The 61,549-nt window shown below is 32.3% G+C and overlaps 4 protein-coding genes across 8 annotated transcripts; 2 read left to right on the top strand and 2 right to left on the bottom strand.

Annotated features, from left to right (window-relative positions):
• The first annotated feature begins 6,032 nt into the window (after nucleotides 1-6,032).
• LOC143062427 (C-type lectin domain family 6 member A-like) lies at nucleotides 6,033-17,565 on the top strand. The gene is made up of 4 exons (XM_076234122.1): nucleotides 6,033-6,389; nucleotides 7,964-8,227; nucleotides 14,300-14,470; nucleotides 17,312-17,565. The coding sequence occupies exons 1-4, from the start codon at nucleotides 6,356-6,358 to the stop codon at nucleotides 17,554-17,556; spliced, it is 714 nt and encodes a 237-aa protein (XP_076090237.1). The 5' UTR covers nucleotides 6,033-6,355; the 3' UTR covers nucleotides 17,557-17,565.
• Nucleotides 17,566-25,542: 7,977 nt separating this feature from the next.
• On the bottom strand, nucleotides 25,543-28,813 carry LOC143064551 (uncharacterized). 2 transcript variants are annotated; one of them, XM_076237454.1, is made up of 3 exons: nucleotides 28,677-28,813; nucleotides 27,105-27,384; nucleotides 25,543-26,076 (listed from the first exon to the last, which is right to left on the bottom strand). In XM_076237454.1, the coding sequence occupies exons 2-3, from the start codon at nucleotides 27,369-27,371 to the stop codon at nucleotides 25,804-25,806; spliced, it is 540 nt and encodes a 179-aa protein (XP_076093569.1). In that variant the 5' UTR covers nucleotides 27,372-27,384; nucleotides 28,677-28,813; the 3' UTR covers nucleotides 25,543-25,803. The 2 variants fall into 2 exon arrangements, with proteins under 2 accessions (XP_076093569.1, XP_076093568.1); XM_076237453.1 differs by lacking the exon at nucleotides 28,677-28,813 and adding an exon at nucleotides 28,423-28,512.
• A 1,403-nt stretch (nucleotides 28,814-30,216) lies between these two features.
• Nucleotides 30,217-42,833, top strand: LOC143064550 (beta-lactamase domain-containing protein 2-like). The gene is made up of 8 exons (XM_076237452.1): nucleotides 30,217-30,416; nucleotides 32,752-32,943; nucleotides 33,251-33,350; nucleotides 35,888-35,993; nucleotides 36,694-36,816; nucleotides 38,068-38,252; nucleotides 38,995-39,234; nucleotides 39,766-42,833. Exons 1-8 carry the CDS (start codon nucleotides 30,274-30,276, stop codon nucleotides 39,943-39,945), a joined length of 1,269 nt encoding a protein of 422 aa, XP_076093567.1. The 5' UTR covers nucleotides 30,217-30,273; the 3' UTR covers nucleotides 39,946-42,833.
• Nucleotides 42,834-44,920: 2,087 nt separating this feature from the next.
• On the bottom strand, nucleotides 44,921-58,348 carry LOC143064548 (ceramide synthase 2-like). Of its 4 annotated transcripts, none has more exons than XM_076237451.1 (11): nucleotides 58,246-58,348; nucleotides 54,417-54,615; nucleotides 53,765-53,894; nucleotides 52,898-53,004; nucleotides 50,219-50,276; nucleotides 49,842-49,895; nucleotides 49,227-49,319; nucleotides 48,573-48,701; nucleotides 47,143-47,249; nucleotides 45,825-46,011; nucleotides 44,921-45,153 (listed from the first exon to the last, which is right to left on the bottom strand). In XM_076237451.1, exons 2-11 carry the CDS (start codon nucleotides 54,581-54,583, stop codon nucleotides 45,031-45,033), a joined length of 1,155 nt encoding a protein of 384 aa, XP_076093566.1. In that variant the 5' UTR covers nucleotides 54,584-54,615; nucleotides 58,246-58,348; the 3' UTR covers nucleotides 44,921-45,030. The 4 variants fall into 4 exon arrangements, with proteins under 4 accessions (XP_076093566.1, XP_076093564.1, XP_076093565.1 ...); XM_076237449.1 differs by lacking the exon at nucleotides 58,246-58,348 and adding an exon at nucleotides 57,716-57,862; XM_076237450.1 differs by lacking the exon at nucleotides 58,246-58,348 and adding an exon at nucleotides 57,470-57,602.
• Nucleotides 58,349-61,549: the final 3,201 nt, after the last annotated feature.

Genomic DNA, 61,549 nt, shown 5'->3' with positions numbered 1-61,549 from the left:
AAAAATGACAGTTTAAAGAGTGGAATCCTCCTAGATTTGCGTCAAAATAATGCATTTGGCAACAAAAAATTATCATCTGAACACATAATTCCAAAAAGAAAACAAAATGGGTGAGAATCTTTATAATATATTTTTTTTTAATTTCTTCCGTAGTAGTAGACTTAAGTACTTAAATTTCAATAAATTCACTACAATGCCAGTGGCGCAGGGGTACGCTGATCTATCACAAGGCGCTAAGATTGAGAGTTCGAATCCCACTGCCGGAGTTGGAAAAATAATTTCCTATATTAAATGTAACTTAACTTAACTTTACTTTCAATTTCAAAAAGGAAACCTACAAATTTTAACAGAATGTGTGTCCAAAATTGACCCCCCCTTTTTTTTTACCCCTTTCGGCTCCATCGGGCTCGGTCAAGGGTGTCCCAGATCAAGCTAGCATTGGTAATTCAATGAATTTTCCCTTGTAAAAACAAAGTTTAGGTTGCTGATTGATTGAAAACGAATTAGACAAATATCTAGTGTCCAAGTTTGAAATCAGACAAAAAGAGCGTCTAAAATCCATTACTTTGAATGTTACGGACATCGATATTTCAAGGCCTATAGCACGTTATGCGTCTAGTTATACCACTATGATCACTTATATGGCTTCAACAGACTAGAGGCATTGTGTTTCCACCAACACCTGACCCTATTAGCCCACCAATATGTCTCTGCACGACTTTTTGCCCAAGGATTTCGTATTTTTTCACTTTTTCTTCAACAGTCACGTGACTTTTGGAAATATACCACGTGACCAAAAAATGACGAATTATCTTCAAACTTAATTTTTTGAAATATTTTATCAATTATCTTTCATTTGAGCCCAACATAACATGTGTATGACCATTGATGCGAATGCTGTATTCTATTTAAACTTCGATAATGTATTTTCGATAAGTAAAGGTCTAAAATGCATGAAAGGGAAAGGGTTAATAACCAAAAGAACAGAGTAATGTTATTTAAATGCGACAGAAGTCGTTTATTATTATGTTCTAGATTTGAAGATAAGTTTTGTCTTGCCAGTTAAAATGAGACAAGCGATCCTGTTGTCATCATTTAGCTTAAGACATTGATAACTTTGGCAGATGGTTAAGGACTTTAATGCAACTTGGACAGAAGCTTTTTCTTTATGAAGAGACAAGATTCAGATCAAAATTTAGAAAATACTTTTATTCCTTTTTTTCATTAGGTCAACTGACCTTTAAGGCAATGTGATCTATTGTCATCAATTGACGTCCGACTGTCTACTGTCGTAAGTTGGTTTTTTCGGTCTTCTTCCCTGGTAAAATGTTATGTTACCAAACATTACTTGAACCCTTAGAGAATATAGTTTAGAAGATGTATCCATGGAATCTTGGCCAATGTTGCTAGACATATTTTTTTTTTGGCCTTATCGCCAAGAAACAATCTAGAGTTAAAGGGTTTATGACATCATGGTTAAATCTTCTTTTAATTTTATAAAACTGGCATGGAAGCATTACAAAGTGACAGGACCAACAGAGAGCAAACTTTAAGAATATTTTCTGTATTTTTCATTGACTAGTATTTTTGCAGCAATCATTTGAATACAACATTCAACTGATATATTTTGCTCGTCAAACTCAGTACTGGACATTTATTGACGAGGACTGGTGTACATGTGAGTTGTGTGATGTTTGCAAACAATCCAATAAGAAGATAACTTCGATGATTAGAGTCTATCTTAAAATGAGGGTACTTTTTATATGGCCTTCCAAATACCGTTTCGATCCCTAACATCACTGAAGAGACATTTATTGTTGAAATCCGGATCTGGTGTACTAAAAATATATTGACACCGTATGTTTGTAGCATGACATCGTGGCCACAAGTTAAAAAAATTTCTGTTTAGTATTAAATTTATATTAAGATCCATTTTGTTATATCTTGTGATCAATTTTATTTGGCAATCGCCAATGGCAGTCAGCAGGGTTAAAGAACATCAGTTGTTCGACCTGTTAGTCAACTGCGTTTTGTTTAAATATACTTTTTCACTTTTTTGGTCTTTTGGAAAATGTTGTTTGGGCTGTTTTTAGACCCTTCTACAACTAAATTTGTTTTACATGCACACGTATAAAAATTGACGTTTTTATCCAACGCAATCATAGGTTTGAACGTTTTCAATTTAGACTGGTTTATATATATATATATATATATACACGGTACACACGTTCAAGCTCGTTAATTGAAGTTTTTCGGATACTTCAAATGATTGTGAGAGCACAACCGATTCTGACAGAGTGTTCAAGATGGTACTAGTAACTTCTAGGGAAAACAATTGTTGGTATATGTTGACCTTGCAGTTGAATAGCAGGAATTTCAAACTGTATCTGTTTCTAGTTCTTTGTACAGTTGTTGGTTCAGGAATACAGAGTACTTATATTTCTATTAGTTGGTGAACTACCTTGTCCATTAGAGTGACGTCTAAAATGGTACTAATTTTTCTCCAGTGTGTTCCAGTTGAGGTTCTTTACATTTGATGATACCACAGATTGATTTTTTTTCAGGTTATATATTTGTTTATTTACAAATCTGGCTGTATATGACATCATCTACTCTATCTGTGTTATCGAGGGGTTTTATTATGAGTTCTAAATAATTGTTGCACTATATTTAAGGCCAGACTAGACTTTGGTATACCCTTTCTTTTACCGTAGGAGGACATTGTCGTTGGTACTCTTCAAGGATCTCAATACATTTTAAGTGTTCTTGCAGATGTTGTTAATGTGCAGATAGGAATTTAGGATGTCACTGAGCTCAACGTCTAGGTACGAATGGTGGTGTACAATTTCTAATTGCTCATCTTTCATGTTGTATAATAATATAGCCTTTTTTCTGTTTTGTTGTCAACTGTTTGAAGGTGTATTTCTTGACATTAAACTCCATTTGCCATGTTTCGCTGTATTTTTCTAGTGTGTCAATGTCCTTTTGTAGTAAGAATAAATTATTCCTCATTGTACTCTTTGTGTCTATATATGACACGAAAAGTCTGGTAGATGATATTTTACCATCAGATATGTCGTTATGTTAATTGCGAATAGTGCAGGGCCATCTAAAGGCAAAAGTAGTATACCGGTGTTCACAAGTCATAAATCGATTGAAAGAAAACAAATCCGGGTTACAAACCAAAACAAGCAAATTCCCTGTGGAACACCTACTGTTTATATTTGCTCTGTGTATGATGTTACGATATCTACTAAATCCTGTTGCTGTTTTTCATGAAACTGCTTATTCATCTTCCTGTGTTACCGTAATGATGGAGTTTATTTTGGCAATCTGTTATTAAAACTTTGAGCGGTTAAAGGGATGAGGTGTTTTACTATGCCATGTGCTATGCCGTGTAGTTGGGTTTCATATGATCTCTGCAACTATGTTGCCATTTATTAAAGTCTATCCATCTAGGCCCTGTCTGGAATTTGGTCGTCAATTTCGTTGTTAAATACGGTTGCAATTTTCTTAAGCATGTCCTCCAATCGTTCGATGTTTCGGTATTTTCATCTCCAGCTTTCAGTGTCCAATTGCTCATTAACCTGCATACTCGATTCGATGTGTTTTCAAAAGGATGTAACAGGTTATTCAAGTATCTATGGCAAGATGCTTTAATATAAAAAAACGAAGATGCGGTATGATTGCCAATAAGACAACTCTCCACAAGAGACCAAAATGACACAGAAAATAACAACTATAGGTCACCATACAGTCTTCAACAATGAGCAAAGCCCATACCGCATAGTTAGCCATAAATGGCCCCAAAATGACAACGCATAACAATTCAAACGAGAAAACTAATGGCCTTATTATGTACTAAAAATGAACGAAAAAAATATGAAACATATTAACAAACGACAACCACTGAATTACAGGCTCCTGACTTCGGATAGGCACATTCATACAGACTGTGGCATAATTAAACATGTTAGCAGGATCCCAACCCTTCCCCTAACATGGGACAGTGGTGTAACAGTACTACATAAGTTTGTTTCTGAGGTCCTTCTGAATTGTCTAATTTTTCGACTTCTCTTTTATTTTCGTTATTATGTGCTTTTTTTAATTTATCGGGTTGTTCTTTAAATTGTTTTTGAATTCCTTGGTAGATCTCGTTTCCCTTTTAAGGACTTCATAGAGATTCATTTGTAAACTTCAACAATCGATATTTTAATTATGTCCAATTTTCTTCCACAGGTGATGATTTTCTTTCTAAGATCAGAATTGCAGATCTCAGAAATTTGTCCTTTTGTTTTTCCGCAGTGAGATTTCCCATAGTTTTAGACAATTCTTGTAGTCTTGGTTGGTCTAAATGTCTGACATGTGTTCTTAAAGCGTAGATTACGCAGTCACTGATTCCTAGGTGGACAAGTAAAGTACCTTTGTATGAGACTAGGATGAGATGCTATAGAAGGTTACAGTATAGCATTCTATATATCTATAGGTATGAAACTACGCACAAAACAACATCAAATAAAAGGAAAGTGGAAATCTTTTCATAAATGACTCAAGTAAAGCAACTACTATATATACGGAAACTGAAAAAAACTTCATGTAAAGAAATAAATAATTTGAGATTTTTATCATGAAATCTTCAAAAACAGGAAACCGGAAACAGGAAATGTATCAAATGTAAATTATAAATGCAAATTAAGATAATTTTTGTGAATAATTTTCAATATGTACCTAATAAGTTGTAATGCCTACAAATACTAATGACAAACTATTTTATACGTCTTAGTTAAAAGCTTCCAATAAAAAATATAAAACTGGAACAATGTTTATTTTAGTTATGTCAATATGTCTGTTGCAAAGACTTTTAAAGATATTGATGGGGGTGGGGGTGTCATGAATAATATTTTTTTTGTCGGGAGATTTCGCTAGTCATAAAACAGGTTCAAACCAACATTTGTATCTTAAAATGTCCCGTACTAAGTCAGGAATATGGCAGTTGTTATCAAAAAGTCCGTTTCTAATGTATGTTGGCGTTTATTTTTATAGCAGTTTAGTGCTTCTGTTAATCCGTTGTTTTCCTCTAATAGCGGATGTGTTTCTATTGGTTTTAGTTTATGACCGGGTTTATGTCCCTTAATCAATTTATGAAAATTGAACAGCGCTTTACTACTGATTCCTTTATATCTGTATACCTATGTATATATTGTAACAGTCCTAAAAGTTACATGAAAAAAGATTGTTTAAACAGATGAAGTCGAATAATTGGGCCTGAATAAGTTTTTCTTTACAAGACAGTTGTCGTTTGTTCTTTTCTTCTAAACAATTTATTTCTAGAATTCAAATTTGTTTATTTGATGGTAATGGTATCAATATAAATTGATGTTTGCTGTTTGTAGCAATCTTACCTGTTTCAATGCATGTTTTACACATTCGTAAACATATAATGAGTGTAATTATGGAACACAACCTAAATAAACCAATAACATGTTGTTTTTAAGGAACATTGGTTAAAAAATTGACAAATTTCTGAAACGTTTTCCTTATACTCTTAAGTTGGTAGGGTTAATTTTTGTCTACGACTGAAATCGTCAAGGTGGATGTGTACGTTTAATACATATTGAATTGCATTCATTCAGTAGAAATTAATGGTTACTTTAACTCACTTATGAGTTATAATATACAGAATAAAAGTAATTTGGAATTATAGTCGTCACACCAATAGTTTAACGTACGAGACACAATGGATAAATGTTCGTTTGTTTAAAAAGAACAACATTCGCCACTTTTTTTAACGAACAATCGCTTATCCATTGCATCTCGTACACACATCCTGGTAAAGCGAATTAGTTTCAATTAATGATGAGAAAACAATTATCTCATGAATTAACAGAACCCTTGAGAAAATATTACATTTTCCCAATATTTTGATTCTCAGGTTAATATGATATATAATCGTTCGAGTGAATGGCATATTGGAAATGGCAATTTAACAAACAACTTTCAATTCGTATCGGTTAATTCGTTGATAAATAATTCATATCAATTTAGATTGTCATATATTAACAGATTTAATTGTGGGAATTATTTGTTTAACAGTTATTGAAATAAATCTTTCAATGTTACTCAGACAAGTCACAGTACCTGGTAATGACATATTCTTCATTTCGCCTATATGATGGGATAAAACACAGGTTTGATGGACTGGACTCGAAGCTATAGGTTTAATTTTCATGCTGCCGTTTCAACCGTGCACAGCAATTTTTTATGGAATACTTTAGATAAAAAACATTTGTTGAAAATGTTTTGGGATTATCCAACATCATACATTACCTGAAAAAGTGATTTGATTGAAATTAGGATGTTACTTCTGTCATTGGTACTGTTGATAATAAGTAAGTCTTTTTTTCACATTTTTGTTTATTAAGGTTATTGTCATGTCTACAGGCCTTGCGGTCATAAAAATTTCGAACACGATTATTGTACTCAGACTCAGAAATAAGCCAATCAAAATACTTGATTTGGTGTCTCGAGAACAAATTTTGTACTCCGAGTACTGAGTGAAGTTTTATGACCGAGGGCCCTGGCGTTTATTGATTCCGGTCTTTTTTTAAACACATTTATGTACACAACACATCTATCAGTAGTTTGGTGCTGTATTATGTGCTTTCCTCGGTGGTATTACGTGTTGTTTTTATTCTGTGGTTAGTCACCACCTGGGTGTTGACATGAACATCAATTATATAGTCATTTTTATAAATGTACTGTTTGCAAAATTACGAATTAGTCTAGATACTAAGGATTTTTTTTATCTCAGCCATAGATAACATAAGACGTGTTTGGCACACCATTTTGAAATTTTGAGTCATCAGTGCTTTTCAACTTTGTACTTGTTTCGCTTTCCTAACAATTTGATCTGAGCGTCAGTGGTGAGTCTTATGTCGACGAAACGCACGTATGGTATATTAAATTATAAGCCCGTTACCTTTGATAACTATTAGCATGTCGAAATGTCCTATATTGTAATGTTTATTTGTGTAATTCTCATTCTGTAACGTTCTTGTATTTATTTGTACTGTGGTCCTCTCATGTAGTGTTATCGTTTTAGTGTTATATCTAACATTGCCATAAAAGCGCGCGGTTTGGTTAGCCGCAAAACCAGGTTCAACCCACATTTTTTTCTTAAAATGTCCTGTACCAATTCAAAAAAATGGCAGTTGTTATCTTATAGTTCGTTTCTGTGTGCTGCATTGTGGGTTTTTTGTTGTTGCACTGCAATGTTTCTGTTGTTTCGTTGTTTTCCTCCTATAGTTGATGTGTTTACCTCAGTTTTAGTTTGTAAACCGGATTTGTTTTCTCTCAATCAATTTATGACTTTCGAACAGCGGTATACTACTGTTGCCTTTATTGCCAACATATCTCTGAAATATATTACTTTTAGGTAGCTCGGGAATAATCACTTGCGCAATCAAATATTTTTAAAAAGTTTGAAAGAAACAACGTCAACACAGGCTTCACTACAATAGCTACAATCGTCAAAGGACATATTTGCACGGAATGAATTTTAGTGTGATTGCTTAAAATTCATACAACTCACAAGGGAGAAGAAAGATACAAAAGAAAGATATAACATTTATAACATACTGGTGCCAAATCACTAATGAAGTAAGAGTATTCTCGGGAATAGGTTTCGGAAACAGTGATACATGCCAAAATGAGAATTGATCAAATCATTAATCTCACTGCGTTGTTAAGTTACAACGTATTTTACTCGTTGGCTTGATAACTTAAGAAAATCTAGTATACGCATATAAATATTGGTAGAAGTAATCTTAAACATAAAGTTTTCACTCCAAGCTCATACTTTGAATAGAAATTAAAAGTAGCAAGAACCGTAATTTTTTTTTAATAAGACACAACTATGCACTTGATGTATAAACCAAATTTCAGATTTCGTTGTTTTTTCTAGATACAAGACCTTCTGGTGCTAACATAGGAATGACATTTCAGTTAATACCCGACATTTCAATTCTACTGTCCTCACAAACGTCCACATTTTTATGCCGAAAGGAAAGTAATCAACGACACGACTGTTTTCTACAATGTTTTAATATACCCGAATGTCTAAGTGTACTTATCACACATGGAAGTTGTTACTGTAATACGGATCTGACACCAAACAGCACCTACCATCAGAGTGAAACACAGATCTATGTCAAAAGACCTGCAAATGGTTAGTAAATTATATGAAATATACTTTATTATATAGAATTAAAACGTAGTAAACGATACATACCTTGACGAAGAAAAAATATACAGATTGAATTAGTCTCATTGCGTTGCTAAGCTATAATCCTGGTACCTTTGATAACTATTAGAACATATTTTACTCATCGTCTTGACCACTTTAATTTATATATATATCAATATTTATAGTTATCCATGTAAACGAGTGTCAAATTACCTTTGTTTTTTTTTACCAATTGCCGATTCTGAAGAAAAGTTACTTACTGTTGACCTTGAATAGATGTTTTTATATATAATTGACTAATTTGTGGTGAACGATAATCCATAAAATCACGTCGAAAGCATAACAACTATAAGGTATTCTAATATGACGTGCTTCTATCGTTTTGTAAACAACACCGTGTTAAAATTCTCGATATATCGATACTTAGCGCAGACTCAAAAATATACATAATAACGGCTGTAACAATATACTTCCCACGTAAATCCACATGTATTTGAACCTATTTGCAAACCCTTTGCCGATTTTATTGTTTTAAAAATTGCAATTAAAAAAAGAAAAATAACTTTTATTCTCATTCGGATACATAATAAAAAGAAGTAATCCACATGACCTCGGAGAAATCAATAAAATAAAAAATAAAATAAAATTCTGCGAAAGTCTGTTAATGATTTTGGCACATTTAAGTCATTTCAAAACATGACGTCATACAAATGAAAATCGCTACGAGTGAAAGTTTTCTGTTACGTGAGCCATCCAAATTCGTATAATATCGTATTTAAATTGATTTTTGAGGTAAGTTTCGTATAATTTTCTTCTATTGTATTGCATTATTCGCATATTTACTGATTTCAGCAAGTGAACATGGCGGCTCCTTAGTTACGAAATGTTAACTTTGGATTTGACGGTAGCATACGAGAAAAACATGTAAATTAAAAATGGCAAATGTTGGGTTTGAGAATTAAAAGAATTAAACAGATTTTTTTAATAGCTGAAATAATCCATGCTAGCTATAGATTTATTAGAAGGCTTGAGCTTTATCTAACGGGGAGTAAAAAATAAAAGCCACACACACAGCATACCCACTCTCGCTTCAGTTTTTTAATGACCGTATTTGTCCTATTAGAATCGAAATAATTCATGGAAGCCATAGATTGTTGGAAATTTATGGCCTGGGCATGCGAATATCACGGTCCAGGCCATGTGTAAATTTCCAACAATCTATGGCTTCCATGAATTATTTCTTAAATATTTTTTTGGAAGAAGTTATCAAATGTTGATGGAAATTATTTAGTTTTTTCTTTTAGACACATTACAATCCACTTAAAGGCTTATTCAATTTATCATTGTTGTTATGAAGACGTAGCAACTTCCAGTACTACCACACGAATATTTTTTTTAACAGCGTGATCACAAAACCCTGAAAGTTTTGACCAAAGACAGGTCATTCTAAAACTTATTATACTGTCAACTTTTTAAATTTAATTCAGTACATATTAGTAAAAATAAAAAGACAATTCAATACCTTACAGTCTTTACATTTCATTATGATTATAGTATTTGACATTGTATAATACATTAAAGTACAATAAAAGATAAAGAATAATAAAAAAGCAAATGCGTTTATCCTAGATAAATCGTAGGTAGAAATCCTTCCCTTATGTCGACGTTATGATCATGGTAGAGTTAAAACAACAATATTTTGCCGATGTTAAAATTGATCAGGATGAAAGACAAAGGTTAGAAACAAAACCTCATGAACACTAAAAGAAGCGCGACCGGGCGCATCAATAGGGTAAACGTATTCTGCCATCCATGTATTACTCAGCATGCGAATAAACAGACAGTCAAATTGGCTCAATCATCAGGAATAGGACACAAGGGTAAAATTACATATCAGACGACCATCGTGTCATCTAAATATATAAGACAACGAAAACATGTCGCCCGTGAGTTGAGACGCCGATAAATCGTACATCGTTTCGGTCAACCATTTTGTGATGGATACAGTAAAACTGTAGAGTGTTTATTTGATGAACTAATTATATAATCACTTCAGCAGAATACATTTAGTTTTATATTAGGGATGTCCTTCTCACACTTTTTCGGGATCATATCTCGAAAAGCCACACAATCTATTAATAAAAAATAGCTAACAATAGCGTACAAACCAAGGAAGCGTTACCAAATAAAAAAAAAATACAAAATAAAGATAGCTTTATCAACTTTTCAATATGTTGAATAGCTTGCTTATTGGTGCAGTTTTACTTTTCAACAATGTCATGTAAGAGTTTTTCAATTAACTTAAATGGGTTCTATAGTTTCAGTCCGTTATTTTTTTTTTATAATCTATATTATTGATCGACTAATACATCCTATTCTATTCATGATCAAATAACCAAAACAAAATTCATCAAAAAAGTTTAAATTAAGGTGGTACCCAACACTTTCACTAAAATTAATTTGGTTCGTTTAATTTTCATAAAATTTTGTCAAAGTATTTACTTTGACCCTTTAACAAAAATATAAAAATTTCAAAAATTTTGAACCAACCGTTTTGTCAGAAAATTACACTGGTTATATAGCAGTTTGACAAACACTAATTTTGATCATTGAGAAGCTTAATATTCCCTTTACAACACAACCTAATTTAAACGTTAAGCTGACTTTACAGAGTTATCTCCCTGTAGTGTTAGGTACCACCTTAAGTAGTGAATCATTATCAAGGTAAATATTTGCGACGTTAACACTAGAAAGGTCATATAATTGCTTTCATGTTCTTACGACATTGGTAGTATTACCTGGAGTCTGAAGCCCCTGCTATTTCCAATGCATTAAAACGGAAATGTCCTCAACATAACCTTTTATGCAATAATCTGTGGAAGGAATTTCGTGAAATTATATTTTTTGTTTTTTCCTCGACTTATTTCGTACATTCAAACATGCACACAACATTTCATACTAATCAAGATACGGCTCAATTACGTATCTTTCACCTTTGGGAATTATTTGCTTTTTTTTTCTTCCCTTGCTTCTTATAAAATTAGAGGTTTTATGTAGTTTCAGATAACATATTCTTTCTTTGCATAGCCGTAGATATGAAAACTACTTCTGGTTGTATTTTAAGTAAGAGTTTTGCGCCTGATAATACAATTCATGTTTTTACTCGGTATTATGACAACCCTCCCCAATCATTTCATTGATATATAGGTGTACAATGCTCGTATTGTGTGCCCCAGATCAAGTAAATCACAATCTTCAAAATATGTCTAATATCATTTTTTTACATATGTTACTTAAAAATTTGCACAGCGAATGAAAAAGTTTTTTAGTGACTAAAATTCAGGATTTTATTGCTTTCGAAGCATATCGTCTTTGTCTTTTTATCTTGTATTGGTCGTTTGTATTCTCTTATGATTAAAAAGGAATAAAGGAATACACTTCTTTAACATCTATAATTTCCCTGAAATGCCTGTACCATAACAATAATATGAAAGTTGTTTTCCATTAGTTTGATGTTTTCGAGCTTTTGATTTTGTCATTTGATAAAGGACATTCAGTTTTGAATTTTCCTAGATACCATGAACTTTTATTAGAAATTTAAAACACTTAAAGACAATCATAACATCACATTATCTTGGATCGGAGATGATCTATTCATACAACTTAGTTGCTTTAATAATGTATCATCAACCTGGTCGGTCATTGAAGCCTCGACGAATTATAGTGTTATTGGTAAATAATTAATTGCTATTTTATCAGAACAAAAGGTGAATTATCAAATAAACAGTGGAAGCCATTTCAGATAACTTTAAAACCGACACAGTACACCGCATAACAAAAATATAAAAACAAAAAAGTAATTGACGCTCACAGTATTACATTATAGGTAAGCTAACAGCTCACTTTAACTTCAGTAAACACATTTGTGACAAGTTAATGACTTATATATAGCTTCATTGAACATTTAGATCGATCAGTATTAAGTAAAACCAGTCATTGGTTCCATAACTTTTCTTTACCCGGAGGCAGTCGTTGTATAATAATCCACCAATATCAATATCAATGAGTTTGTTTCAAAATATTTACCGTGAACTTTATTTCAACCAGGACCATTTTCGTAACTTCTAAGCTTACATTATCATAGCTCCGTGTGTGCGGTGTGAGTTCTAGCATAGCTTTTTTTCTAACCAGATGCCGTCTGAAGAGAGATAAAAAAAAATGCATTTTTTAGCAATATCAGATATTACCTTTCTGACAAATCTATGTAGATATTAATGTAATGTATAAATCTGAAGTTTTAGATACAAAGCCGGTTTTCATAAATGTTTTATCAATCATTTTGATATTTATATTCAGATATCGCTTGTCAATTAAGTCATATAGATATGAGAGTTCATTTCTTTTTGAACTCAGCCGTCTTTGGCACAACTTTTTGGAATTTTGGGTCCTAAATGCTTTTCAACTTTGTACTTGTTTGGCTTTATAACTATTTTGATCGGCGCTTATGTAGATGAAACATGCGTTTGGCGTATTAAGTTATAAGCCTAGTATCTTTGATGAAGTATAATCCAAAACTTTTATTCCTTTTCTTAAAAAACAAACCTTTGACAGCAATTTATTTGAAACTATCAGTGTAAAAGACACAGAGTTGCATATTTTCACAGCCTGTGAGCAATTTCCGTCATTTAGAATATGGAAATTTGGTTTTATTATCTTACCAACATTATTTACTTCAATTCATCGAAAGAAGATGTAATTAAAAAGTAAAATCACAAAAATACTGAACTCCAAGGAAAATTCAAAAAGGAAAGTCCCAAATCAAATGGCAAAATCAAAAGTTCAAACACATCAAACGAATGGATAACAACGCTAGCTACTCTTTATTATGTTTAAAGGGTATACAGCAGGCTTAATATTACTGAAATTAAAAACATATCGTCTATTAAGTCAATAAGATAAAAATTAATGCCACAATTTGTGTTATATGCCCCCAGAAGGGTGGTACTATTTAAAGCAAACAAGACATTTTGTTTTCCTTTCTGAATGGGAACTATTATATTACATGTACTCAAACCCAATTGTAGTTGAAGAACGGATAAAACATGCTTACTCGATATAAACATATCGATAATTACTACAGGATTTTATGACTTTATAGTTTAATATTAAGTGCTACCATTATTGTATCAAACCTCTTTCCCTTGAAGTTTTATGTCTTCATTTCATCTATTTTACTTTTGTAAACTCATTACTGTTTAAATCATTACTGTTTATTCACTAGGTGTTTATTACTTTTGTTTGATATTGTTTGTGCATGCCCAATATATAAATGTTATCTTGTGTAGGGGAAGCCCTCGTGTTTTATCAGAATTTGCGTCAGATCCTGTTTGCATAATTGATCAAATAAAGCATTGATCAACAAAATGAATTTCATATAGAATGAATCACTGAGAGTGGAAAATGTTTTAAGTCTATCTCAACGAAAGATCGACCTAGAAAAAAAATCGGTCCCTTGAGCTTGCTATGAGGCTTCCATTTTGCTCATCGTCATTTTAACGGATGCATGAATTATCTTCAATATTATCTTGCATTCGGTTGTATTATCTCTACCATTTTTACTAAGCTTTATATAACAAGAGTTGTAATATTTATCTTCCTGCCTTACACGTTTTACTTCACCTTCTCGAGTGTAATGTTTATCTTCCTGCCTTACACGTTTTACTTCACCTTCTCGAGTGTAATGTTTATCTTCCTGCCTTACACGTTTTACTTCACCTTCTCGAGTGTAATGTTTATCTTCCTGCCTTACACGTTTTACTTCACCTTCTCTTAGTTTCAGATTAAGTGTTTAGTAACCAATTAAGTTCATTTTTATTCAATGTTATTCGTAATACAGCCTGTCATTGTCTCAGTTTCAAACGTACCATAACATATCACAGCAATTGCAAACGAACTTCTATTAGAGTTTTCATTCGCGCATGACCTATACATGTAACTTATATTTTAGGTATTTCAGTAACGAATCCAGTAATACAGTGTTAATATCAATTGTAGAATGCATGGAACATGGATACATATACCATAAAGGTTTATGCCTTAGAAAAAGTACAACAGATACGTCTTGGTTCGATGCTCTGAATGACTGTGCCAGTTCTGGAGGCCATCTCATTGTACTTGATTCGTTAACGAAACACACAACTGTAGTGGACATATTAAATACATATTGTGAGTATATCTGCATCATGTTAAACATTTATACACTAATGTACACAAAAGTATGGGCTTATATCTTCAAACGAAAAACAAAACATATTTTCTGTAGTGCGATAACAAATACCATGAAATCGCAGCGGATAGTCTACAATATCTGCATGGACAGAAAATCTACCTTTTTATAATAATTAGATCGAACAATTTCTCTGAATGGTTAGCAAGGGCTAGGATAATTTCCATTGACACTGGTCGTGGTAAGTCCTTATATTTACGTAATTTTTCCTGTTTTCTTAAAATGATGTTAGCAGTTTGACATTAAAACTGTTTAACTAGATTATCAGCGGCGTACAAATTCTTGAAACATGAAAGATATCAAATCTTTTGAAACTATAGCCAGTTTAATCAAAACTCATTTTAGCTAAAACTTCAATATACATGTATATGTATAAAAAAAGGCGTGGGTATAAATAAACTAGAGGCTCTAAAGAGCCTGTGTCGCTCACCTGTATTTACTGATGCTTTGGAAATCATGTAAAATAAGGTTAAAATCATAATTTATAGTAAAAGATATCATTAGATACTATAATAATATCTAAGATAATAGCCAAAAACCGCAAAATTTCCATAAAATTACAAACTCAGGGGCAGCAACCCAACAACTGGTTGTCAGATTTGTCTGAAAATTTCAGGGCAGTTATATCTGAATCTGATGAACATTTTTGCCACTAGTCCGATTTGCTGTAAATGCTTCAGTTTCAGAGATGTAAACCAAAAACTGCATTTTACCCTATGTACTATTTTAAGCCATGTCTGCCATCTTGGTTCGCGGGTAGGGTCTTCGGACACATTTTTAAACTAGATACCTTAATGATGGTTGTGGACAAGTTTGGTTACATTTTGTATTAGTAGGTTTTCAGAGGAGAAGATTTTTATAAAAGATTACACAAATTTAAGAAAAATTGGTAAAATTGAATATAAAGGGTAATAACTCCTAAATGGGTCAACTGACCATTTTGGTCATTTGACTTATTAGTAGATCTTACTTTGCTGAACATTATTGCTGTTTACAGTTTATCTCTATCTATAATAATATTCAAGGTAATAACCAAAAATGGCACAATTTCCTTAAACTTACCAATTAAGGGATAGCAACCCTACAACTGGTTGTCCGATTCATCTGAAAATTTCAGGGCATATAGATCTTGACTTGATAAACAATTTTAACTCAATGTCAGATTTGCTCTAAATGCTTTGGTTTCAGAGTTATAAGCCAAAATCTATATTTTACCCCTATATTATATTTTTAGCCATGGCGGCCATCTTGGTTGGTTGGCCCGGTCAACAGACACATTTTGAAAACTTCATACCCTAATGATGATCATGGACAAGTTTGGTTAAATTTGCCTCAGTAGTTTCAGAGGAGAAGATTTTTGTAAAAGAAAACACAATTTAAGAAAAAATGTAAAAAATTGACTATAAAGGGCAATAACTCCTCAAGGGCTCAATTGACCATTTTGGTCACGTTAACTTATTTGTAGATCTTACTTTGCTGAACATTAATGCTGTTCACAGTTTACCTCTATCTATAATAATATTCAAAATTTCCTTAATATTATCAATTTAGGGGCAGCAACTAAACAACGGGTTCTCCTGTGTATCTGAAAATTTCAGAGCAGATAGATCTTGACCTGATAAACAATTTTACTTCATGTCAGATTTGCTCTAAATGCTTTGGTTTCAGAGTTATAAGCCAAATCTATATTTTACCCCTATGTTCTATTTTTAGCCATGGCGGCCATCTTGATTGGCTGGCCGGGTCAACGGACACATTTTCTTTAAACTAGATACCCTAATGATGATTTTGGACAAGTTTGGTTAAATTTGTCTTACTAGTTTCAGAAGAGAAGTTTTTTGTAAACGATAACAAAAAATTAAGAAAAATTGTTAAAAATTGACTCTAAAGGGCAATAACTCCTTAAGGAGTCAACTCACAATTATGGTCCTGTTGACTTATTTGTAGATCTTATTTTGCTGAACGTTATTGCTGTTTACAGTATATTTCTATCTATAACAATATTCAAGATAATAACAAAAAAAAGGCAAAATTTCCTTAAAATTGTCAATTCAGGGGCAGCAACCCAACAACCGGTTGTCCAATTCGTTTGAAAATTTCAGGGCAGATAGATCTTGACTTGATAAACAATTTAACCTCATGTCAGATTTGCTCTAAATGCTTCGGTTTCAGAGTTATAAGCCAAAATCTTCATTTTACCCATATGTTCTATTTTAGCCATGGTGGCCATCTTGGTTGGTTGGCCAGGTCACCGAACACATTTTTTAAACTAGATACCCCAATGATGATTGTGGCCAAGTTTGGTTAAATTTGTCTTACTAGTTTCTGAGGAGAAGATTTTTGTAAAAGTTAACGACGACGGACGACGGACGCAGGACGACGACGGACGACAGACGACGACGGACGACGGACGCAGGACGACGACGGACGACAGACGACGACGGACGCCAAGTGATGAGAAAAGCTCACTTGGCCCTGTGGGCCAGGTGAGCTAAAAAGACACTAAAAACTCTTCAGTGTGAAAATAAGATTATCGAAGTCAAATTTGTATGAATGTCATATGACAACAATCCATCGGAGACTCATTTTTATTTAACAAGTAAATGAAGGAGACGCAAGTACGCAACATGCAAGAAACTTTTTTTTATACTTCGATACCAGTTTCAATATATACATGTAGATATAGTATCAATGCGAATTTCAGAGTTGTGAACATAAAACTGTTGAGTGGTTTTTTTTTACAACATTGCAAAGTTATCTTACTTTTATTATTTTTTCAGATCATCTTCCACAATTTGATGACGCTTATTATGTTGGTGCTTCAGACATTTCTGAAGAAGGTAACTGGAAGTGGATTTCCCAAAATTCTTCAGATTTTATGACTTTTAAGACTAATCAACCAAATAATATCGACATTCATCATCCTGGTTTAGATGCTGATTGTGCGGCTTTAAGAGTCACTAAAAGGGTATTAGTCGACGAGTATTGTTTACAAACAAAGGCATATATATGCGAAATAAATTGATGATCTGAATATGTTAAGTCAAATATAAGAGATGTCTTGTTGCATAAAATCGGGAGCCCTTCCTTTAAAAATCAAAGCTTATCCATGTAAAAGAATAAAAATAAGGCATTTTTAGGTTATGTCAGTTAACAAAATGATGTGAATGGAGCCCGTAAAGTAAATATGAAGGATCGAAACATGTGAAATGAGATATGTTAACGCTATACGATGGAGCAGCATGCATGTTACTGCTGAGAAATGAGAAGTTGACAGCATCAAGTTTCTTGTGTGAAGTCTGTGACAATATCGATGCACAAAAATATGATGCAGACCTTCTTTTTTCGATAGTATCCTTTATATCAATTGCACTATGATATATGAGATGAACACCTTCAATGAAATGTTGGTTATGTAGTCACAGAGAATCATCAAATTATCTGAAAGTGATATTTCAGTATTTTACGAGATGCTTTATCTTTTTGTCTTTGAGAAGGTTCTGTGTCAATTTTCCTTCGTATGAGAACAAAAACAAGTCGGCGAGTAGTGGTACACTATTTGTACCTATTTGAATCCAGAATCCCGTGAACTCGTTCTTTATTCTATATTTTAAATACGCTTCTGAATGCTTGACTGAACAGTTTTGAGGCGTTCAGATAAAATGTCCAGTTTCGGATCATCTTGCTTGCGTTTGGACATTATCTGTCCTAGTTCTCGACTCAATCCCTCATTGACTTGAAGTTTTGTTTCAGTTGCTGAACTGCAGACTTCGATATGTCGAGCCTTTGGCAAGTGTCTGAACAGAAAGTTGACGTACCAGGGGTATGTCAAAGAACGTCTCGTCCTTTTTCTAACAAATCATCAGAAGGTACCAAGACCTTGTTGATACACATGCCGTATCAACTTCACAAATACTACACGATGGTCTTGAAGTATAGATTCCGGGAACTGACTTTGTTTATCATCTGAATAGCGTGTGTTGGTATTCTTTTGTTTGTCTTTTTAAATATTACTTTAACTGTTTAGTCTACTTTTGGTGATATCTATTTGAAGTGGCTCGGTTCTAATACATCCTGGAATTGTGTTATTGTGTTATGGTGATTTTTTGTATTCTTGTATTTCGTTTTTGCTTATGTGCTCTGTCAAAATGCCTTTTTGTGTTTCTTTGTTGCATATTTGTTTGTTTTTATAGTGATTGAAATTATGGCACAATGCTGACTTTTGTACCCTATTTTGACCTTTATGTCTATTATGTATGTTTGTTTTGTTGACGCATCGATGTCAATATAAAGGAATTTTTATGCAACTGCCATAAAAGTGAGAGGTTTAGCTGGCTGTTAAACCAGATTTTATCCACCATATTCTACATGGGAGAATGCCTGTGCCGACCAGGAGTGTGACAGTTGTCCATTCGTTTGATGTGTTTGAACTTTTGATGGTGCCATTTTAATAGGGACTTTCCATTATGAATTTTCCTCGGACTTCGCTATTTCTGTTATTTTACTTTTTACAATTCACTTAGTTCATAAAGGTATCTACGGGATTGTTTTTCTACTTAATGTAATACATTAAAAGAGGGACGAAAGATACCAAAGGGACAGTCAAACTCAAAAATCTAATACAAACTGACAACGCCATGGCTAAAAATGAAAAAGACAAACAAACAACAGCACACATGACACAACATAGAAAACAAAAGAATAAACAACACGAACCCCACCAAAAAACTAGGGGTGATCTCAGGTGCTCCGGAAGGGTAAGCAGATCCTGCTCCACATGTGGCACCCGTCGTGTTGCTTATCTGATAACAAATCCGGTAAATAGTCTTATTCGGTAGGTCACATTCATGGATTGAAGGGGATTGTAGTTACGACGTAAGGAACATATCCGATATCATTTGTGAACCGGTTATTCCATAACGGTCAACCAACTCGTGATGGCGTCCGTAAAATTTACGAAGGGATGATTTCAACTTCACCATTTGGAACTCTTGGTTTAATAGCTTCCTTGTGAGCAGCAACCCTCTATCAAGAAAATCACAATAGGAAATGCAAGCACGGGAATATCGTATCAATTGGGAGATATATACCCCGTATGCAGGTGCTGCTGGAATGTTGCTACTTAGAAATGGAAAGTTCACAATTGGAAAGCTGAAATCATCTCTTTTGTCGTAAAGTTTTGTTTTCAACCGACCCTCATTGTCAATTTCTAGATGTAAGTCAAGATATGAGGCCGACTTAACTGTATCTGTAGTATCTTTTATCTCTAGCTCGATGGGATAGATGCGTTCCACATAGTCACCAAATTTTAAATTATTTAGTGAAAGGAGAGTTAAAGGATATTGCTAACTTCTTATCTTTCTTCCTAAGAAGTTCCTGCATGAAGTCAGCCTCATAATAATAAAGAAACAAGTCGGCAAGTAGAGGGGCACAGTTTGTTCCCATTGGAATACCGACAGTCTGTTGAAAAACACGTCCTCCGAACGTAACAGATATGTTGTCAATAGAAAAGACGTGTGGTGACCTTTTTTTTCCTTTTAAAATTCTGAAAGCATTTAAAAATACCTAGTTTTCAAATTTTAATTTTCAAATTCTATCATTTGGTCAACTTATCACATAATGATGCCTTTTCCCTGTGTAGCCTAATAGTACACAACATGGATAATTTCTTCACAACCTGAAGTTTGAGTAAAAGCTCCAGTATTTATAAGTATCTAAATATTTTTTGGACATACACGTTTTGCATAGTATGAAAAAAATCCATTTCTTTTCGTTTATACTTCTATGCTACCAAAGACAAACCAATAATACCAAGGCAAAACAGTCTTCAAAACACAACATAGAAGACTAAATACCGAGAAAAACGAAACCCAACAAAACACTTTTTTATTTTTATTTTTATTTTATCTCCGCTGCCCCAGAAGGGTTTGCCGATCCTGCTCAAAATGTGGAACCCGTCATGCTACTCATGGAAGTACAAATTTGGTGATGCCACATTAGAGGATTTCGACAATAAAAACATTGGTCGCATCATCAAATAAAAAGAACCAAAATACATTCTTGGCTTTCAAATTTTTGGGTTTGAGCCTTCCTGATGAAGGCAAATTCCAAAAAAAGTTGACTGACGCACAAGACTTATAAAGTGTTAATTGTTTTTGCAACTGATACTTTGAAAATGTATATCCCCCTTATGTTACGTCCAAGTTTTGGTAATATGTATCCGAACAAGAACCAGGATGGAACTTTTTTGTGCCTTTCAATGTCTTATATAATTATCTGGTTATTATCTTCTTCTTTTTTCAATCTGCAAATTATACACGTATTAACACAAATTGTTACTCTTAATGACAACTCAACGTGTAGAGAATTTATAAATTGATAGAAAATTTATTCATTAAAATTGAGATTTTTACAAACAAATGAACGAAAAATCATAGCACGTATGCTCCCCAATCAATATGGAAATAACTTCATATTTGAATAAGAAACCATTTAGCCTGATTTGTTTACATAATGCCAAAAAAGCACATTGATTGTTCACCTTAGAAACAGCCATATGCATTCGAACATATGTCATGTATTTGACAACTATCCTGTGTCTATATTCAATTCTTCTGTAGTTGTATAAATTGTTTTCAATCCCACACTTGACAAAACCAACTACAACTAAGTCCTATACAAATTATGGTTTCAATCTGGTTCTGTTTGAATAGTAAACACGTTTCATATTTAATCCAGCAAAACAAAAAAATGTGATTTTGGTTTTGATCTGAAAATCTTCGTATGTTGGAGTTCGTAAAAACGTTTGCATGTACGGGAGGGGTTTGCGTTACGGTAATTTGATATACACATGCAAAAAACAACTCTGGAGTTGTTGAAAATAACGCCTCCTTCTACGAAGAAAGTTAATCATTAATTATTCTATAAGTATTTTCGTGGCTACGTGTGCGGTGAATAAATTCTTAAAATACAAGTTAATTCGCCTATCGTAAGACAGAAAGTTTACCCTATATATCGTACGTATTAAGTGATAGTCAAAATCATACGCCATTTCGTGGTAGTGTTCGGTTTTCACCTTCCTTAATTTGCGAATAAGAGATCAACTATCAATCAATCTCTCCAAAAGCTACTAACTGTATTTATGTGAAATATAAATGATTTTATCATGTTATCTTCCAAGTTCCTATTTTACTATCATTCGACACGAGTTGAACTGAATGAACAAGTAAAATAACAAAAATACCGAACTCCAAGGAAAATTGAAGAAACGAAAGTCATCTATCAAATGGCAAATTTAAATCTCAAACACATCAAACGAACGGAAAACAACTGTTATGCTACTAACTTGGTACAAGCATTGTCTTTTTAAAAACAAAAACAGGAGTTTAAACCTGTTTTTTTTTAGCTAGCAAAACCTCTCACTTGGATGATAGCCGCATAAAAATCCATTATAATAATTTATATTACATTAAATAAGAAAACGCAGTTGAATTGCATCTAAGGATGGTGATAATAAATTGCTATTTAACGTCTATTGGTAAATATTACATACATATCCGGACGACAATATGACATATGTTACTGTCTTCAGAATATTAATTCAGCTTAATATACTGGACCGACAGGATGTACCGAATTTGTTACGTGGTAGTTCACAAAGTAACAATTAAAATGAATTAAACACGTTGCCTTACCCATTTATTCTAGTATGCCGCGTGTTAACTTAACAAAGTATATCAGGAATGTTCCGAAAAGATGCCGATATACATATAATGTTAATAGGTAAGTTAAAAAAAAATCCAAATGCAGTAGTTATCGATGTGTCTGACAGAACTTTTATAGAACCACTGAATAAATTGAACGAAAAAATAAGTTTCTATGTAAAGAATTGATATGTAATTCTGCATATTAACAATAGAAAGGTCAATGACGAATTCAGTTTTATATATTAATTGTTTTAAAACATTTTCTTACACCTATTTGAAACCAAGCCATCTGTGTATCATTATATTTCTACTCATATGACATTCAATATGGTTTCCAGATGAATGTTTCATTTTGATATAGAACGATTATAGCTCACTTGTCATTGTAGTCAAGCAAGCAATTAACGTCAGGGGAGCCTCTTGTATGTGTTTTTGATATATTCATGATTGAAATCACATTGCCAAAAGCCATTGAATTAATTAAAATTTGTATAAAATAACGTTTATTAAAAATTTCATAACGCCTTGTATAAATATTATATCATTACTTAGAATATCATTTTTATTCATGCTTAATAAACATCTAAGGTGCAATTAATAATCATGAAAAAAAAATTATGAAAATGAAAGTAGTTTTTGAACCACGCGATCTCATTTTATTCGGCTAGTTCTGATCCATTTCACTGATTGAGATCATCAAATAAATCGACTGCTGACTAATGAAAAGCAGAATTTGCTTACACTGAAATAGAGTCTGTCGATGATTAAACAGAGAAAGTATGGAATCAGTTGTAAAGTCATAAACGGGATGGACGTCTGGGTAGATTTAATACTTAGAAATCCTTCTTTTCATATAGACGAAATTACACTCAAACCAAAACCCTAAGGTCCATGTTCACTACTTGCATCTACTTCTACAAAGTGAACCATGATCTCAAATATTTAATCTCGAGGCACATGCACAGAAACGTATCAAAGCCATCTTAAAGACCCTAGATATCATTCTTCCCTAACATCTCGACACGGCAGCGACAGCAACCAGTGGAGTTGGAACTGCTGTACCATTCTAAAGAACATGAGCACACACAACTTTTTGAAGTGGGTTCATGTTACTTTGCTTTACTATTCACTTTTTTTTGTATTATCTTATTTTAATGCTGTGTCATATGATACTATCTCTAGAGCACGGTCTTGTCTCTCGACTTATTGTAATAACGACAATCAACTGTCAATATCTATATGTAGCTGAACTCATGAATTATACGTAGGTATAAACATATATTGTTGAAGATGTTGCAAGATGACCTGTGGATATGACTTGTTTTGTTTGGGTCTTAAGGTATCTATCTCATTTACTTTTACCTCTGAGTCTCATCATCATTTTGTTCAATATTTCACATATTTCGTGTTTAAGAGGAAGAAAGTCCATAAATATATAAATCTTAATCTTTTAATCTTTTAATGTTAGACAAAATACATTCATATATGTTATTCTATGAATATTTATCGACTAGTATCACCTTGACGTTTTCTAACACGATCAACACGATAGGTGTATCTTATGAAACCAGAGAAACTGTTTACCTTTATGAAGCAGATGAGTTCATACCTGGTTTGGTTGGATGATCTGTTTCTTTATTTTTATTTTTTCTGTGTCGTATTTTGTTAATTGACTAATACACAAAAAGGAATGATGAAATACAAATATATTCGGCAGCAGACTACATCAACCTTCAACTGTGTCCTCCGATAAAAATAGACACATAAACAAAACAAATGGTTTCAGATAGTCTGTTTTGTCCTGCACAATATGTGCTGCAATTTAACTTAATCTCATCCTATTTACAAATCTAGAAAATATTTCTTAAATTAAAACAAATAAAAAAACTGAAAAGTCCAGTGTTCTCATCTGTTGATATAAAAAAATGAGTTTCATCTAATTTTATTTTGTCCATTACATTCTAATATCATTAATGTTTGATAAACTTTTACAATTATTTGGCTTGTCTGATAAAAGGACTTGCTCAATTTAACTAAACTCGTGTTCCAGGCACTTCAGTATAGAAATAACTGTTTTTATTTTAATAACTTATTTTAAATTGAGGTCCTTAATTTGGTATTGCATTTGTTACATATCTATGCTATTTGGAATGATATTGATATTTTATAATGCATTTGTATGTTCTTCTTATGTCTGTTTTGTCATGATCTTTTGAAAATGGTTTTGAAAGTGTTCTATCTATGGTTTTATTTTTTGTGTGAAAGTCGTTTGTACTTTTCTTTTGGCAATTGTGCTGTCGTTCTTTTCAAAAACTAGGCTTCTTAACAACAACATTACGACCAAGAGTTTTCCAATTCTAATTCATTAATCCACATGCTAAAAACATAAGCCCAACAACCTATCAATTTCAAAGAAACATCAATGAATTTGTAATTGCATTTCGAAAAAAATAAAAGAGATATATGAATTATTTTTTCGATTTTCAGTTATAGTTTCAAGAGCCGATGTTGTATGCATATTGGTATAAACATCTGAGACTTAACCTATTTAGTGTATCTACCCTTAAATGGGGATATTGTAACACAGTAGCACAAATATAAAAGGCTACGGGAAAGGGAAAGTGTACCATAGAGCCATTAAGGCAATAAATCACTAATTTAGATCTCCTAAAATAGTCTCATTCCGACAGTAAAATAGTTAACAAAAGTTTAGCTCGTCTAAACAATTTGTAAAAATTGAATATTCCAGAAGGAAGAAAGGCTATTCGCACATTTGTTTTCCGATGTTGAATAAGTTAAAGTTTCACTGGTGTTGTCAGATAATTGTGAAAAATTAAAATAATAAAAATACCGAACTCCATGTAATTTCAAATCGAACTGTCCCTTATCAAATGACAAAATCAAAAGCCCAAACACATCAAACGAATGGAGAAAAAAAACCTGTCATATTCCTGTGCTGTCAGTTTGAAGCACGCGGTCTTAATATTTCATCTGTTTTACCATTTCTGCACTGAAACTCTTCTCACATTTATCTTTAATTCGGCACTGCATAGAATATTGTTATTTTGAACTTCTCAACGTTTGCTGTATAAAATCTAATCGGAAACATAGTGGCCGATGTAAATGTGTAGGAAATCAGAATTTCTATAGCAGCAGATTAAGAACTCTGAGCTTGCTTTTAGTAACCTAAATTGATATTGTATTATTTATTATCGTTTTAATTGTGCCCGTGTTTAAATTGTTTGTAATACACAAATAATAAAGTAGTGCATTTAGAAGCGGCGCATTCGAACTACAATAAGAAACATGTGGATAAAAATTTTATTGTACAAATTAATTATTTACATAAAATTGCGAAAAATAATAATGCCAAGTGGATCATATTTACAATCAACAATTTGTCAACGTTAGTTCAATGAATATTATTTCTCCGACCATGTTTTGCGAAACAAGAATTATCTTCATTATCAGTATTTTAAAAATAAATATGTCCTCTCATCATATTCGTACTATAGTGGTTTTATATTTTGAAGCTTACGTGTATTAAAATCAATTTTAAAGATAAATTACTTGTCTAATGGCTTAATTCTTTTTTCCACCCACTGTGGGGTTGCCCAAGGGCTGCTCCAAGCATACTTTGGGACATTTAAAACATAAATCAACCATGACTGTGCGATTAATAGTGAGGATATGATCTGTACTGTTGTGAGCTGTTGGGACAGCAAAATACCCATGACCATATGAACAAATACGTCAAATAATGTGCCTAGAATCGACCAGATATGCCATTCTTTGTACTTCGTACTCCTAGTCCAATCTAAAGAACTCCAGCTTACAATCTATAATTTCAAAAGCATTTATCAATAATAACTGTACACTCTTCTGAAGTATTAGGAATTTGTATTGATATATTGTTTCGTTTGAATATTTCTGTGTTATGGTTATTTTGTATATTTTTTTTATCAAATGCTTTGATATGTTCGGACTGAAGATAAAACAGTAAGTTGAATGTTTATTTCTATGTATATTTGTGTCAGATATGTTGAGTATATCCTCTAATGTGTGTCAAATAGCCTACTACATCGTTTTGTTACAACAGAAAAAGTAAAAAACAAAAATATCGAACTCCGAGTAAAATTCAAAACGGAAAGTCCATAATCAAAGGCAAAATCGAAAGCTCTTCAAAACTGTCATATTCCTGACTTGGTACAGGCATTTCCATGTATAAAATGGTTGTTTAAACCTGGTTTTATAGCTAGCTAAACCTCCCACTTATATGATAAGGAGTTACGGGTAGAATTAAACGTTCGCAACCCGTCTCAGTCTATTAGCGCCTATATCAAGTTAGGACCCTGTAATTTAATGGTTGTCAATTGTTACTGTCTGTTGTTATGTTTGTTTTACGTTTATTGTTGTAGTAAAAATAAGTAGTTATTTTTCTTTTTTTAATTGTTTTACGTTTTCTCATTCCGGGGCTACTTAAAGCATACTAATAGTATGGGATTCCTCATGGTTGAAGGCAGTCAATGGACAGGTCTGTAATTGTTTGACATCTTTGCCATTTGGTCTTAACGTCTAGTTGTCCCATTTGCAATCATAACTTTAGAAGAAACACCAAAGTGTCGTAAATTTGTAACTTATATTTGCACAACTGAGCTCTTTGCCGATTGTGTTTTAAGATCTTCTCATGATATATGGTTTTTACTTTGTTGTACACTTGTTTTCAAGTTTTTCTCTTTTCATTATGCTCATTTAAATTGTGTGATTTTCTAAAATCCATAACTTTTAAATGAATAATAGTGTGTGTGTATACATATACATATACATGTAACACTCGCTGATACTTAAGATATTAACGTGTGTTTACCTTTTTAGCAGTATCAGTCTTTTCCCACATAAGATAATAATACAAATGCTGTATCAACTGGATACCTGTTAACCACTGCAACTTTCCCAAAACAACAAAAGAAGACAGGAAAACAGTTAATGTATCAACCAGGAAATAGAAACGCATTCTTACGAAATCTTTTCTTGGTAACTGACGAACTCGGAACATAATCAAGCAATGTCCCACAAAATGGAAAGACTCCAGTCCAAATAAAATGAAAGCCAATATCCCAATTAGAGAAAACATCTCTTCTATTTACCTTGAAAATATAAACAAACACACATGTTAATCTTTCTGTATAGTTTAAACTGTATATGCAGTTATATGATAATGATAATATAAATTAATATGTGTGTGTACAAGCATAGGTATGGCATAAATAAAAGATCACGACAAAACGGACAGAAGTTGGAGCCCCATTGGAGGCTTCGGCTGTTTTCTGCTCTTTGGTCGGGGTGTTTTCTCTTTGCCATATTCCCTATTTCCCTCAATTTTTAGTAGAAAATAGCAAAGATATGAAACAAATGTGATGTTAATCCTATCAGAAGTGTAAATAAAAAGTCACTTGTATTCTAATTCAAGTGCTCGAAATATAAGTTTTCCTTGTGGCAAGAGTCTTAACCATAAGTACAATTATGTTGCTTATAATTCTAAAGGTTTATAGATTATGACTTCCGCAAGTAGTATTCACGTAGAATCGGAAACATAGTATCGATAAATCTCTTGAGAATAAACACGGATGTATATATATAGTTTATTACAATACATGAATGAAATAAAACAAATTAAACATGTACCAATCAACGATTAGAATTAGAACGTTGTTAAAATCCGTTTGTGTGTGTGCTGTATACTTGACCACAGTGCGTTCAATCTCCAACAATCAATCAAACCTTCAACTGGTTTTTACACAGAGAGATAACACCGAGATCATTACAATATAAAGGGTCAATAACATCTGAAAAGTCAAAAGTAAAACCAACACTAAATCTAGGTAGACGAATAATGTTACAAATTAAATCTCTAGTATTAGAACATGCCAAGGCCTCTCACTTTTGGTCTGAGGTTCTTTATAGTATACTGTCATTTGCATATGTACTCTGTACTTTGATAAATATATGACTTAGTTGTTTGCGGCTTATATACTGACTTCTGGACATCTTTGTAAATGTAATGAATATCTACCTGCAGTTTACATGATAATCTATATTGTTTGAGGTAACATATGATAACGAGAAACATTTCGTATAATAAGTCATTTAAGTATATAAGAATTATGTATTATTGTTTATCTTACCGTATGACAAGCGTGTAGTGTATAAAAAAGTAGATAAATTTAGAACAGGAAATACATATTGCGTATGCGTACTCCGCTGATCGATACAAAAAATCACTGGCAAATCATCAGTGATGCAAATTACTTGATTGATGCATTCATCGATTAATAAGTAGTTGTTGTAAACTACTCTATATTGTACTACTACACTCATGATACTAATATAAAAACTAAATATTAAACAAACAAAAACAAAAACTTATAATTAGACAAACCTTGTCACCCTGATATTCTATGCCTCACACTTCAATACCAGTAACCTATTAAAATCTATAAAGTTAAATATTTTAGTTGAAGCGACTGGTAGGGATGTTTTATGTGTGGCAACATTATGACTGGTGAACTGTATCGACCAGGGACCTTCACATAAAAGATCTATAAAAAGAAAGATAAAGGTTAATTCAGTAGAACATTAGTTATAACTAAGTTAGTATCATCTAATAGTTGTGGGTTAGCAATCTGGAAGCGACATTTGCCATACATAACAACACGGGGACAATCTTAACAGATGCGCAACTACAAAAATATGTTAGGGACCCTGACACCAAGGAGAAAATAACCGATTAGTAATTAATGTAATGCGAAGACTGATATCCCCATTCCATTTCCTCGTAATACTTTAAGTATGGCACCTAAAAGAGTGACGAGTCACTCAAATAAGAAAAGTGTGTATGTTTTTAAAAATCGTAAATCATGCCATTTGCTCAAGTTAATTCGCATGTGTGAATAGCTTGGCGGGTATATATAAAAAAGTGTAACGTGATGTGACTTTTTCAATCCCCAAACAACTATCATAGAATCTCCCATAGTGGTGTAATGCCAACATTGTTTCCCCCTATAAATCATTGTAAAATTGGCATTTATTCAAAAAATTAATATATCTTTGTTTCAAATAAAAAAAAAAATACTTGGCATGAGTAAACTTTTATCCTGTCCAGTACTACTGTGAAAATTTCACAAAACCATGTGATGTCATTGCGTATAAGGTAATTACCATCATCAAAAGAAAAACAATCATGATCAAATTTTCATCCTTTTCTCCCATTTAGAAGCTTTTATAGTAAACATGTCCTCTCAAGTTTCCAAAATATTTCATAAAAACACCAATTAATTAAAAAAGAATGGTGCTTTGAAGCACACAAGATGTATATGTTTATGCTGGGAACAGCTATATCTAACGTTCTTGATTTATGTTTCATTTTTTTTTCACTGTAATAAAATGTACTAGGATTAATTTCCTACAACTACCAAAATTCAAGGGAATATTATATATAAATCAGACATAACATGTACAGTATTTCCACACAGAAAAGCAAAAGTAACTAAAGACCTTTAATTTCGTATGTGTAAAGATAACGACATAAATATGACTATAAATATTTGTTTTTCATTTAAAAAATATCTTATTCAATAAAAAGAAGAAAATAAAAAGATAGTATAATTGTACTTACTCAAATGATTAATCAAAATTTTTATCAAATGATTATACATCAGAGAATCATCATCAGAAGAAAAGAAATGTAGAAGAAGAAGACATTAAGAATATATTCTTCTTCTTCTATAAGGATAAGGAAAAATAGGCACTTACATTTCTGTATCGGGGTATCCTGCTATCAGATACAGAATAATAATCTACGAAGAACAGGACCATAATTATGCAGAGTTCAAATGCTACAATCGATGATTAATATTACTAGGAACCCGGAATGATTTTATTTATCTGCACGTAATCAGTATAATATCTATTCCGTCTTTGTTGGCTATATATAATTCCGTTCTACATACTGACACTTTACAGTTGTCAAAGTAAATATGTCCACAGGAAAAAATACTGTGTTTATTGTTATTTTGGCATTTATTTTATATTATTTTAAGAACATTTTTGAAGATGATCTTCCACCAGTCGTAGAGGGATTCTTTCTTCCAGAGTTTAGATCTGTTGCAGAATTATTTAGGTAAGCCGGCTTTTACATACATGTACATGCTCACATGATACTGTAAATTTATACCGTATGATCACTACCATTCCATTAATTAATTTCACTTTTATTTGTTTTGCGATCAAGAGTAGTAGTAAACTCATTTTTAAGTGTAAAATACTGATAGCTAATTTTAGCTATTAGAAACTAAGTGTAAAGCCGCAATGGATTAAAAAGGGGGCGTAGAGGTTCTACATCCCCACTTTGATTGAAAAATATATCTTTGAGACTGCCATATTGTGGCAAACAAGAAATTTAAGAACATTTTGTACAGTTTTGTAGAATAGTTCTTTGCTCCTTGCCGTCCTGTTTTCTAGTAGTTCCCAACTCGCTTTGTTGAATCAGTTTCGTCCTAGAGCTAGGGTCCCTGTTTTAGTTATCTTCTCCTGTTTACTAGTTGATGGATTTATTGTTGTTAGTGGTGATCCTAAACGTACCATATTCAAGGACAGGTACCTTAATTTGTATAGGCATGGCGTTTATACATCTTTATGACAGTTCCTGAGGTTAATTCACCGTACCCTGTGTACTCCTGAAACTGCATTCAATGCGTCCCATGAGCTGTCATGTGAGGTCCAATTAGTTCCAAATACAATTGACTTATTACTCATATTATCGAAGCTATGAGTTCATGACAAAGTTCATCTGACCTACCATCATTTTCCGGTTAATTAATTTAATGAACCATACATTACGAGAGGGATGCATTCGGCTATATATTACTTCCGCTGCTCAGTTTGCTGAAAGTTAGCGATTAAAATTGTTCGTATATAAGTCAGACAGAAAGATGTAGTTACGTTTAAACATAAGAAAACTTTCAACAGTCTTTCCCCATCGGATTACCCTTGTTTATATAAAGCTACCACCATAATTTATATATACTTGAACTTCATCTCAAATTTATACCTACAATCATAACAATGTTAAATCTGCAAATTATCGTTAAGAAAATTGAGAATCGAAATTGTGAAAAGGTCAAAGAGACAACAATTCGACCAAAAAGCAGATAACAAACGAAGGCCGCCAATGAGTATTAAATGCAGCGAGAACATTTTGCACTCGGAGGTGGGCTCAGCTGGGCCTTAAATAAAAGTGTGTAATAATTCAGTGAAGATAGACGTCATACTAAATTCCAAAACATTAAAAAGAACTAAATTTCTAAATGGATTTTGACCCCTGCTATTGTGACATGGTGGTTACACCCCCTGTGCTGTTTCCATCGCCCTAGACCACTCCACCAACTAGGCTTTATAAATTTAAGCTTTCTTAAGTCGAGCACGTACTACGTAATGTCTTTCCTCATTGGCTTTATCTAGGGTTCTTACACAACACAATGTAAAGTGGTTGTCGCTGAACTGCATCTGAATATCGAAACAATGATATTTTCAGCACTTTCAGAGATACTATCAATTTAAAATATAGATCTATGAATGTATAGAATGAATGCAGAAGACGGTGAAAAATATTTATTTCACAATGAATTTCTCGAAACCCGTCTACGGAACAATGGCATATAGTAGTGATTTCATTCCGTTTTACTGCATAATCATTGTAACAGGAAATCTAGTGATAAAATATATCATTTATACTAAGGGACTTAACATTTTCTTATATGACAAACTAGTTTTTATGGTCCCTGTCGAATTGTTGATAACATGCAATTTCTTTTTTATTGATTTATATGAATTAAGACGACAATCATTTACCCATGTACATATCTCATAAATCGTTTTATAAGAAACAAATCACAACAACAAACAAACACTGAGGCAATAAATCTTCAATCATAAGGTCAGGAAAATGTAGATATTTGACCCTTTCATAGTTGAAAAGTTACTAAACAAATATGAATTCTGATCGAACTCTACAGTTCTATTCACTTGGTTCGATGTAAACGTTTTGTCTTGTCAAATCACTGCACACAGTAATGTACAAAAATGAACGAAAAACAAAAATGTAACACAGCAACAAACGGCAACCATTGAATTACGGGCTTCTGACTTGGAGCAGGTACATACATACAGAATGAGGCGGGATGAAACATGTTAGCGGGATCCCAACCCTCCTCTAACATCGGACAGTGGTGTAACAGTACAACATAAGAACGAACTATAAAAAGCAGTTGGAAAAGGCTGAACTCATTAGATGGATACAAATAGAAATTCATCTAACAAAAACAAAGAGTGAAATCTAATAAACTTAAATCGAACAAAAGCATCACCGACGTTTAAAAGTAAAGTTTACTTTCTGTAAGAAACAGAATTGATTTTTTTTATTTTGATTTGTTAATTTTAACATGTTTATACTGCAGGAATCAAGTTGAAAATCATAAAGAGAAAGGAGGCAACTTCGCTGTATATTATAAAGGAGAGTTGGTGATAGATTTGTGGGGAGGCTATGCTGACAGAGATTCTCACCAGAGATGGAAAAACGATACACTAGCCACGTTGTTTTCCACCACAAAAGGAGTAGCAGCCATACTTGCAGCCAAACTTGTAGACAAGTAAGTGTTCAAAAGCACCAAGCATCAAAGTTCAGTTTTCACAGTGATTTCAAATTCATAAGAAAATAACATAGACGTGTTCCACTGAAAAAGAAGGCAGCCAGTTATACTGACACAAGATTAGATAACTGAAGATCAAAGTATACGAAAAATCGCACCCCGAAATCTTTCATTTTAAAAAAAGCTTTAAAATTGTGTTGTATATTTATTTTCGATTTACTGTATGGAGAAAAATATTAACAAGTAGTCATTTTCTCTGAATGTGTTACATTAATGATCTCATTTATGCAGAATGTTTCGTTTTCAGAGGACATTTAGATTACAGAGAACTAGTATCACATTACTGGCCTGGGTTTGAGTCTAACGGTAAACAGAATGTTACAGTAGAGATGTTGTTAAGTCATCAGGTAAGGATTGTTTCCTCTACATTTCACTGTTTTGTAAGTCATGGTGTCTAGATAAACATGTCGTTTGCTGATAGAATTTCAATTTTAACAGTTATAGATCCGTCATTGATCGTAAGAAGGCTTCACATCAAACACTAAAATAATTACACACAAGCATTCCAAGACGTCAGAATTATTAAACACTACAATCTATGAAAGAAAAATGACTAACAAATATAAAAGCTCAATTCTAAATCTTTCTATTGCCAGAGTGGTCCAGAAGACATTGATTCAGGCAATGAGGGACCTTTTAAAAGAGGGACGACAGATACCAGAGGGACAGTCAAACTCATAAATCGAAAATAAACTGACAACGCCTGGCTAAAAATGAAAGAAGACAAAGAGACAAACAATAGAACACATGACACAACATAGAAAACTAAAGAACACGAACCCCACAAAAAAACTAAGGGTGATCTCAGGTGCTCCGGAAGGGTAAGTAGATCCTGCTCCACATGTGGCACCCGTCGTGTTGCTTATGTTATAATAAATCCTGTATATAGTATAATTCGGTAGGTCACGTTCATGAATTGAAGGGGATTGTAGTTACGACGTAAGGAATATATCCGATATCATTTGTGAAACGGTTATTCCATAACGGTCAACCAACTCGTGATGGCGTCCGTAAAATTTACGAAGGGATGATTTCAACTTCACCATTTGGAACTCTTGGTTTAATAGCTTCCTTGTGAGCAGCAACCCTCTATCAAGAAAATCATGATAGGAAATGCAAGCACGGGAATATCGTTTCAATTGGGAGATATATACCCCGTATGCAGGTGCTGCTGGAATGTTGCTACTTAGAAATGGAAAGTTCATAATTAGAAAGCTGAAATCATCTCTTTTGTCGTAAAGTTTTGCTTTCAACCGACCCTCATTGTCAATTTCTAGATGTAATTCAAGATATGAGGTCGACTTAACTGTATCTGTTGTATCCTTTATCTCCAGTTCGATGTGATAGTTGCGTTCAGTCACCAAATTTTGAATTTTTGTCATCTAAATAGCGGAAAGTAGAGTTAAAGGATATTGATAACTTCTTATCTTTCTTCCCAAGAAGTTCCTGTATGAAGTCAGCCTCATGATAATAAAGAAACAAGTCGGCAAGAAGAGGGGCACAATTGGTTCCCATTGGAATCCCGACAGTCTGTTGAAAAACACGGTCCTCCGAACGTAACAAATACGTTGTCATTTAATTGATCATGACTGAAATTCCTTCTTATGTAAAAAAAAACCAATTCTGCAACAATCATCTCTAATGCATAAAACTTACCATTACTGATGCATTTTTGTTTAACAAAAACAAACACAGGTTTTAAAGAGCCTTTGTCACCCACCTTGGTCTGAGTACTCCAGCACAAGTTCACAATTCACTCGAATGGCCACCGTATAAGTATATAATATTGCAATTTTAAATGAAATCTTTTAGGCACGAGCCTAAATCAATTACATTGAAACACTACTTGGAATTTAAATATATTCTATCATGAATGGACGAAATGAGAAAAAAAAGAAGATGGGTAAAATCTGAGAGTTCATTGATACAACTTGGAACTAAAATCTATTCACTCAAATTTTCTTAAACCACTACATACCCCATAACAAATATTTTGTCATCAAAAACAATATCTTGAAAATCACAGGTCTGTTTAAATTCCTTTGGAAGGTCAAACAAGAGGAATGACTGATCATCACATACTGGATATTCAGAGAACTAAAATATTCTATACAAATGTTGTCTTATGTCTACCAAATGCTTTTTTTTTTTATCCTTCTTCTGTTAATATCTTCTCTGTCAGCAACCAAATCCGAACTTCAAAGTTTATGTGAAACTGAATTACTCGGACGTAATGTTAAGGATAAAGAGACATGTATTTAATTCTTTTTGAGAAGACATGTTTGAAATTTGCCTGATAATATACAAATATGGAATCAAGTAGGTGATTGGACAGACCTTATATTGTCCAGATATTGTTTTCGGGAACCTCACCTGAACTGCTACTCTCGATGTAGCAATGTTCAAGGACGTGGCAATGTATCCAATGTATCTAAGGGTTGTATGAATCAGACGTGGAGTCTATGAGAACCTGTATGAAGATCTGTTTGTGAGCCTAAAAGACGCCGAAGATCTGTAAGGGTACAAACATTCAAATATCATTCTACACTAGTATTTAGACATTGGAAATATTATCTGTTTAAACATTATTCCTCAGATTTCCAGATCAAGTGTTTCATGTCAGCAATGGCCAGTGTTTTCTTTGATTGTTGGTGCAACGGAGGCGATTGAACCAATCTAAATTAATTTAAAAGTCATGAGACAACAGTGATAGGGCATCAGATCAAGGATGTTGAATCTCCGATAGCTAATTAATTGTTTCTACAATAGCTTAAACGTTGTATAGAAATATTTTAGTCATTTATACTTTTAAGTTTGGATATTTTTAGAGATTTGTTCCACTTTTAACTTTGAAAAATAAATTATTGTATTTGAATGTTTATAGGCTGGACTTTCTTACATGGATGAAAAATTAACTTTAAACGATGTGGTATCGGATCCAGAAATGTTAAGAAAAACACTAGGGAATGAACGTCCAAAATGGCCGCCAGGTAAGAGTGGACAAAAATAAAAAAAATATATCTTCTATGAAAACATGTAATATCTAGATGCAAGTTTGTATTTTTATATTGTAATTGTTCTTTGAATTCAGTTTAACCTACAGATTTGCTTCAATCTCATTATTCATTTTTGTCGAGCTTTCGACATTAGTCGAAAAAGCGAGACATTAGGATCCTACATTCCGTCGTCGGTGTCACAAATATTCACTCTGTGGTTAAGTTTTTGAACTTTCTTAAACTATCCTGATTTCTACCAAACTTGGACAGGAGCTTGTTTATAATCATAAGATATTATCCAGAAGTAAATTTTGTTAAAATAAAATACCTGTTTTCAGTATTTTTCTTTTAAATGTATTATTACAAAACTTGGACAGAAGCTTCTTACTATCAAAAAATAGTATAGAGAGGAATATTTTTATTGAATGTTTTTTTTTGTTGAGCCTGCAATGAACAGCATAAGTAGTCGAGACACTGGGTTCCGCAGAACCCTTACAAATTTTTATTAGGATTTTCCTTCATTTAACAGTGAAGAGAGAGATGCATATATTATGACTATTCTCCATTTACCTTATAAAATATATTTTCTTGTTATTGAAAATGGTCAAATATAATATGAATTACAATATTGATATGATTGAGAATTGGAAAATTTGTAACAACCCAAGTAAAAATTCGATATATATATCAACAGGCACAGGTTTTGCTTATCATGGTATTACTTTCGGATTTTATATTGACCAACTGTTACAACTGGCTGATCCACAGAAGAGAAGAGTTGACAAACTGCTTATAGAAGAAATAGCAAAACCATTTAGTAAATATTTTTTAACATTTGTAATTAATTGAACAGTGAGTTTTTGAAGAACAAATATCTCAACTCTGTAGAAAAGATAATTTAAATGTCGGTTTTACCTAATAATAGTAATAAAAGTGCGTTGGTTTTAGTCAATGAGATAGCAATCATACCGAAAGGGATACATCTAGAGTCGAAACATCATATTGCAAAATGTTTTTATGCGAAATACTCTAATTATTGTACCTAAAAACTATATTTGCTTAAAGTATTCAACTTATATTTTTCAGTGATGATTTCAAGTAAAGCGTGCATAATTGTGTGGTATATCGGATTTTTTTTTTAAATTTGGTATTCTTTAACTTCTCCTTGTATTGAATTTGATTGCTGAAAAAATGATATAGGCAACATGTTTACCTCCAAAGATACTATCAATTACCCTTTTATAAGAAGATCTATAATTGTATAGAATGCATGTAAAACGAGGCTGTAATTTTGACTACTCGGTATTTCATCAACATTATTTTGTTGAAAAATGAAAATTCTTATTTAAACACTACTGTGAATAGCTCATGCTCATATTTTGAATCGATATTAGAATTGGTAATTTCAAATTCAGGTAGAGATTTCAATACAATACTAGTTAATTGATAACAGAAAGTAAGAACTATTTACGGAAACTATTTTTACCAAACAAGCTGGATAATTTATATTGATAGATAAAAAATTTCATATATACTAGTTTATTCATGATTTAAAATGGAACATTATGATTTAGTTTAGATGTAATGTAATGTAATAATGATAACCAGATAGTAACCGTTGATTTCCTGTAATAAAATAAAGAGACCCTTCACTAGAATGCTGGACAAGTGAAATGAATTGTTTACAGCGAGCAATATTTTGTTGAATAAAAAATATTGACCGTTATTGATGTGAACATTTACTTATAGTTTTTGCCTAAAACTAAATCAAATAAACTAGAAATAAAGGCAACAGAAGTTTAGCGATGTTCAAATCTCGTCAATCGACTAGGGAGTGGCAAATCGAGGGATGAACATGAACTCCAAAATGAGTGAGACTGGATACGTTAGCGTAAGCATGTAAACCCGATGTATATATTTTGTCTGCTTTATAGCTTCTAGGCTGAAGCTTGTCTTTTTAATTACTGTTATAATTGTGAAGTACGATAGTAATTACGTTTCCTTAGCACTAATTTTACGTACAAAACAGAATTGGTTTTTCATTAATGATCATTTTGTGTTTTGATAGATTTAGAATTATATATTGGTCTACCAAAATGCGAAGTTTACCGTACTGCGAGATTTGAATTAGTTACTGTTACTAAATACGTTGCAAAGTTAATATTTACACCGTCACTGTGGAAAAGACTATGGATATTCTTAAGGTATCCAGATAGCATTGCAACTAAAGGGACACGAGTTATGACAGACCCAGTAAGTATAATAGCTATTTTAACCGACAGTTACAATAATATATGGAGTAGGTAATCAACAGACAACTTTAATGTCAAGGTAACCATGACTGAAGAATAATGGTTCAAATAAAGAAATCTCTCAAGTTCTGGCAAAAAGATTGATGCTGGTATCGGCTGAAAACGCAACAAACAATGTTGCAGTTGATACTGCTATGAAATTATTTCTAAACAGACTTTAAAAAAACTGAATTATAAATTCTAATGCTATTCGCTCAGTTGAGAGTCAAATATTGGGGATTCGCTTATTTTCAGGGTAATAAATTTTCGTGGGTGGAAAAAGCAAATTTGCTTTTTCCTGGATATTTTATTTTGATGTTTTGTCAAAGTCTGCATACAAGCTTATGTAGAATTGTAATGGGTTAGCCTAATAAATTCGTAGTTGAACCGTACCCACGAAATCCTTCTTTCACACAATTTGATCAAACAGATGTTTTGTCATTTTTTTAAATGGTCATTCTAAATCTTTACTGTATATGTATTACTGTAACTCATCAAACACCTTCTTTCATAGTGAAAAAATATGGTCTATAAATATTTGACAAAATTTAAATTATTGAACGTGTAATCATTTTTCGTATATGATCAAGGGCACATATTTGTTTTAACAAGTAAAGTGATGTAGGTTAAAGAGGTTATAGATTTTTATAAATAAGTTCTGCAGGCGAGATATTAATATACGTCAATTCTTTCAATAATTTTAGATTACAAATGATCCTGCGCGAAGGTGCGTACCACTTTCGTCTTTTAATGGTCACGGCAATGCAAGATCATTGGCTAAATTATATGGAATCCTGGCAAATGGTGGGGAAGACAAGGGTAAAACTCTAATGTCATTAGAAACCATACGTACACTATTTTCACCAATTATCTCTGGTCATACATTAGACCTTGGAGAGTATGAGGTATTAGGACGAGGTTTAGCAGAATACCACAATACTGAGGTGAGTAATCAGAGACGTTTGAAACATAACTTAGGTAGCATCACTGCCATGCCGAGGAATATTAAATGTATTGGTTTTTTTTTTATCATAATTTTCTTTAGTTGACCATGACATAATCAAGTGATTCCCTTAAATGATTGTCTTATTTTTTACAACACAAATGAGGAAATACGATGCCAGAATCAATATTTTACGTCAAACTTGCTTCATTTAGATGGTCATTTAGAGTATTTGAAAATTGAATTGCTGTCAAATATAATTATACCTCCATTCCAAAGGAAATGAATAAACTGGTAAAAGCTATACGACCGTCCAAACGTCCAAACCAGAACCAAATTTTAGTTGCATGTTTCGGTAGAACTACAGAGCTTCTTTATTTTTACACCAAGATTCAAGAATATGCTATACCGACACATCGCTATCTATAGTACAGAAATAAGAAGCACTGGTACCCTTCTATATTATAGCCAAAAAAGGGGTGTGTGTATATTATTTGCTCCCTTTTCTCATGTATTAATCGATTGTTTGTAGGGAGGTATTTGCTATGGTCATCCGGGTTATGGCGGACAGATGGGATTTTCAGATGTGAAGGAAAACATTGGAATGGCCTATCTGACGAATGATCTTTCTGTATATGGAGTTGGAAATGATCCCAAGTTTCTTGCCTTACAAAGACAATTCTACAAAGCTTTAGAACAATACAAGAAATGAGATTTTATAAAGATAAACAGAATCTCTTATGTAAAAAAAGAAGGTCGTTTATTATATACACCTATATCTTTTATTATTTTTTTATAAACTGGTGAACAATGTGATAATTTGTGATTAAATTTTAAAAAATGGCAATATTGTAAGCATTTATAGACTGTTCTCTACAACAGTTATATGTCATGAGGATAGTATAACTTTAGTGTACTGTATATTGCTTTGTTGTACAGTATGTTGTTGATGGATCATTTCTATGCGGTTAACTTTATGAGAATCTAGAGTCCTTTGGGTAATTTTATTGATCAAATCCCAAAATGATAATAATGTCAAATAGGTATCATGTCAATCATGGTCTATAATGCTGTACGTTGTAAATGATGTATCATTTGAAGATATTACCCAGATAGCTCCAGATTCTGAAATTGTACATTTTGTATTTGTAACAGCTGTTTCGATCTACGATAATGCACAGTGAGTTAATATTTAGTGATTGCATGATTTTACATTCCATTTACTGTTATACAAATATGTTTTTTTTATTTCAGCAGCTACAATTTTCAACTCATTAATTTATATGTATTCATTTAAACAATTGCATTTTTGTCATTTTTGAGATGTTACATAATTTGACTGTCCCTTTGGTATCTTTCGTCCCTCTTTTATCTTACCTCCTATGCATTTCAAGGAATATGATTAGTTAAAAACGTCCGCGTGGAGACCGTGTATATTTCATATTAGGTAGTAGGGAGGCGGGGCTTATTTCATACACGGTTAGAAGTGGTGTTACGTCCCTTTATAAAAACAAAACGGTACTGAGAAAAATTTCAACAGACGAAGAAATTCATGTTTAAGATTGAAATGAATTCATAAACACATTTAAACCTAACAAGTTGTTATTGTTGGCATCTGTTTTTGTAGGATCAGTGGAAGTAGTTTCTTAATGCTAACAGTATTGAAGACTTGCTCATTTTGATAGGTCACTAGTCTAAATTTCACACATTAAGATAGTCGGTAAGATAAATTCGTTATATAGTGTGCTAGTAACGTAATGCGGTATATATGGGGTCAGTAAATTCCAAATGGGGATTCGAGCTTCGCTCTCACCCCATATGGAACTTACTGACCCCATTTATACCGTATTAGGTCACTAGCACATTATGTAACTAATAGTATTTTGTTTTAAGAAGTTTGTTATATTCGCACAGGTCGTGGTAAAAAAACTCTCTTGTGTATTCATCTGATCTTTGACTTTTTGTTAATTTTCATTCTTTGGATGGCTACATACTGTTAATTCAAAATAAGTCATTTTTCATCGGAATCCCAGATTTTGGAGACACCAAATACATAAATTTGTTATAAAGTCTGATTTGTTCGATTGTTTCTTTCTTAAATATTAATCGTTATGGACGTTTTGGGTTCTGCTAATATGATTGATTAAGCAGATACATTTATAATTAAGTAGTCTTTGAAATGTTTTATGAACAAGCTTCTTAGTTTTCTTAAATTAAGGAAGCATTTCGCGGATTTCCCACTGATGATTTAAAGACGTTTTGACCTTGCATTTTTACTTGTCATAAAATTTGCAATTATGATTTCTTTTGAACTACAAGTTTTTCAAAACCCTTTGTGTTTTTTATAATTCCATCTCAACTATGAGGGTATTTGCCTTTTCCATTTTTCATTCTTTTTCATAGGATGCAAATGAAATATTTTACTTTCCTATTTCTGTCAACAAATTTTCTAAGATCAGTTGTTTTAAATTTTTAATAATTGTGAACTAAGAAATCTTTGATCTAGGAATGTCTATTATATACTAAAGTTAAAGGTGCATCCCTTGTGTTTTGTTATTATTTCATGAACAATTTTAATCTATACTTAATCATACAATAGACAACTACTCAAAATAATTGACCCTTTCCAAAATTGAAATCACTTATTTTATAATGTTAACAATTGGTGAATGATCAGATATATACATATTTAGATATGTTTTTTCTCTTTAATATGCATTTCTTAAAAGAAACTCTGAGATCCCATTGAAAAAAAACAAGGCTAGCCTTTTTCAGGGGTCTATTTTTTTCTCCACTTGACTGTATATTTTTTTTTATATCAGGTTAATTCTCGTAGGAATCAATGAGATCACAGGTTTCGATAAGTTCAAAGAACGTTTCTATTGCTCGCTGATTACTTATTTGTTGATAGATACAAGTATCTCACGCTTGATGCGGACTTACTTAAAATCTTCGGTCAGAATAACTTGTTGATAGTTAACATGTTGTCTATTATTTCATCCACATTATTATAAAATGTTTTGGAACCTTTATTTGGTCGATAATTAATATGTGTTATTCTTTTACCTTCAATCGCAATGTTTGCACATAGGAACATTCTTATTTTCAAAATTATTTATTTTATATATGAAAGAGAGAAATTAAAGCATTAACAAAAAATACTGAAACTCAAGGTCGCAAAGGGAGAAGCAAATATGTTATATATTTTGGATTTGTGTAAAAATCAGGGTGGAGCGATATTTTTTCCAGGTGTTTATTATAAGTTACAAGAATTGGAGATAATATATCAACAATCATGATTATTTAAGCCTTTTATTTAATACAGGATGTAAGTATAATTACTTTGTGTTCCTCCACCATGGTGCTAGGTTCAGCTTTTACATCTTTAAATTGTACATTTTTTTAGTAAAACGTATTGTATGTTTTTTCATTTTTTCTTGAAAGCAAATTGACTTTCAATTTTCATGTGATTAAAATGTGCTGCGTTGTTCAGAGTATGTTTTATTATATTATGTATACATTTTTAGTATAAGTATTTTTTGAAATGGAAAAATATCTTAGTGTGATTCGAAGTTTTGAATAAAAAATATTTGAAACATAGTTTTCATTTTCATTTTACAATTGAAGTATTGAAGTCATCATATAGATACCAGGATTGACATTTTGTATTTGCGCTAGACGCGCGTTTTGTCTTCAAAAGACTCATCAGTGACGCTCGAATCTAAAAAAAAGTTCGAAAGGCCAAGTAATGTACGAAATTTAAGAGCAGTCAGGAACAAGTATTTGAAAATGTTTTTCCAAATACAGCTACAGAAATCGATTCCGGAGTCAGAAAAACCTTAGTATTTCAAAAATTCTATGTTTTGTAATGTTTTATACTACATCTTAATGTGAATAAATTTAATTATAATCTTACGTTAACGTCAGGTTAACAAGTATGTCCAAGTTATATTGTGTATTCTTAAAGTTTTGTTTAACAACATGATTTGTCAACAAGAAACAATATTCATAAAAGCAACAATGATACAGATTAAGCAAACAGTTCTCCGTAAATACCAACCAGTTAACAGTTCAAAAACTATTTACTGTGTATGAATTATACACTGAAAGTAAACAGTTTTGACTGTTTGGTGGAATCAAATATTTTCCCGTACTTTTGTATAGGAAAATTATATATATACTAAGCTGAATACTAAAATTTATGATAAAAGAGATGATTTTTCATTTCCTATCGTTAATTATCCATTTTTAGATGGTGACGTTCCCTTGTCACCATCTTACGGTGTTTATTTATCTCAACTTGTACGATTCGCTCGTATATGTAACAATGTTTTAGATTTTAACGAGAGAAATTTATGTATTACTGAAAAATTATTAAACCAGGGTTTTCGATATCACAAACTAGTTAAAACATTTACTAAATTTTATCATCGGTATAAGGACATCATTCGTAAATACATCTCAACATGCAGACTTCTTATACGTTCAGGTATTTCACATCCAATTTTTTATGGAAATGTTCTTTATAAAGCACAAAGGTGTCAGTATTCACCTCAAAAACTCATATTTTGGCGTTAATATTGATTCACTTATAGGGTCTTTGCATCGGAACTAAACACATTTATTCAAAAACCAGTTGTTGGCATGACACGGGTTATGTTCTTCTCATATATGTTATGATGGTATGATACTAAACCCATAACGGGAAGGATTGTGTCTGATGTTCATATGATGAAATCATAATCTTTCAGTCAGTTTAATTGAAGTCTGGAGCTGGCATGTCAGTTTACTGCTAGTAGTCTGTTGTTATTTATGTATTATTGTCATTTTGTTTATTTTCTTTGGTTACATCTTCTGACATCAGACTCGGACTTCTCATGGACTGAATTTTAATGTGCGTATTGTTATTCGTTTACTTTTCTACATTGGCTAGAGGTATAGGGGGAGGGTTGAGATCTCACAAACATGTTTAACCCCGCCGCATTTTTGCGCCTGTCCCAAGTCGGGAGCCTCTGGCCTTTGTTAGTCTTGTATTATTTTAATTTTAGTTTCTTGTGTACAATTTAGAAATTAGTATGGCGTTCATTATCACTGAACTAGTATATATTTGTTTAGGGGCCAGCTGAAGGACGCCTCCGGTTGCGGGAATTTCTCGCTACATTGAAGACCTGTTGGTGACCTTCTGCTGTTGTTTTTTTCAATGGTCGGGTTGTTGTCTCTTTGACACATTCCCCATTTCCATTCTCAATTTTAATAGACTTCTTCAGTGACACTAATTTTAACAAAATATATCTAGTATATAGACTAGTACTCATTTTCCTAATGTTGAAGACATGATCACCAAAAGTGGTAAACTGCTTGATACGGCTGCTTTACGACCGTTATCAAGTTTTACATGCAAATGTTGAAAATAAATGTTGAAGAGATATGCATTTTCCTTGCTTTGTAGCAGTCTGGCACACAAAATCGGAATTTTAATACGATAGCCCTTATATAAAAGTATGCAGGAAAACTATCAACATTTTTAGACACCAAGCCGACATAACATTCATTTTCTTACTGGTTAAAGCTAAAGGGAAACCTCAGAAAATAATTTCAAGATCCTTTTTTTACTATGTTGGGATCAAACACACGACTTTCCATGCACAGGGCAAAAGCTAGATTAACACAAGATGTGAAACAAACAGTAAAAAAATAAACATTTATTCAAGAAAAATAAAATAAGTCATTTAAAAAATGCATTTAACTTTTAAATAATATTTTATAAACCATATAAAATTAATTAAAGATAGAAACATTATGAGATTTTCTTTACTCTTTGTATATGTCCATTCATATGTGAGGTATCTTCTGTATGATGTTTATGAGAGGACTCATCTTCCTTTTCACTGTTTTCATTATCACTCCGTACATCTTGTAGCTAGAAAAGGAGACAAAATTATCAACAGTCTGTGAATATACTAATGTATGAAACAACATCATGTATTTTGTTTGATAGATATCTTGGGATAGTACCCATATGTACATCATTACTTAGTTGTTTCGTGTCCCATTGGCTTTTTGAAATTGATTGGTATCCACATTTCTATAAAACACTAAGGAAGATACACAAAACCAATATTTGTTTTTAAAACAATTAGTTAAAGGATGGGTGTATCAATTTCATCGCGTTTTATAAATATTTTTCGTGGCATTTGATTATACAAACAAATTAGTTTGAGTATAATATGAAGGCTGTTATATTGGTTTTTATATATATTTAGAAAAATGCACATCTCGAAAATCAATAATTTTACAATATTAACATATTTTTCTGCATTTTTCATGTCGGCCCATTATATATATTGCTTACCAAATGGTATAAGGTCTCTCATTGTTGAATGCCGTACAGTTGTCTATAATTACTCGCATCCACTTCATTTGAACGTTGGTGGATAGTTGTCTTATGGCAATCATACCATATTTACGTATTTCTATGTTGATATTTTTTTTTTGCACCAAATTATACAAAATAATTGTCTCTTCAGTGACTGCGGCAAAATATTTCCTAATCCCAAATCAAATAAAAACCATGAAGTGTTTAATACTTACTTGACCTTGAGTGAACTTTGTTGCAGCTGTTCTAGCTATCAGTATAGACCAAAATATATGAAGAATTTGCAACACTCCCAGCATGACTTTCAATAACTGCATTACAAAGCTATTTCCATAATACTGTTCATGAGGCCCACTATTATTTGCATATTCAGGAAGTTCAATTGTAACGGAATATAAAACCCTAGATAACAAATATATTATTAACATCATTTTGTCAAAATTGATATGGTTAATGTACAGAAAACAGATTAATTATTAAAGGTCAGCTTCATGTGAATGAACTATTTAGCAATTTAAAACATTTAGGGATTGTCAAGTATTTTTTTTAATTCTTTTTTTGAGAATTTCTCTTTTGTTCACGGTAACGTCATACAATACGGTCATATTATAAAGAGTAAATGCATTGGGAATTAATAAATATATGAATACAAAAATTCAACAAAACAAACTAATTGTACATGTCGCCTGTTATAACTTATTACATAGTAAGACAGTAAATGATCTCAAAGGAATTGCTTTTCGGTGAAAATACGGTCAATATTATATGATATGGTATGTTAAAATGATTTAATCTAAATATATGAACTAAAACACTCGTTTTTATTTCTCTCCAAAAACGGTTGACTGTTTTCATTTAATGGTATATTCTATATGATATATTAATAATATACATTTGATAATGATTTTTGGTCCACTGTCGACGGTATCAATAGTTAACAAAGGTACCAGGATTATAATTTAGTACGCCAGACTCGCTTTTCGTCTACATAAGACTCATCAGTGACGCTCATATCAAAATAGTTATAAAGCCAAACAAGTTCAAAGTTTAAGACTGCTTTCCCTCAATCCGTCAATTTGGCAAATAAGTTTTCCAAATTTCTTTCTTCTTGTTTGAAGATATTAATATTTGACATATAGTTTAACCATAAACAGTGTGAATTTTGTTCCGGTCTGATGATTTTGTGCTAATTTATGTTCCTTTGAAATAGAAATCCACACAAGTAATCAGTTTTCTGGTCTTGCTTCAAGAAATTACTTTGATATTTGGCACATAGTTTAACGATGACTAGTTACCGTACGGATCAAGTTTGAATATTTTTTTTTCGGATATAGGTTTTTTTAATTGCAGCGTTATGGTCTTCAGAGTTTTTACACTTTTTTCGTCATGTTTGAATATAATGGTTTGATATTGTTTATATAGTTTACACCATAACCAGTTATAATAGATCAGGTTAGCGTTTTGTTCCAGTAAAATGATTTTTTTAACCAGTAGTGTACTACTCTCAGAATGGTTATTATGTTGGATACTTACATGTATGGATATATTATTAGTCGTGTAGCAATCCACACTACAGCAAACAGTACAAAACATAAATCTGAGACTTTAATATATTTACAGTAGTTACTCATTTTTGCAAACTGTAAATAAAAATAAATGTACTTATTTATAAAACTAATTACGAAATTTTGACAGAATCACAAATTATAAATGTTATTTACAATCATCAAATAACCAGAAGCGTGTTTTTTTTTACTTCTCGAATATTGTAAATCTTACTAGTTTAGTGTGTCAATGTCTTCAACTACACTACAAGATTATGTTAATAGCTCTCACTCTGTTTCGTGCCTATTCAAAGCAGTATTAATTTTGATTTAAAATACTATTGTTTTCTGTGTAAGCATAATAACGCCAGAAATAATTAGATAGTCTTGGTGTAGTGGTTAGTGCATCGGACTACTAACACGGAGGTTCCTGGTTCGATTCCCGTTCCAGGATGAAAATTTTCGGCTCTCCCTTGACACCATTTGCGAGTATGGTCTGGATGAAACGATGATAGTCCGTCGGAAGGGGACGGTAAATGGCTGACCCATGTTAAGAGCGAGCCATATCTCTTGCACGTAAAAGACACCCTTGTAGATTTCGAAAAATAATAGGCTAATGCCTCTACAAGGCAGCACTTGCACCCGCAAAGTGGAAAAACTTGTTTCCCAATCCACTATAAATATATATATTTAAATAAACGGCAGTAAAATTCAACAATTTTTCCATTGTTACGCCACATACCCAAATAAAACAAGATTTATTTCAAAATCCAACAAGACTTTCAAACATCAGTGTACAATTATATTCTTATATATGTCAATAAAAATTGGCGTGAGACCTGCAAATTTGAGTTCAGAACAAAAAGAGTAAATCAGTAGAATTTGGCAAAACTCGGCAGTGAAACCAATTTAGAAGGTTTATTTGATTCATTGTGAGGGTAAATCAGATGCCTCGCGCAGGGAGACCGAGCGGCTCTCTGCTTGTAGAAGGAATCCCGCTAAAACTCGTTGATGGATTCTAAGGTGGACTGTTGTTCAATCTTAATTTCCAACCCTTTATCCTTGTTAATCTAGTTGTTGGATTTATTGTTTTAAAATACACTCTTGTCTTGGCGATTTGCATGAACTATTTGATACTTAAACGTTAGCAAATAGATATCAATCAATTGGCAATGTAAACTTTGAAAATCAACATGATTCTTCGATTTACAATCCCGCATTTTCGTCAACGTGTTATAGAGCTATTCAAAGCATAACAATTTCTTGTAACTTTGCATTATCGATGATGAGCAATATATAGCCAAACTTAAAAACTAACAAACAAAAAAACATATGCATAACAAAATAAAGTTTACGAGATTGACAAACCAAAATATAATTTTAAAATTATTGGTTAAGTAATATCTGCAAAATACTTACTGCTAAGATATAATCTACAGGATCGTGTATGCATATTACTAGTGTTCCAACTCTTACAGCATTATAATTCCATGATAGTCCTATGAGGAGTATTGTTACTATGTGATGAACAGACATTTCAACGAAATCCTGAAAGTAGAAGGCATTGCCATAATACTCAAAAATTCATTTCAAACCTACCAAAAAAAGGACTTGTATGAATGCTCATTTACGTTTCTATTGAAGTGAAAGATGGCATTCACTGCTCCCACATAAATTAGTAGAACATTCGAAATAATTTGACTAACTGAACTTTTTAAATGTTTACAAGAAAGTTGTGGATATCATATCAATCGTTATAGCGAAGATCATATCACCAAAATCTATTCTGGAATGTTATATCATTATCTTTTCTGACATTATATGGCTTATTAAAAGTAAAATTGGCAGGTTATTTAGCAAAAGTGAATTATGATTGCTAGATAATTTGTCGTTGGGATGCTTCCTCGTTGAAGTATTATCCTAATTTCTTTTTATTTATCACAAGATTTTTTTTAAAATTGCAAACATTTCTTAAGAATAGTTCCAAAACAAGTTTTTTTTCATTTAAAAAGTATTGTCATGATGGGAAAATTAGATACCCAATTTGAATAAAACAGGTGTTGTTATTTTTACCTTTCTTTTATGGTCTGTACATATGGTGACTATTGATGAAATGTAAAATGCTAACTCTAACAAGTAATACCAATATATACCATCAGAAACCGTCTACAACAATAAAATAACAATGTGTTAAATGTCATTTACCCTAAAATGGGATTATCATATATCAAAAAGTTGTCTTTTACTACCTGTTAAAAATTGTGACAATGACATATGAAAATAGTGTTCTTTTACTTTTTTGAGCGTTTGACTTTGCCATTTTATAAACAACTTTCAGTTTTGAATTTTCTTTGGAGATCTTTTTTTTTTAATTTTAATTTTCACTCACAAGTTTAAAATTATTGCAATGACGGTCAGCAAGTTCAATTACAAGTTCATATACAAAGCTTACAGATGTAGTTAATGCAAAGAAAAACATTTGTTATCCACTGAAATCATTCAAAATGTTTACAGCTCGTTAGGAAATGACACAGAAACTATCTATGAATAAAATAATGCAGAGGGGGAAAATGTACGCAAAGACGCATTGATATAATACAGTGTTATCTGTGAACTTTTAACATTTCTTTAGAATGGTTAATCATCGACGAAAGTTATATATTTCATAATTAGAAGTAAATGATTCACCTGTTGCGTTGGATAACCAGTCCAACAGTGCACGGATTTGGTAAACCATGGCTTCTGAAAGTAAAAAACCAAATTATTTTACTTCTCTTGTATAACATCATCAATGTCAATTTAACAGGCGAATTAAAAGTTTCACAAACCATAATTTTAAGCTATTTTCGTCAATTCTTTTTTATTATTATTATTTAGTTAGTAAATTCTAAAAGCTAAATTTAGATTAAAATGTATAGAAAAAATGTAATTCTTAAAACGTTTCTCCTTATCGTTATTAAACATAAAGCAACTTCAATGAAATCAGCCGCTAGTATTTAGTTTGCTTTGATAATGTATGAATGTAAATCAATATACGTATTTACAAAAATAGTAACTGTACTTACATCCCATAGTACATATATTCCATACCATGACATAATGAAGTAAAATATGAATTGCCAGCTGAAATGCAAATAAGATATATATTATTCTTATTATTGTTTTCATCAAATTTCTGCGTAACGTTAAGTATTCTGACGGGGCTCGAATTTAAACAAGAAAACCCAAGTTGTTGGTTTAGCAGATCGTTACATCAAACTTATTCAATGTTGAAATACATTTAACCTATTATTTCAGAATTAACTTGACCCTATGATTAGAACTATATATATAAAACACCCATTACAAATGCATGTTTTGGAGGATTATCAAAACAAATATTGTTGACCTATCAATAATCGTATATATATATATATATCAAAGTTTTTCACATGGATCTGACATCCGGCTCATGTATTGGAGTTGAACTCATTATTACGAGGCAGTCACCTCTATTTGGTCCCTTCTTTCCTCTGTTGACCACATTTTTAATAAGTTGTACTACTCGGTTACTATCAATAACAGGAAGAATTGTCCCCCTTGGCAGGAATTTAAATTTTGGTAATGAGTTAATAGTTTGAACTATTGAAGTCTACTTTGAAAAGAAAAGTGATCGATATTGGGGATAAATTTAACCGGTATAGTTGAAAAAAATCCAAAAAGTACGAACATCCGAAACAAAAAAAACAACCCTCATAGACACCTAAGTACAATCTCAATTATTTGTTTAAGACATTTACCTCTAATGTCAGCACTATCGATGGTATTAATGATTTAATATGCATCCTGTCTTTTTTGTTTAAAGAAGATAATTGGCTCATTGATATTTATGAACGTGTACAACAAATTATTAAATAACATCGATTTTTTTTCTCGGTTGGAATGAATATTCCGCTATATAGATGATGTTCTTTCACTAAATAAATCAAAATTTGGTTACTATGTGGAACGCATCTATCCCATCGAGCTAGAGATAAAGGATACCACAGATACAGTTAAGTCGGCCTCATATCTTGACTTACATCTAGAAATTGACAATGAGGATCGGTTAAAAACAAAACGTTACGACAAAAGAGATGATTTCAGCTTTCCAATTGTGAACTTTCCATTTCTAAGTAGCAAAATTCCAGCAGCACCTGCATACGGGGTATATATCTCCCAATTGATACGATATTCCCGTGCTTGCATTTCCTATCATGATTTTCTTGATAGAGGGTTGCTGCTCACAAGGAAGCTATTAAACCAAGAGTTCCAAATGGTGAAGTTGAAATCATCCCTTCGTAAATTTTACGGACGGCATCACGAGTTGGTTGACCATGGAATAACCGTTTCACAAATGATATCGGATATGTTCCTTACATCGTAACTACAATCCCCTTCCCTGTCATGAATGTGACATACCGAATTAGACTTTTTACCGGATTTGTTATCACATAAGCAACACGACGTCGTGTGGTTTATTCTTTAGTTTTCTATGTTGTGTCATGTGTACTGTTTTTTGTTTGTCTTTTTAATTTTTAGCCATGGCGTTGTCAGTTTGTTTTAGATTTATGAGTTTGACTGTCCCTTTGGTATCTTTCGTCCCTCTTTTAAAGGAGAACTAGCTGTCAAATTCTCATATTTGATTTATAACTATGTAAAACATTTATCCAAATTATAAAAAGTCTAAAATAAACAATTTGCAGGGCATGGGCTCGATAATATGAAGCTTCGTTTCGTGTGTATTTTAGTTTTGACGCCATCTAATTAACTATCGAGTTGACCTCCGAATACCTCTGATGGTCATATAAGCGATACAAACATAAAATATATATATCAATAGAACGCGAAATCGTGCAATTAGATTGTTTTAGGTCTGTTTAATTTCATATTATAGATTAAAAATATATGTTAGTCATCGTTTTTACCTGTAAAAGAATGTTTTTTTCTGGGTCGAATCAGTTTATCAAATGAATAATCTTTGTTTCACTTTCAATGTTGACATTTTTCTTTTAAATAACTTTAAACATGCACAATCCATGCATTATAAGTCTCTAGCTGAGGGTTAAATTAAAGTTCACCAAAAATAAGGATTCAATGACGTATAATCATTCACCTGCAAGTGATTAATTCATCATTAATGTTTCTTAGAATAACTTGACAAAATTGAACCATTTTGACTGCTAAAACCGAATTATTATTTCACTATTTCACTTTCATCAATGATCGAACAAAATTAATCACATTTAAGATTTTTTTATATATCTCGTAGCTAGTGTCCCTTTAAGTTGTATACGTTATTTTTTGTTCAACCATGCACATCAGTCATCCGTTTGGCAATTTTTCATATTTTCTATTCTTTGCAACGGTAAAGGGAACTGATAGTTTATGTTATTAATCTTTATTTCTGAAACGGTAACGGTTATAAATGAAAAAGATAGTTCGGATCAGTAATCGTTATTCCTGCAACGGTAATGGTTATAAATGTTAATGTCGTTTCGGGTCAAAATCTTCATTCGGAAAATTTCCTGTAACGGTTATAGTTATAAATGACAATTACAGCACGGGACATAAATTTTAATTCCAAAATAGTCTTGAGATACCAAAGGGGCAATCAAGAACCGATAGTCCATTGAAAGAAACTATATGTCTATGTAATACCACAAGGTTTTTTTTGTAATAATGTCACAACTTTAAACCAAGAATATAGTATATATATTACAAACCTTGCATCCTCTAATCGTTTCATGTCTGTAACCTTATCTTGCTTCTTTCGTTTGCGGAACCAAACCTCTACTTGTCTTACAGTCATTTCTGACTTCTTTGCCAAAGACTGCAATAACCATTATGATTTATATTAGAACATGTAAATTGTATATATAGTCATCATTATATTCAGCTTTTGGTCTTACTTTCATGACATGAGCAACACGACGGATGCCACATGTGGAGCAGGATCCGCTTACCCTTCCGAAGCACCTGAGATCACCCCTAGTTTTTGGTGGAGTTCGTGTTGCTTACTCCTTAGTTTTCTATGTTGTGTCATGTGTACTATTGTTTGTCTGTTTGTCTTTTTCCTTTTTAACCATGGCGTTGTCAGTTTATTTTCGATTTATGAGTTTGACTGTCCCTCTGGTATCTTTCGTCCCTCTTTCAAATAAGAGGATTCAAATCTAATTCATATATCCTGAATATTTTCAGTTTTATAGATTTATGTTGGAATATTTATGTATATGGAAATAAATATAATGTTATTGATTATTATAGCCCTGGCCATCCGTAAGATTTTGTCCTTATTCTTTAATGAAACCTGTGTTTTATAGTGTCTGTCTTGACACAGTAATAATAAGACATAACTTTGGAAATCACATAAATAAGGCAAACCGACACAACGAAGAACTCACATCTTATTTGTATGATTGTGATGAATAGGATGCATGTAACTTTTTTTCTTTTGATTTATTTTCGTTGAATGTTTTGATATCGTTGACTACACCGTTGATGTAATTATCGCTTTATTTTATTTTAATCTTTTTGCTGTTTCTTTTTGTTTTTATCGTATGAATTTATTAGACAATGACAAAGTGTTATACCATTATTGCATCTGGCTTTGGATTTCTGCTAACTTTATACCCTGCTTCTAAAACTGGAATAGGTGGAACGTTTTCTTTGCTAACTGTGTCATTTACATGAAAATAAGTTCCTATGGGCTTTATCAATATCCTGAAATTTCAATTGAAGATAAAGATCAATGTTCATTATACGTCACTTATTAGTATGTTTTCTCTATGATGTGAGACTTATGAAATATAAGTATATAGCCTTACATATTAAAATATTGTAAAATCCTAAAATGTATGCGACTGTCAAACAAGTGAGAGGTTTACTAGCTAGCTATAAAACTAGGTTTAAATACACCATGTTCTACACAAGGAAAGGCGTATGACAGTTTGTTTCCAATTCGTTTGATGTGTTCGAGTTTTTGGTTTTCCCATTTGATATATGGGACTTTCCGATTTCAATTTTCCTTGGTGTTTTGTAAATTTGTTATTCTACTTTCTCCGAAATGTAGACTCGTTATTATTCAAAATTCAAGAAGGCTCCTGTTAAAAAAAAATAACAAATTGCAAACGCAGTTCCGAGAATGTTGAACAGTAGTCAATAGAAACATTTATTTATGCAAGAAAAAGTAGAGGAATCTGAATTTTATTTGGTAAGGCACTACTTATAAAATAAATTATTTACCCATCTAACAAGTGTCGAATTATTATGAAGAGAACTGCCAGAAAAATGGACGGAAGAACAATATCTGATAGTTTAGGAACATATTCATCTGGTGATAATAATTGTAAGTCTTCTGGACGGAATAAGGCTGGCTGTAATCTGTTTATCATTCCATTTAACCAGTCCATCTTTTAGCCTCAACCCGTGTACACGGTTAAACCTTTAAAATAAAATGGGGGAACGATTAGATGTTAGCTTTCCACTCAAGACACAAGTCTGTCTTGTATTGGTTGGCTATTATTGTGATATTAGAAATGTTACATCTTGATAATACTACGTACATACATCCACTAGAGAGCCAGGTTTTCCTTAATTTGTATATTTGTGTGCCTGTGTATTTTTAACTTCTGCATTCAATATATAAAAAACACGTCTTTTGCTGCTACAAATCATGATGTATAATTGTGTTTTATGTGTACATGTCATGCTACCCATCAAGGGCCCTTGAGTGGAATAATAATATTCGTATTTTTATTCTTTAAAGAGGATTCATATGAACTGGTTGATCTTAATATGATGAGCGTACCTTTAAATACTTCAATAGGATTGGTCCGTTAGAATTATTACAAAAAATACTTCCATAACCCTTAGGATAATTATGTAGGAAATAGTCCGACGACTTCTTATTGCAGTTATTACCCTTTAGTGATGATTTTCACCTTTATATTTGGGGTGTTTTTCTTACATGATAAAATTTGTAATAGATAAATATACACTTTAAATCACAAACATGTAAGAGAAAGTAAACAGACTAAATGATCAGCAATACAAGATCAACTAAAAAGATTTTTGTAATGAATTATATTTGTCTCGGAAATGTTGGATAGTGCCTTTGTTAAATTATGTAGCTACACCAAGGTCAGCTTCACAGACTCTTTAAAGTCTTCCGTTTTTTGTTTCCACAGAAGATTCGAAAAAAGAATAAGTTTGGAAAAATGTTTGAGATATTCCCCTAGATTCCAAGCAAGTGTTTAAATTTCCGAATCATAAAATGTGTTTCAATTTTATTTACCTAGCTCAGAGTATATTTTGCGACCACGTTGCAAACATGGCCATATTTGTCAGTTCCTTCTTATGAACATTAAGACAAAATAGTTATGAATGCTTAAAGTTGAAGAATTTAACATTCAGGATAACGTATCCTTTTGTTGTTTCAATGCTAAACCTATGGAAATTTTATTTAAAAAAATCTGCCTTCCCGTACATTAACAAAGTATCCCTTGCTACAGTATGTCCAAATATATTTGAATTATTGTACATTACAACAGAAAATATAATGGAACTAACTACCATCGAAAGAAAAAGCATTATCTTCCATCCCTTGATGTATACCAGTCCAACATCCGGTCTTTAATGGAATATGAGATTACTGTTTCGCAGTTCAAAAGATTTATAATAGCTTCCATTTACAGGATTGAACCAAAAGACCGTCGATCTTCTAAAATATTTCTCCTCGTGATAAGTTTATTAAGGGATGAACAATTGATTTTCGGGGGGAGGGGGAACAGAATGAAAAAGTATATTCTGATACATAACAAGCAGTAGAATATGTCCGTAAGTGAAGAAATACTTTTCATGCACCATAAAAATCAAATTCATAAAATTTTCTTCCTAAAAAGTTGAAACTACATATGGCTTTACACTAGTCATTTTTGGGGCCTTTATAGATTGCTGTTCGGTGTGAGCCAATGTTCCGTGTTGAAGTCCGTACTTTGACCTATTATATATAATGGTTTACTTTTATAAATTGCGACTTAGATGGAGAATAGTCTCATTTGCAGTCATACCACATCTTCTTATATCTATATGTTTCAGTTAAGAATTATATAAACAGAGGCGGGAGATATTCAAAGGACATTCGGATTGTTTATTTTGTGCGTTACAGTAATCGACCCATTAGGCCCTGTTAAAGATTAATACTATATAGAAATTAATAAAAGATAAATTAAATCCTGTAGTGAATGAGTTGTAGAAATGTATATTGAGTGTGTCGATCTGATAAACGCACGAGGAGTATTTAAATTTAAATTTATTGATTTAGAAGCATTTGTCAATATAAATTGGTTCTTTTAAAAAAAAGTGTAGTGCTTTCGTCTACCTGTTAAAAGTTTCTTTTAAAATTAAAGCATGTGTGTATTCTGATTGAGTAAATATAACGATGGTTTTGTTGTCATCGGGCATACATGTCTTTATAAACAATCAAATGTAAAGTTGCTTGAAGGACCACAATCTCATGTAATTGTATTGATTGATTGATTGTTGGTTGCTTTTTAACGTCCAGTGTAATTATTTTGAAAGCATATAGTTACATATATCAACCATGAAAAATAAGTGTCTATTAGAGGAATAAACTGTTCTCTCAGTGGGATGATTATGATATAAAATGTACAAATGTATGTATCTTTGCTATATGAAAATTACGGTTTATTTTTGTTTTACTCTAAATTAAAATGAACTCATACTCACAATTTTGATGCAAATTATTTTGAAATCTGTTTATCCAATCGCAGTTCGTTTTGTTTTGGTATATGCAAACCTAGTAGAACATAATATCCTTTCGATTTCAACTTTCATGTATATACAAGTAAATTAAATGGCGTTATTCTATTTATGATCATTTATGAATTAAATGGACAATAATCATGAAATACGATAGGTCAGAGGTATCGATTTGAACAGAATACTGTGATTATCTCGTGTTTTTTCAAAAGGTTAAACATGTCAAATCAGGTCAATTTTTTAAATTGTAAATAATTACAAACAAAATCATGTGTGCATAAAAAATTGTTTATATACACCCACAAGTCATAATCAATATAGACTACAACCAGCACTACGATGGGTTTGACAGTTAAGTCTGGTTTAATTTCTAAAAACAATAATTTAACAACATATATATCATTGTTCGATAGCGTTTTGTTCAGTGACAAGAATTTCATAGTTACGCTAAACAAATAAACATACTGGTAATCAAAATACAAAGACACGAAGGAAATCAAAAGTACACATGTTACCTGCGTTATGTCTTAAAAAATTAATCAACTAGCTGGCATTCTGTAAAAATCGTTAAAAAAGGTCAATATCCGTGATGGAATTAAACTACACTACCACAAGTTTGGTGTTTCTTCCATGAGAAAGTATGTGAAGAAGGGTCGATAAATTTGATTCGTTTAGGATTAAACGTTACCCTATTTCTAAATCTTTGTTTCAATTAGTCAAACAGTAATAATAATAGATTTTTTTAGATAATATTTACCTACCTTTTTTTAAAATTCAACCCGTAAGTGATTTAAAGCCAGAATGTTCACCTATGATAATTAGTACTTGAACATATAATCTTTAAAAATCTCATTGCTCTTATACACACACACTGTTTGAATAAGTTAAATCCACCCGCTATTCTTATTTCATTCTAAAAATAGGATCTGAATAAACACACATATATATCAAGACTTTCATAACGATCGTCATTACAAACAAGCAAACTCTTATCGCAAAGATTGTTCCTGTTAGAAAGAGCTCTCAGTTTTAATATGGGTGAACATTTGATTACATAAATTGAGCTTTATATTTGATGAATAAAATAAGACATATTTTAGATTGTTTACATAGTAAAAGTTTAGAAGGTAAAAACAGAAAGCGGTAGATTAAAAAGGGATGGTAAAAACATATGAGTCGAAGGTAGACGGACAAAATCATGCCAGAAAAACACGAAAAACGACGGAAAAACAAATAAGTACTCTACAATACACTACTTTAAAATCTAAAAAATGAGCATCACAAACTGTACCAGAAAAGCAGGGTGATCTCAGGTGCTCCGACAGGATAAACATATCGTGTTCCTCTTGTGGCACCCGACGTGCTGCTGATTATTGTAAGTAGACTCATTCTGTGATTTTATGACCGGACTATTTTAACTGTTTAATTCGTTTTCAAACAACATTTTATTAATTCAATTGTTTTAATGCATGGTCATGTTTTGCATTTATTATATAATTCTGGACTTTGTCGTAAATGTAGGCATAAGTGTTTCACACAGATTATGTGTTATAATCTTGGACAAAGTTTTTAAATGCAATTACTCTATTCATTTAATTATTTATTCTCTGTGACAGTTAGGACTATAATTTGCATCTACGTGTCGGTCATTAATTAATCTTTTAATCTACCGGTATTCTTATTTCTATTCGGCATCTGTTAATCTGCTTAATCCTTTAATTGTTTGTGCTTATATATTGATATTGTTTGTATGTTACATTACATCTAGTTTGGAGTTTGTTTTTCGGTCTTGCCATTCTGCTAAAATAAAAGTTTAAAGAGCAAAATATTCCTTCTTGATTTCCATACAGTCGGAACGCCATTCTACCCGGCTGTAATTTCACAATTGAAGAAAATAGACCGAGACTGTTGATACGACAATTGGTACATATCCGTGGTATAAATGTAACACATGTATTCCAAAAACAGTCAACCAAGTTGAGCCAACTCATCATAACATTATTAAAACTTTGAAAAAGGATGACTTAAGCTTTTCTTCTAAAACCATGGTTTAAAAGCTTCAATGAAAGAAACAGCCCTGAATCTATTGAAGTCTTAATTCGAAGATTTTCTTAGGTATACACAGTATAGGAGTGAGCGAATACATATTATGCATGTTTTTGATTTAAGATAAAAACTAGTTTGAGTAGGTGCCAAAATATATTATCTTAAAGATACTTAACTTAACTTGTAGAGAAAGTGTTAAAAAATTGCAAATTATTAGCAAGCATGAAGTGGTTGAACTGCATGGTGATGTAAAAATTGCTTACAGCTAATCGTTATTTGATAAGCCCCAGACCAAGTTAAATATAAACTCAATTGGCTGTGAGCATTAAGAATCAGTATTTTGTCGCCTGTGAATTTCGTCGCCAGATACGAGATATGGGGAAATATTTTTTTTTTTTAAACTAAGATAAAGGGTTTATTAATCGGCAACGGCTGTGTAAACAATTTGCCTAAAGCTTTATATTTGAAAAGGTAGAATACATGAATGCGTCATACCTTGTTTGCATATACATTATGTTTCGAAGTTTCAGTCTGTCTTATGTCCATTATCCTTGACCTCATTTTCATGGTTCAATGTCTGCTTGAAAAATTATAATTTTGGTCATGCATGTGAATTTCTAACGTAAATAAATAGGATAATCATATTTCGTAATACGCCACAGTGGCGGATGCAGGAATTTTCGAAAGGGGGGGGTGCTAGCCCAGGGCAAAGGGGGGGTGCAGGGGGGGTGCAAACATATGTCCCGATTCAAATGCATTGATCGGCCAAAATAAAGGGGGGGTGCGGACCCCCGGAACCCCCCCTCTGGATCCGCCACTGCGCCATTTATATTTTCGTAAATACAGTTCTCGTTTTTATTTTTTAACTATTGTATTATATAAAAGAAAGAAGATGTTGTATGATTGCCAATGAGACAACTCTCCACAAGATACCAAAATGACACAGAAATTAACAACTATAGGTCACTGTACGGCCTCAGTCAACAATGAGCAAAGCCCAAACCGCATAATCAGCTATATAAGGCCCCGAAATGACAATGTAAATGCATGTTTTATCTTCCATTCACCGTCTGGACTAATGCTAGACTCTCGGAACGAGTAGCGCTCATCTTTGCTGCAGAAGCTTTCTTTCTATGCTGACTTAGCGGTATTGGCTTTATTCATTGTTGAGGGCCGTACGGTGTACTGTGTCATAAGCTTAAGGGAGACTTTTCTCATTGGCAATCATACCACATCTTCTTTTTTATATTTCTGTTAAAAATTGTGTCACTATATAAATAACCAATAAAGAAACCCAAGTAAAACGGTATCCGAAAAGGAAAAAAAAATAACTTAACACTCATGAAAATTAAAAGAAGTAAAAACTCCGTCTTTTCCTCTAAAAATCCCTAAACGTATAAATTAAATCTTTCACGGTACCAAACATATGGAAGTTATTAACGACCTTCACTGGCTATACAGCCCTTGCATGGTCTGTTACAGTACCAGCTGCACATTTAGACAATTTATACTTATGTCTCTTCAGTTATGCTTGAGGCGAACATATTTAAAATCCAAATCCAAATAACATTTATAAGAAATGCGAAGTCAACATTTTTTTATCTAGTATTTTAGTAAGCAATAACCTTATCTTCCTTTTCAATTTCCAACATTTTTCATGATGGAGAAATATTTTGTTTTCTTATTTGATATGACCTAGTTCGTGTTTTATTCTTACACAATATCAAAATTTTTAAAACCAGCTAAAACTTTTTTTATATCATCATACATTATTTTCTGCTCTATAAGAGATTGACAAAAGACAGCCTATATTGTATACAATTTTTCTGTTCTGTGTTTACGACACACCATAGTTTCTAAACGAGGATGCTTTCTATAATGGTTAGTTTACCTATTGCAGTCGTTAAAATCCCCGTTTGATAAAAATCTTTGAAAAAATAGACATTTATTCCATTCTCAATTTTATTTATTAGACATGATAAGAAATGAAATTCGCATCCGACTATTTTGGTCTGAATAATATTTTAGTTCGTTTTGTGTTCTAACGTAATCCTAGTTAGGGAATAATGGAATAAGTGTGCCCGCCTAGGCTAATGCCATCTTTTTACAGCGGGTGACCTTGAGTTTGCGTTTTTGACTGATAACGTACCGAACGTATTTCGTATAATTACGCGAATATAAGCCTCGGTCACACCTTACCGGATAGCACGAACGGACGCCTAACGGATGAAAATAAAAGTTGTCTGTTGACAAAATTTTTGTCCGTTGGGAGTCCGTTGATGTACTGACCAACTTAAACGGACGCGTAACGAATGCATAACGGACACACACCGGATATGCAACGTACGAGAAACGGAAACGTACCGGACAGAACGGATGTCGAACGTATATCCAACGGACGAGTACCGCATAAAACGGACACCTAACGGAAGCGTACCGGATAAAACGGATGAACAAACTATACGGAAAAATTAAAGGCGACTATAATAATACACTAGAACACATATTCAGCTTGTGAACGGTTGTAGGATTATGTTTGTAAAAGATAA

The sequence above is a fragment of the Mytilus galloprovincialis genome, chromosome 2, assembly GCF_965363235.1.
Source record: "Mytilus galloprovincialis chromosome 2, xbMytGall1.hap1.1, whole genome shotgun sequence".
Taxonomy (NCBI): Eukaryota; Metazoa; Mollusca; class Bivalvia; order Mytilida; family Mytilidae; genus Mytilus; species Mytilus galloprovincialis.
Note: the sequence above shows the minus strand (reverse complement) of the source record. Positions and strands in the feature narration are given on the sequence as shown.

Excerpts from the sequence above, each read along its gene's own strand:
- LOC143062427 (XM_076234122.1), top strand. The coding sequence starts at position 6,356 with ATGTTACTTCTGTCATTGGTACTGTTGATAATAA. Across the intron at positions 6,390-7,963 it reads ATTGGTACTGTTGATAATAA|ATACAAGACCTTCTGGTGCT; the intron begins GTAAGTCTTTTT and ends TGTTTTTTCTAG. Across the intron at positions 14,471-17,311 it reads GGACATATTAAATACATATT|ATCATCTTCCACAATTTGAT; the intron begins GTGAGTATATCT and ends TTATTTTTTCAG.
- LOC143064548 (XM_076237451.1), bottom strand. The coding sequence starts at position 54,583 with ATGGACTGGTTAAATGGAATGATAAACAGATTACAGCCAGCCTTATTC. Across the intron at positions 50,277-52,897 it reads AAACGATTAGAGGATGCAAG|CTGGCAATTCATATTTTACT; the intron begins GTTTGTAATATA and ends TTTGCATTTCAG. Across the intron at positions 47,250-48,572 it reads CTGTAGATTATATCTTAGCA|TTTGCAAAAATGAGTAACTA; the intron begins GTAAGTATTTTG and ends TTTTATTTACAG.
- LOC143064550 (XM_076237452.1), top strand. The coding sequence starts at position 30,274 with ATGTCCACAGGAAAAAATACTGTGTTTATTGTTATTTTGGCATTTATT. Across the intron at positions 32,944-33,250 it reads GCAGCCAAACTTGTAGACAA|AGGACATTTAGATTACAGAG; the intron begins GTAAGTGTTCAA and ends TTTCGTTTTCAG. Across the intron at positions 35,994-36,693 it reads ACGTCCAAAATGGCCGCCAG|GCACAGGTTTTGCTTATCAT; the intron begins GTAAGAGTGGAC and ends ATATATCAACAG.
- LOC143064551 (XM_076237454.1), bottom strand. The coding sequence starts at position 27,371 with ATGTTTTCTCTAATTGGGATATTGGCTTTCATTTTATTTGGACTGGAG. Across the intron at positions 26,077-27,104 it reads AGACTGATACTGCTAAAAAG|ATTGTAAGCTGGAGTTCTTT; the intron begins GTAAACACACGT and ends TTGAAATTATAG.